General features: G+C 37.5%; 2 protein-coding genes across 2 annotated transcripts; both read left to right on the forward strand.

Moving 5' to 3' along the window:
- The first annotated feature begins 36,193 nt into the window (after positions 1-36,193).
- LOC139710964 (L-asparaginase-like) lies at positions 36,194-38,757 on the forward strand. The gene is made up of 3 exons (XM_071622883.1): positions 36,194-36,296; positions 36,873-36,978; positions 38,436-38,757. Exons 1-3 carry the CDS (start codon positions 36,194-36,196, stop codon positions 38,755-38,757), a joined length of 531 nt encoding a protein of 176 aa, XP_071478984.1.
- A 5,307-nt stretch (positions 38,758-44,064) lies between these two features.
- LOC139710965 (L-asparaginase-like) lies at positions 44,065-48,124 on the forward strand. The gene is made up of 4 exons (XM_071622884.1): positions 44,065-44,218; positions 45,231-45,343; positions 46,366-46,551; positions 47,975-48,124. Exons 1-4 carry the CDS (start codon positions 44,065-44,067, stop codon positions 48,122-48,124), a joined length of 603 nt encoding a protein of 200 aa, XP_071478985.1.
- The last annotated feature ends 23,965 nt before the right edge of the window (positions 48,125-72,089 follow it).

Raw genomic sequence — 72,089 nt, forward strand, 5'->3', positions numbered from 1 at the left:
TAATGTGCAAATAATCAATAAATTGTAATATGGATATAGATTTGTTTGTCTGTAATGACAGAGTAAAACAATCCTTGTGTTATATACTATAGGTATTGTCTCACTCAATTTTTTTTTTCATTTAAGTCAATTTAAGCAATCATCCCCAGGGGCATCATTCCGTTTAAAGGAAACCCAAACCCAAAGAGAAATGTGGATTGAGTGAAAGCAGCAACATTAGTAGAACACATTAATGCAAGTTTGAGAAAAATCTGGCAATCGATGCAAAAGTTATGAATTTTCTGTGTATGTGTGTGTATGTGTGTGTGTGCGCGCGCGCGCGCGCGTTTGTGTGTGTGTGTGTGTGTGTGTGTGTATGTGTGTCTGTGCGTGTGTGTGTGTTGGAACCGCTGGATGAGGAGACTACAATAGACAGTCCGAAGGTTGGCGACTATAATGGGCTCACACCTGGAAATAAAATAGACTGTCCCAGACCCCTTCACAAATTCGTACCAAAGATACCAAAATAAATAAAGATAAAATTTGATTAAAAATCAATGATGCAGTTTGACAAAAAACTGAATAGCTGTAGATATTGAGTATGAATTCCTCTACAAACTGCATTTTGGTTGGAAGATGAAAGCTTTTCTGATGGAATTTGAGGGGACTATATTTCATTGGGTACGTGTACGGAAAATAGTTGATTTTTTGAGTGACAAGAACTCGTAGTCTGGCTTTGCGGACCCTTGGACAGAATTTGAGCAGAAGAACCCACTTGATGGATGAAAGGGTATATCTCACTTATCCAGGTTAGTGAGACTGAAACACCTCATTTCTCCCAGCTATTTTACAGAATTTTTTGAAATTTGAATTTTAACACACGTCTCTGTGGGGAATGATTTACCCGTGTGAGCCATTATAGAGAACGCACTCAATACAAACAAGTCTATGGGAAGTATTCATACTATACAAGTTCTGCTGGTTTATGTTGATCTATTGAGTCAAATCTCTTCCTCCCCCTCTCCCCTTCTCCTTCCTACCCTCCCCCTTCTCCTTCCTACCCCCTCTACCCTTCTCCTCTACCCCCCCCCCCCCCCCCCACTCCGCTTGGCTACAATTTGTTTTCTTATTATGTTGTCGTGGTACTAGATCTGTATATAGCAACCATCAGTATCACACAACTTTGAATGACTGTGTTATTTTAATGTATTTCTTTGTTTTGGCTACCACTGAAACAGCTCAAAATACATAAAGTTAGTTTGTTTGACAAAATAAAGTCTTTTAAAGTACTTTAAGTAGGCAATAAGGTGATGATGACACCCAAATAATCAAGGATAACTGCCTGCATCTATGTATTCATCTTATGAAGAACTGATCAACACTGCAAGATTTATTTTTGAAGAAAACCCCGAAGGGCTTGATTTTCAAAAGTGTCCCTTTGAGAAGCTTTATAACCCTTGAATGTGTAATTCCCCATATGAAGTAGGGGAAAATATCATCAACACATTTATGATGTTAAAAAGTCAAATGAGAAATATGATCTACACTATAGGGCTCACACCTGTAAATAAAATAGACTGTTCCAGACCCCTTCACAAATTCGTACCAAAGATACCAAAATAAATAAAGAAAAAAGATGATTAAAAATCAATGATGCAGTTTGGCAAAAAACTGAATAGCTGTAGATATTGAGTATGAATTCCTCTACAAACTGCATTTTGGTTGGAAGATGAAAGCTTTTCTGATGGAATTTGAGGGGACCATATTTTATTGGGTACGTGTACGGCAAATAGGTGATTTTTTGAGTGACAAGAACTCGTAGTCTGGCTTTGCAGACCCTTGGACAGAATTTGAGCAGAAGAACCCACCCTGAAAAATTTGATGGATGAAAGGGTATATAACACTTATCCAGGTTAGTGAAGCTGAAACACCTCATTTCTCCCAGCTATTTTACAGAATTTTTTTTTTTTTTGAAATTTGAATTTTAACACACGTCTCTATGGGGAATTATTTACCCGTGTGAGCCCTAATATGGACCTCTACTCTGTTCTTTTCATGGCCGCCTTACTACATGCGGCCACACTCTTTCCTGTCCACGCCTTTATGTTGTTACACCACACACTGCGCTGGCGTCCTCTGCATCTCCTGCCTTCTATAATTCCTTCCAGTACACTTTTTGGGATGTTCTGCTGTCTTTTAACATGACCGAAATATTTGTCCAAGTACAATGTCCATGTTTCACAACAGTAAAGGAAAGTTGAATGCATGTAACATTTTACTAGTCTGAGCTTGGTTGCAGTAGATATCTTCCTTGATGTTAACACTTTACTCATTTGCGTAAAGTTAGAGCCGTGCCAATTTTTCTCCTAATGTTTCTCCACCATTCTTCCCATCTTCATTAACATTTTGTGCTAAATATGTGAATTCACTGACTTGTTCAAGGAGAGTGTTGCTGATAGAGATGTTTACCATGGTATTTCCATCTTTCGAGATATTACCATGTTTTGGTCTCTTTCACATTCATGTCCAAGCCAAGTGCCTTACTTTGGCGGTATATTACATCAACAATTGTTTTCAGGTCTTGTTCATTATCTGCTAGCAACACAGTATCACACTGCAAAAAGTCCGGTGTTAAATAGTGAACACCGAGCCGGTGTTAAATTTTCGGTGCTCATTTATGGTGTTAAATTAACCCCTCCGGGTGTCATTTCAAAATATAAAACTGTTTATTGAAGAGTTTCTTAGTAATTGCACTTCTTGTTGATTTTTTATTTAAAAAAAGATTTTTGAAAAAATGTGAAAATAAATTTACACCACAGTAACACCAGCTGGTGTGGTCTTTTATTGAAGCTGGACGGGTGTTAAGCCATTGATATTAACTCCAACAAATATCAAATCAACACCATGTGGTGTCATTTTTTAATTAACACCAGTACAGTGTCAAATTAACACCACGAAGTGTCAGGTGAATATTTTTCAACACCATCACAGTGCATTTTCTACACCTGTGGGTGTGGTCCTCTATTGAAGTTTGATCGGTGTTAGATTATAACCCATGGTGTTAAATCTAACACCGATGTTTTTACAGTGCAACAATATAAAGAAAATTATGGGATTACACAAAAAAATCATATTTTATGGAAATTACACATTCCATCAACTTGGTACAGACATATGTTAAGGGTAGCAATTATTCCCCTTGCTTTCTGAAAGCGATGAGTCTAGAACTTTTTTTATTATGGAAGAAAATTGATTTTTCTTTTTGGAAGTCCCTTTCTATTTTCTTTATAATCTATTGTTGTCGACACATGACATCATAACATCTCCTCATCCAGCTGTGTCACCACCAAAACTTTAAAAATGCATAACTTTTGCATCAAGACAATTTTTTTTTCGATTTTCCTCAAACTTTCACAAATGTGTCCTACTAATGTTGCTGCTTTCATTCAATCTACATTCTCTTTGGGTTTTGCTTTCCTTTCAACCTATCGTGACCGTGCATCACAAAGCGAACAAAAAGTCGCACCCCTTGATACGTGAGGACTCAAAAAAGAGTGAAACGGGTCAACAAAATCAATATATTAAGTTTTCATATCTTCTGAAAGCGTTATCCTTTTTCTACACATTTTTCTTAAGTTTGGGATCACAAAATGCTTGGGAAAGTGCATTTTCAGTAGTTTTTCGACAACACTTTATGGTAGAGTAGTGAGATTAAGTATGTCTTCAGAGGCCCCTTTTCATTTTTTGATAAACCTTTGCATACACTTCAATTTCAAGTCTGATCACTTTTGAAGGGACAATGCTACTGCTTTGAACGTTGGCATTCATCATGGACCGAATGTGTTAAAAGAGCGTGCTCAATCTCAATTTAATCTGATAATCCCTTCATTGTTGTTGCTCCCGTGGTTTATATCCTGTCTTTTTTTTTTTCTTTTCTTTTTTGGTCCCATTCATCGCTCAGCCAGCACGGTTTGGTATAAAATATTAACCACTTGAATAGATCATGTACTTAAGAGCCTCTTTTCTCGCTTCACACTTTTCCATTTTGTGTGCTTTCTTTCCAGTATTTAGATATTTAGTCCATTTCAATTGAGCTACATATTATTGTAAAGCCTAGAGTCTGCTCTTTCAAAATCTGCCCTGAAATTGAAATCTTTGTATGGTTTTGCGATGCAGAGTGACTATCATATTACACTATACATGAGGGAGGGTCAAGTACAAGAGAAAGGATGGTAGTTATTCTGCATTGCTTTTTTTTTTTTACTTGTGGGACCTGACACAGAAAGAGTCTGTTTTCATGCTCGTAACATTTTACCATCTAAGTGGTACTCGGATACTGTACGAAAATTGAAATGGTGCTTTCTGTTTTGATTTTGCTGTCATGGGAAACAATTGCCAATTTATCTTATTCAGTTAATCCACTTCTTTATTTTTCCACATGTTGCAAAAGCCATGTGAGTTTTTTTTTTATTAATTTATTAAGTCTTCTTTAAAAGTAGGGTAGTAACATTCAGTTCCACAAAGGCCTGATTTACAAGGGAGCCCTGCGTTGATATACAGTATTACAGGGGCGGATCCAGGGAGGACCGCAACCGGCGCACGCCCCCCCCCCTTTATTTTTTGTTGAAACAAAAGAAATAAAAAGAAAAAATGGGGGGAGGGGTGCGTGCGCCCCCATTTAATTTTGTAAACGCGCCCCCTCTTTACGGAATTCCTGGATCCGCCCCTGCATTACATAACATATGCACACAATAAAAAACAAGAACAAAACGAACATTACAGCTGAAGAACGGAGTTGAACCACATCGGCTGATAAAATTTGTTGAATCACCAATTTCCTCGCGACGTGCAAGTCATATCCCTGAAAGAGAAATATTGATAATGTTTCATGAACATTTAGAATTCACTTTATTATCATTGCTGTTGTTATTTGCTTGGTGTCAGTCACGCGCTACCGATCACCTCTCGTTTTACGGAGCACACCATGAGCGCAGTGAATCAGTATAGCAGCTGAAAACTCATGAAATTCATGAGCGTCATCATCAATACTGCAATATTTTTAACCCCCTGTGAAAAAAAAGAAAATACAGAATTAGAAGCACACTTGCGTCTCCTACGTAAAGTCATCATCATAACAAATACATGCTCATTCCGACAAGTATACTTTCAATGTACGTAAACATGCACCCCCCCCCCCCCCCGGCAGGCTTACAAATTAAATAGTTAATTCCTCTGGGATGGACGTTGCAGTCATTTCCTGTAGTAGTAAGCAGCGTCAAATATGGGTCGCAAGCATTATCAATATTGAAGACTAGTTTGCAGGCACAAACCCTTGTTGGTCGTAAAGGAGTCTGCGCCAAGACTACTATATGCACCACTTCGGCACTGTCCCATAGGCCCTGTGTTGTAGCTTCTCCGGAGAGGCTGCAGTGCAGTGGTGCGTGTATTAGTCTTGGCACATGCAGACTCCTAATACGACCAACAAGGGTTTGTGCCTGCAAACTAATTGAAGACTGCACCGTGCACTTGTTGCCGGAGCGATGTTTGAAAACCAATTTGTGAATGAATTGTGCGCACGAAGATGGGGTGCCAAAACCCTGCATAGTCTTTCCACGGCGGTCTGTAGTAGCTGGTGGTATACACATGCTTTCAGGAATCGGTAACATGGTACCAACCAGTGCGACCAGTTTTAATAAGAAACCCTCAGAGACAACAGACACTTTAGCAGACCCTTCAATCCGTGTCTGGTTTTTTTTTCTCTCTCTCTCTCTCACACACAGTCTCTCTCTCTCTCTCTTTCTCTCTAAGAAGATCATTAAACAAGGATTTAGAGGAGGAGCTTGGTGGAGGGCTTTCTCTTCCCACCCCCACCCATCCACTTTACAGGAATCTTATGTTTGCATCCCCATTTTTTTTTTTTTTTTGCATGAAATACATTAGGTGGGATGGATGTAGTAGCAGAGATATGAGGACTTTGTTCGTGTTTGTGTTTGGATTTTGCTTGTTTTTCACTTTCAGCGGAAAATCACACCTCAAAAATATGGAGACTTTTTTAATGATATTTCTCTTGTCTTTTGTTTTTCTTGAATGACGATTTTGACACCCCTCCCCTTTCAAAAAACGTAAATGAAATCAATAAAATGGTAATATGGATAACCGTTTCTTTGTATGAAATGATGTAGCAAAAATTGTCTTTCTCAATTTCCTTGATTTAAGTAAAAATGCAGCCCTGATCAGATTCGCTGTCACGAGGCGATGAAGCACATACAATGTGACTGGGCATCGGCTGAGATAAATTGTTGATATTCATTGGCTAAAAGTTATGACTTCCATTGCTCTGATGCTAGAAGTAGTGAACTTTGAGTTGAAAATGAGACAATGAGAGGAAGATTTATGTCATCAAAGTTAAAACCCATGGTGACAAGGTTCGCATAGCATTAGGAAATCTAAATGAATCATCTTACTTTTCTGCATTAGAATTGATGTATCATAGAAACTGTTTGAGAGAAAAAAGAGACTGCTTAAAACCTTGAGTCCATGTCCCAACTTGAAATTGATATTTGAATGCAGTAAAACGTTTTTGACTTCATGATCTTCTAATGCACTGGATGAGTTCAATGGAGAATTATTATGTGTCTTTACTTGAGGAAATCAATGTTGATCCAGCTGTTAATCACCATAATAAAACATCTGGAAAAAATCAAAAAAGAGAAAACATAGAGAAAGCTTAATATTTTTAAGTAACACCGGGCATGTATGAAAGTGACTTTGTGTAAAGTTAGAAACTTTTGGATGAACCTGCATGTAAGTGATATTTGGGACCAAAATGAAGAAAGTAGTTTCAAAGGTCTAGCAAAAGAAGCCACATATTGAGGACAAAGCCAAGTCTTTGCTTTCGATCCCTTTGGCTTATTGATGGAAGCTGATGAGATGTGAAGTGAAGTGTAGAGGTAATAGAGCCAGAACGACCCAAGATGATGGAAGTACAGCTGTATTTATAGCCCGATGGCCGTCATATGAATGGATCTCTCACGTTCGATTTACGTTTTATGCGTCACCCGTTTGTTAATCGTGCGTTTTGTCCCATGGGCATGCGGTTCATATTCATTTCTCATGCATTTGCGCACGTTTCACTACCCTGCGCACAATCACCCCAGGTGCGTTGTTTCTTCATTTTATTCGGCCCCTATCATATAGACTGTGCATGTACTCTCCTCTAAAACGAAAATTTTACATCATTTTGTCCACCGGACTAACGATTTGAACAACTTGGATGAACACATGTCGCCCGTTTCTTGAACGGTTGACCTATCTGGCAAAATGTGATAGGGGCGTAGATGCGGCGCTTTAGTCCAAATTGAATTGCGGCATGTAAGTTCTATAATATGCACACATTTACATATCCACTCTTAAAGTAAGGACCGTAAAGCCTCGCTCTTCGCTTGAAAACGGCTGACGAAACGCCACGTTGCCTTCCAGGCACGCGCCACGCACAAACTTTCTTGCCTGCTTTGCCAGCGCACATGTCGGCACAACTATCGTCGTTGCAGTGCCGCGGCCGGTGAATACGGGGTCCATAACCCATCCGAAGGTTTTATTGATATCTAATCTATGGTCGCATTATAAGCGAAAACTATAGGCGGCAACTAGTCACCGACTGGTCGCCGACTACTATAATGATCTAAACGTTAGTTGGTTGTCAGTCACGGGCCGGTGGATTACGAGGCCCGTCCTTAAAGGCCCCTGAAATCCAAATGCATGTTGATTTGTGTTGATTTGTGATACCCTCAACATCTCTTTTGCGGTGGAACGAATATCTAGAAACATATTCCATACATTTTTAACGATTTTTTTTTTTTCTATTTTTCTTCAGATTACTTGGGAACGCCAAGAAAAAAATCCTTCAAAACCAATATTCCTCAGATGACATCATCTGTCAATCATTGCCAAGGTACTGAAATGTTTAACAAAAGACATTGAAATGCACCTCCTCACCCCCCCCCCCCCCCCCCCCCCCCGACTCAGCATAACTTGCATGTTCCCTCGCCATGTATTTTGTTGGTCACATTAATATCACAGAAATATTCTCAGGAATATATAAGTGTACATGTACAAAACATGTGCTTAAAAGTAATATACATATTCGAAATATATATACACATATAATAGCATAATCAAGAAATTATGTGTGACGCCAAGTTTTCATGATATTTACAAAATAATGTTGAGAATGTGTGTTGAATTCTCTTCACATTTTTATGCGTCGTCACTGATGTGGCGACGTCACGAACTGTTGATGTTTTGTCATGCAGCGATGGCGGCACCCACGATAATAATTTCATTTTTTTTTTTTTTTTTAATGGATAGCCCGAGTTTCCTCGAACTTCACAGTTGAGTTCTAGTTTCATCACTTCGTTCTCTCAATACACATATAAATTTAGGTTCCATTCCCCTTTTACAGTTTAAAGCTAATCTCGCGACGGTGTGTACTGTACTATGACATTATGATCTTTCTTTCGGGGAATTCTGAAGCTAACCACTACTAGGGATCCCTATAGAGAGTTGCTATTGGTTGACTAGTTCTGTATTCAAGGCTGAGTGGAGTTTGTAATACGGACGTAATACAACAACCAATGAGGGGGACGAGTGTGGCATAAACTTGAGCTTGATATTCATATCTCTTTGTGACCAGGATGTAAAAATTACATTGTTTCTGAGACATAAATATGGAATATCTTGAACTCGAGTCACTTGTTTGTTCCTGGCTCCTGACTGAAACATCGGTCCTGAGGAAACCTGCAATCCGGAATTCAGCTCAGACCATATAAAGGTAAGGTTCCGATGGTTTGATAATGTGATATACCATAACTGGGTGTCTGCTTCTTTCTGAATAACTATGTAGTGTGTGAGGAAAGAGAGATCATTTGTGTAATCTTGTTTTCAGGGTAATGCGTTGATTTGTTTGGGAAAAAGATAATCTTTGTCGAACTTGGCCATTAAGACCATGACGAGATTGTGTGTGCATTTATGTGTCTGCTATTGAGTATAATCACTATGTGTAAATTGATATACATATGCGTAACTTCAAAACAACGTGAATTTGGTGTCAAAACATTTGGGAGACTCTAAAAAAAAGTGGTGCGGTAACTTTTTGCGATGGTGAGAAATTGCGCGAAATGGGGGGGGGGGGGCTTAGTTAGGTTTAATATCAGGAACACTTTAAAAAAGGGGGGAAAATGTCGATGCTACTTTGACATATGCTCAAAATAATAACATTTGGAATGGGGGTTTCTATACTTCAAAGAAGAAGATCGAGCTGTTTCATACATGTTATGCATGTTATGCATTATGCATGTTAGCATTATTGACCACTGAGGCGATTATGATTGGATGTACAACGTACGTCATGGCTCTGGTTTTATCATATTTTGACTTCCTTCCTGCATGGGTTGATTATCATTTCAGCCAAAAGATGCCAATTTCGCTTATTCCAAGAAATAAAAAAATGCAAGTAATTACCTATCAAGAAATTATACAGAAGAAGGACTGCCACTATAAGCGGATGCTTGAACACGTGGCAGCCCAGGAAACCTACATACGTGACCTATAATGTATTTAGCAGGATGGAGAAAAAAAAACCCTGAACATAATAATGCATTTAGTTTCATATTCGAATTCATAGATTTTATAAAGATATGGTACACTGCGGTTATCATGAGAGGGTAATGATGAGAAGAAATTTACCCTATAGCCAAAGTTTAAAATTGTTCCATCGAGACATCATGACATAACACCCATATTAGGTTGTTGTTTTTTTTGCGATATATATTTTGCAAAGACACTACTAATGTCTGTAAGTAAGCTTGTCCAAAATGCACATCTCCTTATTGTAGCTTGTAAAGTGCATAACCCATACCATCGTCCGATTCTTCTCTAGGATCTTATATTAGCTTTGTTTATACAGGACCAATCTTCCTGGTTTGATACTCTACAGGGATTTTAACCTGAAGTGTCACTGGAATTGAGAATAATTTTTTTTATTGTAAGTTTTAGAAATAGATAGTGGTTCTCAAGCATAATGTATCGGATGGCTTTTTCGTGGAATTCTAATAACTTACTTTATTTTCGACTTTTACTCCTTGTTTGTTCTCTCTATATGGCTGAGAATTTGGCATATTGTGCAGTATATGGGACAGGATATACAAAGTAATTGAGGATGCACGATAGTAGTACGATTCGAATTGCATCTGTACAAAACACACAGCTGTATACTAAACCTACTCGTAATACATGCTAACACAAGGCTGCAAGCGCACAAAAAAAAAAAATGTCCGCCATTATCAACAGTGGGACAACAATACCCAAAATTCCTCTTAAAAACCCCGTGCCACTAATGGCCTGCGGATATGCTTTTCAATTTTGAGGTAGGCTATATCATTATTACTCAATACAGAGTATGAATACACTGTAAACGGGACAATTTGTAACACATGAATAAACTAGCAAATAAAGCAGTAATTTTTAAAGCATGCTCAAACATAGACCGCGGGATGGTCTAAGTCTAAGTGTGTACTGAGGTTATGGCAAGTCTGCGGTTAATTTTAAAAGTGCCCCGGAGGAGACGAGATAAAGTTCTCTCCTTCCCGACCTTCTTCGGTCTGAGAAGGAGAGGATTAAGGTAAGGTTTGACAACTAAGATCTTGACACGCTATCCGGAGAATCTAGAGGGACTAAATTTTGTTTGTAGACTCAGAAGACAGATGAGTTATGTGCTAATTCATTTATTTTTCATTTTTTCAAAGACGTCTGATTGGAGTTATAATTTTTTTTAAGTTTTCTTCACAAAACTTGAGAAAAATAGACAAACATACCACAATAATTCTCTTCAAATTCATATAACTCTTTTAAATTCATCAGAAAGAAACAGATAACCTATGATAATATACATAACATCATCAAACGATAAACATAAATACATTAGCATCAAGAAATGACGAAAGGACAAAATGCATCACATTAGGTATAAAAATTATGGAAATCGATTGAGAGATTGACATCAAAGTGTGCATATGTCATCAATCAACCAATGTGAACAACAATTTTAGTGATACACATTTCAAAACTCTATAAAGCTCAGTCACATTTCTCTTTAATCACAGTAGACATATTCTTAGCATCATAACATTTTGAACAAGGCTCTTTTGATCTAAAATGTTGATCGAATTGTTTAGGTGTAGCAGTGATTAAAAAAAAATATATATTCCTACGTTCTATGCATTCAGCATTATCGTCGAATGTTTGAGGTGTTTGTCATTGGTTGTAAGACATAAAGACATAAATCATTGCTTTCGTTTTACTTCTTATGTTTTGACATTATTCCGGGGGAATTATCTTTAGTCAAAAGACGCCCTCTTTGGTGATTCTAAGAAAGCAAGGGTCATGACAGAGAATCAATCACATGGGGCCAAGGACGCTATAAAAAGAAGCCATCAAACGAACAAAAAATTACACACATTTGCTTTCGTATTCCATTACGGCCAAAGTTCCAAATTGTCCTTGTATACAGACATAAAGTTGTAGATATTAGTGTATTTCAAAACAAATTTTATACAATCATTTTTGTTGTTTGCTTTTAAGGTACTGCTGCTTGGTGAAGTTAAAGGCTAAGAGACAGGGTAGGTAGCTTGCAAAATATATCATCTTCTCCAGGTTTCTGTAGTAGCTTGGTTTATCTAAAACCAATCTTGTCCGATCCTATACAGGGATTTTAATTTATTGCGTCACTGAACATGACAGTATGAGAGTATGATTTTTATTCTTACCTATTGACCGATTCTGTGACGCGCTATGTGTATTTTTAGCATAGGCGCAGCCATAGTGGGTGTATCAGCAGACCCCCCCCCCCCCCCCCTCCGCACTCCCCCACCCCTCTCCCTACATTAGCACGCGCGCAGAATGAAAAACTGCTTTAGCCAATGGGCGTCTCGTACTGAGTGCGCGAATGCTTGCTAGTGCGCGAACCTTTGTTACAAGTGCGTGATAAACATGTAGCCCCGGGGTGGGGGAGAGCAGGGGGGGTCGCTGATACACCCACTATGGCTGCGCCCTGTGCCGTAAAATGTCTGCTGCCCTCAACGAACCCGAATCGGTCAATACACATAACCACAATGTTTTTTAATTGCAGTGATATCTGGACAATCATCAAGATCCTATAATCAATTAAATATACTGCGAAAGCCAAATTACGTGGCACTATAATACATGCCTAATTCCCAGTTAGGCATTCATTGAATTGAATTGAATTGAATTGAATTGAATTGAATTGAATTGAATTGAAATGAATTGAATTGACTTGAATTGAATTGAATGTATAGTCGCTTCAGCAGCAGTTGTTGCTTGCAGCGCTCCTGACTTTTGGGAGTGGGGGGGGGGGGCAAAAACCTATCATCTGATGCCTGCTTCTTACCTAGAGAAGAAAGAAGTCTTGCTGATACAAGACAGGTAACTTTACTTAACTTTTATTGTGCAATGACCTGTGCGTGGCCTGCGGTTATAGGGGTTATAAGCATGTAGCAGTATCATGAGTGTGATGGTCTCCACAAACTCAGCCTTGGATGCACCCTTGCCAGTTTCAGTATCTCCTTGACATATCATACCATGTTGTAGATTATCAGCTCCTTGACATATCATACCATGTTGTAGATTATCAGCTCCTTGACATATCATACCATGTTGTAGATTATCAGCTCCTTGACATATCATACCATGTTGTAGATTATCAGCTCCTTGACATATCATACCATGTTGTAGATTATCAGCTCCTTGACATATCATACCATGTTGTAGATTATCAGCTCCTTGACATATCATACCATGTTGTAGATTATCAGCTCCTTGACATATCATACCATGTTGTAGATTATCAGCTCCTTGACATATCATACCATGTTGTAGATTATCAGCCCCTTGACATATCATACCATGTTGTAGATTATCAGCTCCTTGACATATCATACCATGTTGTAGATTATCAGCCCCTTGACATATCATACCATGTTGTAGATTATCAGCTCCTTGACATATCATACCATGTTGTAGATTATCAGATTCAATGAGGCCAACATGAGCCGATTTATGAATCTACATCGGACAAACTCTACCATATATGTCCCCCCCCCTAAAAAAAAAAAAATACAACAGTACCCTCCGCAATGATATCTTTACAAATACTTCATAGTGACTCAATCTGAATAAAAATTCAGGGTATGAAACTCTAACTCATTGCCCATATCTTACAAAGAAAAAATATTCGATTTACTTCAGTGGTCAAAGAGAAATGGGGAATTTTGTAGAGGATATCGAGAATCAGAATCTCTTCCCTCCAAGTTCTGTCCATGGAATTTGTATTCACACACAAGAGCATCGAAGTGCTAAACTCGGAAGAATCAGACTCATGACATGCTTTACAAGAATCCACATTTCTCTGTGACCGCTTAACCAAATTGAATAGAGTTTTCTGCAAAATAGAGCTAAGGTGTTATATTCTAAGACCCTGTAGTAGCATTTTGATAGTTTAATCATATTGGGTGCTATCAATGCGAAAATCTGATTGCATTTTGGGGGGACATACTGTATATCTTAAAATCATGACCTGCGTTCAGTTTCAATAATACTGTGCATCTATTGTTGTATATTGCGCGACATTTTTTGCACCGCTGGAATCAATGAATACTGATTTTTTTTTCTTTCAAAATCAGGTCAAAACACATCCTGCCACGCTGCATTTTCATGAAAAAGATTATCAGCCTTTCATACATATGAATGACCTATTATTTACCAAACTTGGAAATCGCTCTCGGATGAATACATTTTTAAGGAGAATTGAAGAACAATGTTGTCATGATCATTCTCAATACGGATTACCAAGGACGCCATCCTTCTTGCCTACAAAATGCCCATTCAAAAGGTTGATTTCATCATTATGAAAGGCCCAGGAATGTCATATAAAAATTACAAACAAAAAACTTTTACATTGTGATCTTATAATCTGTATCCTGCATTCCCACTTTTGAAAAGAATTCGTAAAATGGTCTCTTTCAGTGCTTGAAGGTTTTCAGCGATTGCGAAAAGATTGTATAAAGTTTATCCGTGTTCTCTGTGAAGGTTAGGCTGTAGACAATACAAGAGATGTAGCGAGAGTCCTCGATAAGTCATCTAAGCAAACTAGAAATCTCTGCTATAGGTAGAGAAACTTTTGAGTGTGTGTGTTTGTTTGCCACTGCAGAACGGTCCTTGTCTACTTTGAGAAGACTTAACACTGCTTATAGGCATGATTTACCATTTGCAGATAAAACGAAAACCCATCATTAGTGCTTTAAAATAGTTCTGAAATGTGAGGTAGGATAGAAACAAATACTGTAAAATTCAAATCCGTATTATCGATGTTAAGTACTGTTAAATACACAAATTGTGAACAATATATAGTTATAATAAAAATGTTTCCAGACTAAACCCGTCCATAGTTATGGTTTATTAAGAAAAATACTGATATCTCCTTATATTTTAGGCTTTACATTGCGAAAATTGATATGGTAGGATGTTTTGTCATACAACAGACCTACACATAAAAGATGCATCAAGTGTCACATCTTCAAATGTTTTTAAATCACTGCTCCCAAAGGTAAACAGGAACTTTAAGACCCGGATGTGCTTTACCAGGAAAAAGGGTCAACTCATGTGGCGTTCATGCGTGCCATCCACACCTGTAACATTACATTCCAGTTATATCTCTTCTTTGATGCAGGAGTTCCGTTTGAATAAAGTACCGCGTATTTGGCAGAGGAAAGAAAGGGTAGGGCCTACATACCTCTTGCAGTGTAGAAATGAGCAGAGGGATATGGAACTGTTGCCACGTATGAATTTCACATTAGTTGAACAAAAGCTTCTTTTTTCATTACAAACCTTTTGAATATCTTTGTGTAACAGATATCTATATTCTCGATTTAGTTTTGTATGAAATGAAGGCGTTGGTTCCAAATCTTTCTGGAGCCAGACGTGAAAGATTGTCCATCCACGTGTAAAAATTGGGACAGTTTTAAGGTAGGCTAGTAGGACTTTGTAACTATACAGTCCCAGGTTTGTAACAAATGCCTGTCTTTAGAATTTCTAATCGAACTAGAATGTTTTGAAGGAGCCTTAAAAAAAAGAGCTTTGGAAAGCCCCCCCCCCCCTCAAAAAAAATAATAATGTATTGCTTTCAGAAAACGTTTAAAAGATGACTGAAGGTCTATTCTTTCATATGACATTAAAAGATCTGCGAAAATATAATATTATGCTTGGATAATCAGTATAGCCACTTTTTAAAGGGATGTGAAATTATGTTGTGCAGAAATTGATTGTGCATTTTAACTGTCACATTTCTTTAATTTAGGTGACTTTTCAAAAACTCAACGTTTTTAAACACTCAGTATTGAGTCCCTCCAAAAACAAAAACAAAAACAAAATCAAGGAACCTGATTTAAGGACAAGATACAAACGCAAACACACACACACACACACACACACACACATATCTATATATCTATCTATCTATATATATATATATATATATATATAGAGAGAGAGAGAGAGAGAGAGAGAGAGAGATTAATCATAATATTATCGAAAAGTGCAGTGTTCATGCCAGTAACAAAGTAGCATTACACTGCCATTAAAGTAATTTTGATGACAAATTGTAGGACGTTATCAAACAGCTACAGGGAGCTATCTACTTGAATTATAACAGGAAGTTTCCCTGTTGTTATAGATATTTAGGTGATCCGAGTATCCTCTCGGATCACCTATTGTATCTGTACTGAATCATTAGGTGATCCGAGTATCCTCTCGGATCACCTATTGTATCTGTACGGATTCTTTCTTCTTTAGGTGATCCGAGTATCCTCTCGGATCACCTATTGTATCTGTACGGATTCTTTCTTCTTCTTCTTCTTCTTTATTTCTTTCTCCTCAAATCTTGTGCAGCGGTTAACTCAAAAAGTCCCCCACCTATCACTTTCAAACTTATACCATGTATGTATCATGTCCTAAGGACGACAGATCTAGTGTATCAATGTGATCAGTTGACCGTGACGTCATTATGACGTCATTATCTGAAATCACGTTTACATCAATATCTCATTAATGGAACGGAATTTTTGAATGAAATGAAGATATCATATAGTTCAAGTCAAGGTCTATTGATGTATTTCATAAAATTTGGTCACGTTCATACTAAACGAGCGCGTACGCGCGCGTTGAAATTTAAACATGCTCTAATCAACCTCAAAATTGTTTTGCACACGTTTCAGGTCATTTACAGCATTTCAAAAAAAATCGACGGACGCGTACGCGCGCGCGCATATACGCACGCACAGCTCATATGCAATAGAAATTTCCCGTTTTATCGCACGGATCGAATGTCTGAAATGTCAAGGAATATTTCTACCAAGTTTCAAATCGATCCGACTCAATATGACGTCATACGGGCCAATCAAAGTTTAAATTCCGCGCGCGCGTCAATGGCGATATACAGTGCAACTATGCCAAAAAACCGCCAATTTTAAATCCGATTTTACTCGTCAGGATGGACGGTGACCCCCCATTTTTTTTACATATTTTGAAAGCTGATGAGTTGTACATGTCATTTCATGGGGTGGTAATGCTGACAAAATGATCAAAAGATATCAAATTTCTTAATAAAGTAAAAAAAGTGAATTTTCAAAATGACGTCATCAAATTTCAAGTTCATTCGAGCATATCTCACTAGTCCTTTGTCAATTTTCACCCAGATTGCAGTATATTGTAGCTTATTTAATGTTCTTACAAATACAAAATTACAAAGTTTTGATTGGATAACGGTATCACCTCGTAAAAATGGATTGAAAGTAATCTTGTCAAATTTGACCAGTTTACGTGTTATCTCTACGGGAGTGCAGTTTTTCTGGAAATGAAAATTGACATGACTATCTTTATCGAGCACTAGCTCACTTACCCTTCGGTAAATTTCTCCCAGATTTTAATATGTTGTAGCTGAGACTTTACGCTACCGTAATGTGCCCTTCATTTTTTCATACGCTGTCGGGATCACGTCAAAGATTTTGGTTGAAATTCAAGCTTATCTTCGATGTATTGAGATATTTCTTTCTTTCTGCAACTTTCTTTGCAATAACTCAAGAAAAACGGCCTCTATCACTTCCATATTTTGCACATGTTAAGTTCATGTCACGTAAATTATTTCATAAAATAACAACTACTTGATCAGACACCATCTTGGGTATGTAAATTAGGGTCAAAGGTCATAAGTGTTTCATCCTGTATCTTAGTGAATACCTGTACTATCTTTCCCATATTTTGCACACGCAAAGACCATGTTACAAGGATCATTTCACAAAATAACTACTTTTTACTCAGATGCCATCTTGTCTGTGCAAATTGAGGTCAAAGGTCATATGTACTTCTTTTGTATCTTCGTTATGACGTGTTATCTCTATGGGAGGGAATTTTTTTAAATGTGAAAATTGACATGATTGTCTTTATCGAGCACTAGCTCACTTACCCTTCGGTGAATTTCTCCCAGATTTTAATATGTTGTAGCTGAGACTTTACGCTACCATAATTGTGCCCTTCGTTTTTTCATACGTTGTCGGCATCACGATAAAAAAAAACTTGGTCGAAATTAAAGCTTATCTTCTATGTATTGAGATATTTCTTTCTTTCTGCAACTTCCTTTGCAATAACTCAAGAAAAACACGCCCTATCACCCCACATGTTTAGTTCATGTCACGTACATTATTTAATGAGATAACAACTACTAGATCGGACATCTTGGATATGTAAATTAGGGTCAAAGGTCATAAATGTTTCATCTTGTATCTTGGTGAATACCTGTCCTTATATCTTTCCCATATTTTTCACACGTATAGACGATGTCGCGAGAATCATTTCACAAAATAACCACTATTTCATCAGATGCAATCTTGGGAGTGCAAAGGTGGGTCAAAAGTCATATGTACTTGTTGCTGTTTCTTTGTTATAGTGTATGCAGAATTTGGTACCAAACATGGCAGATATGACTCCCTTTGCTAAATGAGAATGCAAACACCACACGGCCAATGTCTCTAAACACAGATGGAACTTGTATGGTCATGCCTATTGCAATCAGGACTCGAATCATTGATTAAACAAAAATCGGATCACCTTAATTTGTCAGTGAATTCATATTTTCTCTTAAAACGTGCGCGTACGCGCGCGTTGAAATATTTGTATGCTCCAATCGAGCTCAAAATTTTTTTGCACACGTTTCAGACCATTTGGAGCATTTTTTGAAAAATTGAAAAAATCGGACGGACGCGTACGCGCGCGCGGATATACGCACGCACAGCTCATGTGCAATTGAAATTTCCAGTTTTTACACTTTGATCGGATGTCTGAAATGTTAAGGAATATTTATACCAAGTTTCAAATCAATGCGACTCAATATGACGTCATACGGGCCCGTCAAAGTTGATATTCCGCGCGCGCGTCAATGGCGATATACAGTGCAACTATGCCAAAAAACTGCTAATTTTAAATTCGATTTTACTCGTCAGGATGGACGGTGACCCCCCATTTTCTTTACATATTTTAAAACCTGATGAGTTGTACATGTAATTTCATGGGGTGGCAATGCTGACAAAATGATTAAAAGATAGCAAATTTCTTAATAAAGTAAAAAAAGTAAATTTTCAAAATGACGTCATCAAATTTCAAGTTCATTCGAGCGTATCTCACTAGTCCTTTGTTAATTTTCACCCAGATTTCAGTATGTTGTAGCTTATTTAATGCTCTTTCAAACATGAAATTACAAAATTTTGATTGGATAACGGTATCACCTCGTAAAAATGGATTAAAAGTAACCTTGTCAAATTTGACCAGTTTACGTGTTATCTCTATGGGAGTGCAGTTTTTCTGGAAATGAAAATTGACATGACTATCTTTATCGAGCACTAGCTCACTTACCCTTCGGAAAATTTCTCCCAGATTTTGATATGTTGTAGCTGAGACTTTACGCTACCGTAAGTGTGCCCTTTGTTTTTTCATACGATGTCGAGATCACGTCAAAAATTTTGGTTGAAATTCAGGCTTATCTTCGATGTATTGAGATATTTCTTTCTTTCTGCAACTTTCTTTGCAATAACTCAAGAAAAACACGCCCTATCACTTCCATATTTTGCACATGTTTAGTTCATGTCACGTACATTATTTCATAAAATAACAACTACTTGATCGGACACCATCTTGGGTATGTAAATTAGGGTCAAAGGTCATAGGTGTTTTATCCTGTATCTTAGTGAATACATGTCCTATCTTTCCCATATTTTGCAAACGCAAAGACCATGTTACAAGGATCATTTCACAAAATAACCACTTTTTACTCAGATGCCATCTTGTCTGTTGAAATTGAGGTCAAAGGTCATATGTACTTCTTTTTGTATCTTCGTTATGACGTGTTATCTCTATGGGAGGGAATTTTTTTAAATGTGAAAATTGACATGATTGTCTTTATCGAGCACTAGCTCACTTACCCTTCGGTGAATTTCTCCCAGATTTTAATATGTTGTAGCTGAGACTTTGCGCTATCGTTAATTTTGATTTTGTTTTTTCATACGATGTCGGGATCACGATAAAAAAACTTGGTTGAAATTAAAGCTTATCTTCTATGTATTGGGATATTTCTTTCTTTCTGCAACTTTCTTTGCAATAACTCAAGAAAAACACGCCCTATCACCCCCATATTCTGCACATGTTTAGTTCATGTCACGTACATTATTTCATAAAATAACAACTACTTGATCGGACAACATCTTGGGTATGTAAATTAGAGTCAAAGGTCATAAATGTTTCATCTTGTATCTTGGCGAATACCTGTTCTATCTTTCCCATATTTTGCACACGTATAGACGATGTCGCAAGAATCATTTCACAAAATAACCACTTTTTCCTCAGATGCCATCTTGGGAGTGTAAAGGTGGGTCAAAGGTCATATGTATTTGTTGTATCTTCGTTATCTAGTGTATACGGAATTTGGTACCAAAGATGGCAGATATGACTCCCTTTTCTAAACGAGAATTCAAACATCACACGGCCAACGTTTTTAACAACAGACGAAACCTGTATGGTCATGCCTATTGCGATCAGGACTCGAATCATTGATGAAAAAAAAATCGGATCACCAGTAATGACAAATTACAATCTCTAGTCTTCTTCTTCTTCTTCTTTCTTTATTTCTCCCCAAAAGTTGTGCAGAGGTTAGCTCAGAAAGTACTATGCCTATCAAGTTCAAACTTATACCATGTATGTATCGTGTCCCAAAGACGGCAATCGAACTAAAATCAAAGTGATCAGTCGACCGTGACGTCACTATGACGTCATTATATGAAAACACATTCTCAATCATATCTCATTAATGGAATGAAGTTTTTCAATGAAATTCACGTCACAATTATTTCAAGTTATGCGCATTCTACTCATATTCTCAAAATTCACATTTTCTCTTGGTACGTGCGCGTACGCGCGCGTTGAAATATTTGTATGCTCAAATCGAGCTCAAATTTTTTTGCACACGTTTCAGACCATTTAGAGCATTTTTTGAAAAATTGAAAAAATCGGACGGACGCGTACGCGCGCGCGCATATACGCACGCACAGCTCATATGCAATAGAAATTTTCAGTTTTTTCACACGGATCGGATGTCCACAATGTCAAGGAATATTTCTATCAAGTTTCAAGTCGATCCGACTCAATATGACATCATACGGGCCCGTCAAATTCAAAATTCCGCGCGTGCGTCAATGGGGATACACTGTGCAACTATGCCAAAAAAACCGCCAATTTTAAATCGGATTTTACTCGTCAGGATGGACGATGACCCCCCATTTTCTTGACATATTCTAAAAGCTGATGAGTTGTACATGTCATTTCATGGGTTGGCGATACTGAAAAATGATTAAAAGATATCAAATTTCTTAATAAAGTAAACAAAGTAAATTTTCCAAATGACGTCATCAAATTTCAAATTCACTCGAGCGTATCTCACTTAAATTTCGCCAATTTTCACCCAGATTTCAGTATGTTGTAGCCTACGAAATGTTCTTTCATCAATGTGATAACAACATTTTGATTGGATAACGTCATCACCTCGTAAAAATGGATTGAAAGTATCCTTGTAAAATTTCACCAGTTTACGTGTTATCTCTATGGGAGTGCAGTTTTTCTGGCAGTGAAAATTGACATGACTCTCTTTTTCGAGCACTAGCTCACTTATGCTTCGGTGAATTTCTCCCAGATTTTAGTATGTTGTAGCTGAGACTTTGGGCTATCGTAAATGTGCCCTCCATTTTTTCATACAACGTTGGTATCACATCAAAAAACTTGGTTGAAAAATTGCATGTGGCTTCGATGCAGCGTCATTTTGCTTAATACACAGGGCCTATGGAGCATGAAATAGGTCATTGCATAGCGCATCCGACTCGTAATCCTAAGGTCCCTGGTTCGATGCTCACCCCTGCCAGTTTTTTTTTTGAACACTTTTTTTCCTTTTTTTTCTTTAGTTAGTCTTAATCTCCTTTCCTAACTTTATCTTTTTCTGATTTTTTCATGCTTCTCCTTCAAATTTCTATAAAAATAACATAATTTTTTCTTTATTTTTCTTTCTTTCTACTACTTTCTGTGCAATAGATGAACAACAACAATGGCTATTAATCCCATATTTTGCACATGTTTTGTTCATGTCACGTACATTATTTCATAAAATAACAATTACTTGATCGGACACCATCTTGGGTATGTAAATTAGGGTCAAAGGTCATAAATGTTTTATCCTGTATCTTGGTGAATACATGTCCTATCTCTCCCATATTTTGCACACACAAAGACCATGTTACAAGAATCATTTCACAAAATAACCACTTTTTGCTCAGATGTCATCATGTCTGTGCAAAGTGGGGTCAAAGGTCATATATTCTTTCTGTATCTTCATTATGACGTGTTATCTCTATGGGAGTGCAGTTTTACTGCGAATGAAGCTATGACAATCTTTTTCGAGCAATAGCTCACTTATGTTTCGGTGAATTTCTCCCAGATCTTAATATGTTGTAGCTGAGACTTTGGGCTATTGTATTTTACCCTTCGTTTTTTTCATACGATGTCGGGATCACGTTAAAAAACGTGGTTGAATTTAAAGCTTATCTTCAATGTATTGAGATGTTTCTTTTCTTTCTGCAACTTTCTTTGCAATAACTCAAGAAAAACAGCATCTATCACCCTCAAATTTTGCAAATGTTTAGTTCATGTCACGTACATTATTTCATAAAATAACAACTTCTTGATCAGACACCATCTTGGGTATGTAAATTAGGGTCAAAGGTCATAAATGTTTCATTCTGTATCTTAGTGAATACATGTCCTGTCTCTTCCATATTTTGCACACGCAAAGACCATGTTACAAGAATCATTTTACAAAATAACCACATTTTGCTTAGATGCCATCCTGGCTGTGCAAAGTGAGGTCAGTGGTCAAATATACTTCATTCTGTCTCTTTATTATGACGTGTTATACGGAATATGGTACCAAAGATGGCAGATCTGACTCGCTTTTCTAAATGAGATTCCGAATATCACACGGCGAATGTCCCTAAACACAGATGAAACCTGTATGGTCATGCCTAAATTATATATTTGTTGCTGTATCTTCGTTATCTAGTGTATACAGAATTTGGAACCAAAGATGACAGATTTGACTCCCTTTTCTAAATGAGAATCCAAACATCACACAACCAATGTCTCTAAACACAGATGAAACCTGTATGGTGTTGCCTATTGCGATCAGACCTCGAATCATTGATTAAAAAAAAATCGGATCACCTTAATTTGTCAGTGATGACAAATTACAATCTCTAGTTAGGTGATCCGAGTATCCTTCGGATCACCTTCTGTATCTGTACTGATTCTTTCTTTATTTCTCCTCAAAAGTTGTGCAGAGGTTAGCTCAGAAAGTGCATTGCCTATCAATGTCAAAATTATACCATATATGTATCATGTCCCAAAGACGACGGGTCAAGTAAAATCGTAGTGATCAGTCGACCGTGACGTCACTATGACGTCATTATATGAAAACACATTTTCAATCATATCTCATTAATGGAAAGGAATTTTTCAATGAAATTTACGTCACGTAAATTTCAATTCAAGGGAATTCTACTCATGTTTTCAAAATTCATCGCATTGTTAAAACGTGCGCGTACGCGCGCGTTGAAATATTTGTATGCTCCAATCGAACTCCAAATTATTTTGCATACGTTTCAGACCATTTGGAGCATGTTTTGAAAAATTAAAAAAATTGGACGGACGCGTACGCGCGCGCACATATACGCACGCACAGCTCATATGCAATAGAAATTTCCCGTTTTTTTACACTTATCGGATGCCTGAAATGTCAACGAATATTTCTACCAAGTTTCAAGTCAATCCGACTCAATATGACGTCATACGGGCCCGTCAAAGTTGAAATTCCGCGCGCGCGTCAATGGCGAAATACAGTGCAACAATGCCAAAAAACCGCCAATTTTAAATCCGATATTACTCGTCAGGATGGACGGTGACCCTCCATTTTCTTTTTATATTCTGAAAGCTGATGAGTTGTACATATCATTTCATGGGTTGGCGATGCTGAAAAAATGATGAAAAGATATCAAATTTCTTAATAAAGTAAAAAAAGTAAATTTTCAAAATGACGTCATCAAATTTCAAGTTCATTCGAGCGTATGTCACTAGTCCTTTGTCAATTTTCACCCAGATTTCAGTATGATGTAGCTTATTTAATGTTCTTTCAAACATAAAATTACAATATTTTGATTGGATAACGGTATCACCTCGTAAAAATGGATTAAAAGTAATCTTGTCAAATTTGACCAGTTTACGTGTTATCTCTATGGGAGTGCAGTTTTTCTGGAAATGAAAATTGACATGACTATCTTTATCGAGCACTAGCTCACTTAAGCTTCGGTAAATTTCTCCCAGATTTTAATATGTTGTAGCTGAGACTTTACGCTACCGTGAGTGTGCCCTTTGTTTTTTCATACGATGTCAGAATCACGTCAAAAAATTGGGTTGAAATTCAGGCTTATCTTCGATGTATTGAGATATTTCTTTCTTTCTGCAACTTTCTTTGCAATAACTCAAGAAAAACGGCCTCTATCACTTCCATATTTTGCACATGTTTAGTTCATGTCACGTACATTATTTCATAAAATAACAACTACTTGATCGGACACCATCTTGGGTATGTAAAGTAGGGTCAAAGCTCATAAGTGTTTCACCCTGTATCTTAGTGAATACATGTCCTTTCTTTCCCATATTTTGCACACGCAAAGACCATGTTACAAGGATCATTTCACAAAATAACCACTTTTTACTCAGATGCCATCTTGTCGTTGCAAATTGAGGTCAAAGGTTATATGTACTTCTTTTTGTATCTTCGTTATGACGTGTTATCTCTATGGGAGGGAATTTTCTTTAATGTGAAAATTGACATGATTGTCTTTATCGAGCACTAGCTCACTTACCCTTCGGTGAATTTCTCCCAGATTTTATTATGTTGTAGCTGAGACTTTGCGCTATCGTTTTGTTTCCTTTGTTTTTTCATACGATGTCGGGACTACGATAAAAAATTGGTTGAAATTAAAGCTTATCTTCTATGTATTGAGATATTTCTTTCTTTCTGCAACTCTCTTTGCAATAACTCAAGAAAAACACGCCCTATCACCCCCATATTTTGCACATGTTTAGTTCATGTCTCGTACATTATTTCATAAAATAACAACTACTAGATCAGACAACATCTTGGGTATGTAAATTAGGGTCAAAGGTCATAAATGTTTCATCTTGTATCTTAGTGAATACCTGTCCTATCTTTCCCATATTTTTCACACGTATAGACGATGTCGCGAGAATCATTTCACAAAATAACCACTATTTCATCAGATGCAATCTTCGGAGTGCAAAGGTGGGTCAAAGGTCATATGTATTCATTGCTGTATCTTCGTTATTCAGTGTATACAGAATTTGGTACCAAAGATGGCAGATATGACTCCCTTTTCTAAATGAGAATGCAAACATCACACGGCCAATGTCTCTAAACACAGATGAAACTTGTATGGTCATGCCTATTGCGATCAGGACTCGAATCATTGATAAAAAAAAAAATCGGATCACCTTAATTTGTCAGTGATGACAAATTACAATCTCTAGTTAGGTGATCCGAGTATCCTCTCGGATCACCTATTGTATCTGTACTGAATCTTTCTTCTTTATTTCTTTCTCCTCAAATGTTGTGCAGCGGTTAACTCAAAAAGTCATTCACCTATCACTTTTAAACTTACACCATATATGTATCACGTCATAAGGACGACAGATCTAATGTATCATTGTGATCAGACAACCATGACGTCACTATGACGTCATTATCTGAAATCACGTTCACATTCGTATCTCATTAATGGAATGGAATTTCTCAATGAAATTTATATATCATATAGTTCAAGTCAAGTTCTATCGATAATTTCATGAAATTTGATCACGACCCTGGTAAACGAGCGCGTACGCGCGCGTTGAAATTTTAACGTGCTTCAATCGAGCTCAAAATTGTTTTGCATACGTTTCAGGTCATTTGGAGTATTTCAGAAAAAATCGACGGACGCGTACGCGCGCGCGCATATACGCGCGCAAAGCTCATATGCGACGAAAATATCCCGTTTTTTCACACGGATCGGATGTCTGAAGTGTCAAGGAATATTTCTACCAAGTTTCAAGTCAATCCGACTCAATATGACATCATACGGGCTCGTCAAAGTTGAAATTCCGCGCGCGCGTTGATGGTGATATACAGTGCAACTATGCCCAAAAACCGCCATTTTTAAATCCGATTTTACTCGTCAGGATGGACGGTGACCCCCCATTTTCTTTACATATTTTGAAAGCTGATGAGTTGTACATGTCATTTAATGGGGTGGCAATGCTAACAAAATGATTAAAAGATATCAAATTTCTTAATAAAGTAAAAAAAGTAAATTTTCAAAATGACGTCATCAAATTACAAGTTTATTCAAGCGTTTCTCATTAATACTTTGTCAATTTTCACCCAAATTTCAGTATGTTGTAGCTTATTTAATGTTCTTTCAAACATAAATTTACAAAAATTTAATTGGATGACAGCATCACCTCGTAAAAATGGATTGAATGTAATCTTGTCAAATTTGACCAGTTTACGTGTTATCTCTATGGGAGTGCAGTTTTTCTGGAAATGAAATTTGACACGACTATCTTTCTCGAGCACTAGCTCACTTACCCTTCGGTGAATTTCTCCCAGATTTTAATATGTTGTAGCTGAGACTTTACGCTATCGTAAGTGTGCCCTTCATTTCTTCATACGATGTCGGGATCACGTCAAAACGTTTGGTTGAAATTCAAGCTTATTTTCGATGTATTGAGATATTTCTTTCTTTCTGCAACTTTCTTTGCAACAACTCAAGAAAAACAGGCCCTATCACCCCCATCTTCGGCACACGTTTAGTTCATGTCACGTACATTATTTCATAAAGTAACAACTACTTGAGCAGACACCATCTTCGGTATGTAAATTAGGGTCAAAGGTCATAAATGTTTCATCCTGTATCTTAGTGAATACATGTCCTATCTTTTCCATATTTTGCACACGCAAAAACCATGTTACAAGGATCATTTCACAAAATAACCACTTTTTGCTCAGATGCCATCTTGTCTGTGCAAAGTGGGGGCAAAGGTCATATGTACATCTTTCTGTATCTTCGCTATGACGTGTTATCTCCATGGGAGAGAATTTTTCTAGATGTGAAAATTGATGTGATTGTCTTTATCGAGCCCTAGCTCACTTAACCTTCGGTGAATTTCTCCCAGATTTTAATATGTTGTAGCTGAGATTTTAGGTTATCGTTATCTGCCCTCCAGTTTTTCATACAATGTCGGCATCATGTAAAAAACTTGGTGGAAATGAAAGCTTATCTTCGATGTATTTTCATATTTCTTTCTTTCTGCAACTTTCTTTGCAATAACTCAAGAAAAACAGGCCCTATCACCCCCATCTTTGGCACACGTTTTAATTCATGTCACGTACATTATTTCATAAAATAACAACTACTTGATCGGACACCATCTTGGGTATGTAAATTAGGGTCAAGGGTCATAAATGTTTCATCCTGTATCTTGGTGAATACCTGTCCTATCTTTCCCATATTTTGCACACGCAAAGACCATATTACAAGGATCATTTCACAAAATAACCACTTTTTGCTCAGATGCCATCTTGTCTGTGCAAAGTGGGGGCAAAGGTCATATGTACATCTTTCTGTATCTTCGCTATGACGTGTTATCTCTATGGGAGAGAATTTTTCTAGATGTGAAAATTGACGTGATTGTCTTTATCGAGCCCTAGCTCATTTAACCTTCGGTGAATTTCTCCCAGATTTTGATATGTTGTAGCTGAGACTTTGGGCTATCGTCATGTGCCCTCCACTTTTTCATATGACGTCGGCATCACGTCAAAAAACTTGGTGGAAATGAAAGCTTATCTTCGATGTATTTTCATATTTCTTTCTTTCTGCAACTTTCTTTGCAATAACTCAAGAAAAACAGGCCCTATCACCCCCATCTTTGGCACATGTTTAGTTCATGTCACGTACATTATTTCATAAAATAACTATTTGATCTGACAACATCTTGGGTATGTAAATTAGGGTCAAGGGTCATAAATATTTCATCCTGTATCTTGGTGAATACCTGTCCTATCTTTCCCATATTTTGCACACGCAAAGACCATATTACAAGGATCATTTCACAAAATAACCACTTTTTGCTCAGATGCCATCTTGTCTGTGCAAAGTGGGGGCAAAGGTCATATGTACATCTTTCTGTATCTTGGCTATGACGTGTTATCTCTATGGGAGAGAATTTTTCTAGATGTGAAAATTGACATGATTGTCTTTATCGAGCCCTAGCTCACTTAACCTTGGGTGAATTTCTCCCAGATTTTGATATGTTGTAGCTGAGACTTTGGGCTATCGTCACGTGCCCTCCACTTGTTCATATGACGTCGGCATCACGTCAAAAAACTTGGTGGAAATGAAAGCTTATCTTCGATGTATTTTCATATTTCTTTCTTTCTGCAACTTTCTTTGCAACAACTCAAGAAAAACAGGCCCTATCACCCCCATCTTCGGCACACGTTTAGTTCATGTCACGTACATTATTTCATAAAGTAACAACTACTTGAGCAGACACCATCTTCGGTATGTAAATTAGGGTCAAAGGTCATAAATGTTTCATCCTGTATCTTAGTGAATACATGTCCTATCTTTTCCATATTTTGCACACGCAAAAACCATGTTACAAGGATCATTTCACAAAATAACCACTTTTTGCTCAGATGCCATCTTGTCTGTGCAAAGTGGGGGCAAAGGTCATATGTACATCTTTCTGTATCTTCGCTATGACGTGTTATCTCCATGGGAGAGAATTTTTCTAGATGTGAAAATTGATGTGATTGTCTTTATCGAGCCCTAGCTCACTTAACCTTCGGTGAATTTCTCCCAGATTTTAATATGTTGTAGCTGAGATTTTAGGTTATCGTTATCTGCCCTCCAGTTTTTCATACAATGTCGGCATCATGTAAAAAACTTGGTGGAAATGAAAGCTTATCTTCGATGTATTTTCATATTTCTTTCTTTCTGCAACTTTCTTTGCAATAACTCAAGAAAAACAGGCCCTATCACCCCCATCTTTGGCACACGTTTTAATTCATGTCACGTACATTATTTCATAAAATAACAACTACTTGATCGGACACCATCTTGGGTATGTAAATTAGGGTCAAGGGTCATAAATGTTTCATCCTGTATCTTGGTGAATACCTGTCCTATCTTTCCCATATTTTGCACACGCAAAGACCATATTACAAGGATCATTTCACAAAATAACCACTTTTTGCTCAGATGCCATCTTGTCTGTGCAAAGTGGGGGCAAAGGTCATATGTACATCTTTCTGTATCTTCGCTATGACGTGTTATCTCTATGGGAGAGAATTTTTCTAGATGTGAAAATTGACGTGATTGTCTTTATCGAGCCCTAGCTCATTTAACCTTCGGTGAATTTCTCCCAGATTTTGATATGTTGTAGCTGAGACTTTGGGCTATCGTCATGTGCCCTCCACTTTTTCATATGACGTCGGCATCACGTCAAAAAACTTGGTGGAAATGAAAGCTTATCTTCGATGTATTTTCATATTTCTTTCTTTCTGCAACTTTCTTTGCAATAACTCAAGAAAAACAGGCCCTATCACCCCCATCTTTGGCACATGTTTAGTTCATGTCACGTACATTATTTCATAAAATAACTATTTGATCTGACAACATCTTGGGTATGTAAATTAGGGTCAAGGGTCATAAATATTTCATCCTGTATCTTGGTGAATACCTGTCCTATCTTTCCCATATTTTGCACACGCAAAGACCATATTACAAGGATCATTTCACAAAATAACCACTTTTTGCTCAGATGCCATCTTGTCTGTGCAAAGTGGGGGCAAAGGTCATATGTACATCTTTCTGTATCTTGGCTATGACGTGTTATCTCTATGGGAGAGAATTTTTCTAGATGTGAAAATTGACATGATTGTCTTTATCGAGCCCTAGCTCACTTAACCTTGGGTGAATTTCTCCCAGATTTTGATATGTTGTAGCTGAGACTTTGGGCTATCGTCACGTGCCCTCCACTTGTTCATATGACGTCGGCATCACGTCAAAAAACTTGGTGGAAATGAAAGCTTATCTTCGATGTATTTTCATATTTCTTTCTTTCTGCAACTGTCTTTGCAATAACTCAAGAAAAAAACAGGCCCTATCACCCCATCTTTGGCACATGTTTAGTTCATGTAACGTACATTATTTCATAAAATAACTATTTGATCTGACAACATCTTGGGTATGCAAATTAGGGTCAAAGGTCATACATTTTTTATCTAGTATCTTGGTGAATACCTGTCCTATCTTTCCCATATTTTGCACACGTATAGACGATGTCGCAAGAATCATTTCACAAAATAACCACTTTTTGCTCAGATGCCATCTTGGGAGTGTAAAGGTGGGTCAAAGGTCATGTGTATTTGTTGCTGTATCTTCGTTATCTAGTGTATACAGAATTTGGTACCAAAGATGGCAGATATGACTTCCTTTTCTAAATGAGAATCCAAACATCACACGGCCAATGTCTCTAAACACAGATGAAACCTGTATGGTCATCAGGATTCGAATCATTGATTATAAAAAAAATCGGATCACCTTAATTTGTCAGTAATGACAAATTACAATCTCTAGTATTTCTTTCTTTTTACAACTTTATGTGCAATAACTCAAGAAAAACATACCCTATCACCACCATATTTTGCACATGTTTAGTTCATGTGACGAACATTATTTCATAAAATAACAACTACTTGATCAGACGCCATCTTGGGTATGTAAATTAGGGTCAAAGGTCATAGATGTTTCATCCTGTATCTTGGTGAATACATGTCCTATCTTTCCCATATTTTGCACACGTAAAGACCATGTTACAGGGATCATTTCATAAAGTAACCACTTTTTGCTCAGATGCCATCTTGTGTGTGCAAAGTGGGGTCAAAGGTCATATGTACTTTTTCTATCTTCGCTATGACGTATTATCTCTATGGGAGGGATTTTTTTAGATGTGAAAATTGACATGACTCTCTTTATCGAGCACTATCTTACTTATGCTTCGGTGAATTTCTCTCAGATTTTAATATGTTGTAGCTGAGACTTTGCACTATCAGGACTTGAATCATTGATTATAAAAAAAAATCGGATCACCTTAATTTGTCAGTGATGACAAATTACAATCTCTAGTTCTTCTTTATTTCTTTCTCCTCAAATGTTGTGCAGCGATTAACTCAAAAAGTCATTCACCTATGACTTTTAAACTTATACCATATATGTATCACGTCATAAGAACGACAGATCTGATGTATCATTGTGATCAGTCAACCATGACGTCACTATGACGTCATTATCTGAAATCACGTTCACATTCGTATCTCATTAATGAAATGGAATTTCTCAATGAAATTTACATATTATATAGTTCAAGTCAAGTTCTATCGATATATTTAATAACATTTCATCGCGACCCTGGTAAACAAGCGCGTACGCGCGCGTTGAAATTTTAATATGCTCCAATCGAGCTCAAAATTTTTTTGCACACGTTTTAGGTCATTTGGAGTATTTCAGAAAAAATCGACGGACGCGTACGCGCGCGCGCATATACGCACGCAAAGCTCATATGCGATGGAAATATCCTGTTTTTTTTACACGGATCGGATGTGTAAAATGTCAAGGAATATTTCTACCAAGTTTCAAGTCAATCCGACTCAATATGACGTCATACGGGCCCGTCAAAGTTGAAATTCCGCGCGCGCGTCAATGGCGATATACAGTGCAACTATACCAAAAAAAACGCAATTTCAAATCCGATTTTACTCGTCAGGATGGACGGTGACCCCCCATTTTCTTTACAAAATTTGAAAGCTGATGAGTTGAACATGTCGTTTCATGGGTTGGCGATGCTGGCAAAATGATTAAAAGATATCAAATTTCTTAGTAAAATAAAAAATGTAAATTTTCAAAATGACGTCATCAAATTTCAAGTTCATTCGAGCGCATCTCACTAATCCTGTGCCAATTTTCACCCAGATTTCAGTATTATGTAGCTTATTTAATGCTTTTTCAGAAATATTTTAACACAATTTTGATTGGATGACGGTTTCACCTCGTAAAAAGGGATTAAATGTAATCTTGTCAAATTTGACCAGTTTACGTGTTATCTCTATGGGAGTGCAGTTTTTCTGGAAATGAAAATTGACATGACTATCTTTATCGAGCACTAGCTCACTTATGCTTCGGTGAATTTCTCCCAGATTTAAGTATATTGTAGCTGAGACTTTTTGCTATCGTAAATGTGCCCTTCATTTCTTCATAAGATGTCGGAATTACGTCGAAAAACTTGGTTGAAATTAAAGCTTATCTTCGATGTATTGAGATATTTCTTTCTTTCTGCAACTTTCTTTGCAATAACTCAAGAAAAACAGCCCCTATCACCCCCATATTTTGCACATGTTTAGTTCATGTCATGTACATTATTTCATAAAATAACAACTACTTGATCTGACACCATCTTGGGTATGTAAATTAGGGTCAAAGGTCATAAATGTTTCATCCTGTATCTTTGTGAATACATGTCCTATCTTTTCCATATTTTTCACACGCAAAAACCATCTTATATGCATCATTTCACAAAATAATCACTTTTTGCTCAGATGCCATCTTGTCTGTGCAAATTGGGGTCAAAGATCATATGTACTTCTTTCTGTATCTTTGTTATGACGTGTTATCTCTATGGGAGGGATTTTTTTTAAATGTGAAAATTGACATGACTGTCTTCATCGAGCACTAGCTCACTTACCCTTCGGTGAATTTCGCCCAGATTTTAATATGTTGTAGCTTAGACTTTGCGCTATCGCTTTAAAGCCCTTCGTTTTTTCATATGGTGTCGGGATCACGTCAAAAAACTTGGTAGAAATTTAAGCTTATCTTCGAATCTTCGATGTATTGAGATATTTCTTTCTTTCTGCAACTTTCTTTGCAATAACTCAAGAAAAACAGCCCCTATCACCCCCATATTTTGCACATCTTTTGGTTCATGTCACGTACATTATTTCATAAAATAACAACTACTTGATCGGACACCATCTTGGGTATGTTAATTAGGGTTAAAGGTCATAAATGTTGCATCCTGTAGCTTGGTGAATACCTGTCCTATCTTTCCCATATTTTGCACACTTGTAGACGATATCGGAACAATCATTTCACAAAATAACCACTTTTTCCTCAGATGCCATCTTGGGAGTGTAAAGGTGGGTCAAAGGTCATATGTATTTGTTGCTGTATCTTCGTTATTCAGTGTATACAGAATTTGGTACCAAAGATGGCAGATATGACTCCCTTTTGTAAATGAGAATCCAAACATCACACGGCCAATGTCTCTAAACACAGATGAAACTTGTATGGTCATGTCTATTGCGATCAGGACTCGAATCATTGATTAAAAAAAATCGGATCACCTTAATTTGTCAGTGATGACAAATTACAATCTCTAGTTGATGATTTTTTTTCAAAAGTTATTATATAGGCTATGTAGATACAAAGACTCGACCAATTATATATATGTATTGTGTACAATAACACTACATGTAACTACAACTGTATGTATATTATCTGTGACAATGAAGACAAGAGAGTCGCACGATGCTAGCTGGATAGGTTATGACCTCTCAGCCTTATTGTCTGCTTGGCAGACGTGTGTGTTGCTTGGGTTGTGTTGTGGCTGTCTGCCACAGCCCAGCACACAGGCACCCACATTATTAGGTGATCAGAGTATCCTCTCGGATCACCTTCTGTATCTGTACGGATTCTTTGTTGGTGGTTCTTCTTCTTTCTTTATTTCTGGACAAAATTTGTGTATCGATTAGCTCAGACAGTGTTCTTCCTATCAATTTCAAACTTATACCATATATGTATCATGTCCCAAAGACGACGGGTCTAATAAAATCATAGTGATCAGTCGACCGTGACGTCACTATGACGTCATTATATGAAAACACATTCTCAATCATATCTCATCAATGGAATGGAATTTTTCAATGAAATTTTCGTCACATATATTTCAACTTATGCGCATTCTACTCATATTCTCAAAATTCATATTTTCTCTTAAAACGTGCGCGTACGCGCGCGTTGAAATATTTGTATGCTCAAATCGAGCTCAATTTTTTTTGCACACGTTTCAGAGCATTTGAAGCATTTTTTGAAAAATTTAAAAAATTGGACGGACGCGTACGCGCGCGCGCATATTCGCACACACAGCTCATATGCAATAGAAATTTCCCGTTTTTTTACACTTATCGGATGTCTAAAATGTCAAGAAATATATCTACCAAGTTTCAAGTCAATCCGACTCGATATGACGTTATACAGGCCCGTCAAAGTTGAAATTCCGCGCGCGCGTCAATGGCGATATACAGTGCAACGATGCAAAAAAAAAACGCCAATTTTAAATCCGATTTTTCTCGTCAGGATGGACGGTAACCCCCCATTTTCTTTACATATTCTGAAAGCTGATGAGTTGGACATGTTATTTCATGGGTTGGCGATGCTGGCAAAATGATTAAAAGATATCAAATTTCTTAATAAATTAAAAAAAGTAAATTTTCAAAATGACGTCATCAGATTTCAAGTTCACTCGAGCGTATCTCACTTATCCTTTGCCAATCTACTCCAAGATTTCAGTATGTTGTAGCTTATTAAATTTTCTTTCATAATATAATTACAACATTTTGATTGGATGACGGCATCACCTCGTAAAAATGGATTGAAAGTAATATTGTCAAATTTGACCAGTTTACGTGTTATCTCTATGGGAGAGCAGTTTTTCTGGCAGTGAAAATTGACATGACTCTCTTTTTCGAGCACTAGCTCACTTATGCTTCGGTAAATTTCTCCCAGATTTTAGTATGTTGTAGCTGAGACTTTGGGCTATCGTAATGTGCCCTCCATTTTTTCATACGATGTCGGCATCACGTCGAAAAACTTGGTTAAAAATGGCACGAGGCTTCGATGCAGCGTCATTCTGCTTAATACACAGGGCCTATGGAGAATGAAATAGGTCATTGCGTAGCGCATCCGACTCGTAATCCTAAGGTGCCTGGTTCGAGGCTCACCCCTGCCAATATTTTTTTTTTAATTTTTTTAAACACTTTTTTTTTCTTCTTTTTCTTTATTTAATCTTAATCTCTCTTTCCTTACTTTATCTTTTTCTGATTTTTTTATGCTTCTCCTTCAAATTTCTTTAAAATAACATAATTTTTTCTTTATTTTTCTTTCTTTCTACTACTTTCTGTGCAATAGATGAACAACAACAATGGCTATCAATCCCATATTTTGCACATGTTTAGTACATGTCACGTACATTATTTCATAAAATAACAACTACTTGATCGGACACCATCTTGGGTATGTAAATCAGGGTCAAAGGTCATAAATGTTTCATCCTGTATCTTGGTGAATACCTGTCCTATCTTTCCCATATTTTGCACACGCAAAGACCATGTTACAAGAATCATTTCATAAAATAATCACTTTTTGCTTAGACGCCATCTTGGGTGTGTAAAGTGAGGTCAAAGGTCAAATATACTTCATTCTGTATTTCCGTTAGTGTATACGGAATTCGGTACCAAAGATGGCAGGTCTCACTCCCTTTTCTAAATGAGAATCCAAACATCACACGGCCAATGTCCCGTCAACACAGATGAAACCTGTATGGTCATGAATATTTGGATCAGGACTCAAATCATTGATTTTCGAAGAGATCGGATCACCTAATTTGTCAGTGTTGACAAATTCCGGTTCTAGTTTTCTCCTGATGCTGTCCCTATGACAGTCTTGTTGGTGTTTTCTCTTTCTGTTCTCTTTGTTGTGGGTTTATGTGTGCACGCATGCTTGTCTAGATGCACTTGCGTGCGTGCAGTGTGTGCATGTGTGTGTAAGTGATTATGTTTGACTTTTTTTCTGGGGATCTACCCGTACAATTAAGCGTCTGCTTTTCTGTGGTTTCCCCGCACATAATCTTAATTATCCAATATGAGTGTGACATACTCTACACTGATTTAAATCCATTTTGTATCATGAAATATTATTTAAAGTCTGCATACACTGAATTTTCAAATCATCTGTTACTAGCCATTGATCTTTAGATGTATGTCACAAATGTGACATGTGTGGAACTTAATAAATGAAATGAAATGAAATAAATAAAATGAAATGAATGAAATGTTATTTTAATTGAATCTGTGTATATTAAAAAGATCGCAAGAGTTACAGAGTATTGAGATAGTCGACGTAAAATTAACCACCTTTATCATTCAAATAGTATCTTTAATTGATATTTTGTTTTAAACAGTAAGTTTACGAGGCGCAATATTGAGATGACTGCCGCAGTGAACAGTGTAGCCATGGAAACCAAAGAAACTCCTAAGATTCTTGTCATCTACACTGGTGGAACGATTGGGATGAAGAAAGTGAATGGAGGTGAGTCAATAGGAAACACTCTTTTCTTAGTACATTATAATTATCTCCTTCTTTTTCTCTCCCTCTCTCCTTCCCTCTCATCTCTCTCTCTCTCTCTCTCTCTCTCTCCCTCTCTCTCTCTCCCACTCTCTCTTTAACTGTGCCGCTCTGGAAGAAGTAGCCATCGGACGTAGCGTTAGTTTAATGTTTTTAATGCCATCAGCTTTCGACATCTTGACGGGTCTCCTTCAGGGCATTTGGAAATCAACATAACGAAAAGCAACCAACTGTAATAAAACTTGAACAAAATCATGATAAAGCAAAAACAGCGATATTACATAGATTAGCATGCACTCCAACACCAACAGCAATCTGATATAAATTAACATGCACGGCGGTATTAGCAGTGAAACATGAATATGGCGTTTGCAATGCAATATTCAATTACATAGATGTATGCATGCATACATGTGTGTGTGTGTGTGTGTGTGTGTGTGTGTGTGTGTGTATGTGTGTGTGTGTTTGTGTGTGTGTGTGTGTAGATGCAGTCGTACAGATGTCCTTGACTAAATGAATATTTCTCCTCCGTGTTTGCAGTCTTGGTGCCAGTGAAACACTATTTGCCAGACTTCATTAGCAAAACGCCCACAGTGTACGGCAAGCCAGCGGACAGTATCGAGGGCCTCAGCACTTATGATCTCATGTAATTACCCTCAATACCTCAACCGATACCTGATAAGGATGTCAATGTCATTACAAAAAGGGCTGATATTTTTCGATCTTGTCAGACAATAAATAGAGGATATCTAATACTAATCTGCATACCATGGATTCGATAAATTGAACTTCACTTTGGCTGTGTCTAGTCATCCTATCTTAAAGGACAAGTCCACCTTCATATACATAAGGATTGAGAGAATGCAGCAATATTAGTAGAACACATCAGTGAAAGTTTGAGGAAAATTGGACAATCCGTTCAAAAGTTACGAATATTTTAAGTATCTGCGCAGTCACTGCTGGAAGAGAAGACTACTACAGTATAATTATGATGTCACATGCGTACAACTATATAAGGAAAATAAAGAGAGAATTTCACAAAACTTTACTTTTTGAATAAAGTGCACAGTTCTTTGACTTGCTACTGACGTATGTTAAGGGTAATATTATTCCCCCTGCCTTCTGAAAGAGAGAAGTTGAGTGTTCTTTTGTTATGCGAGAAAAATGGAAATATGTTGAATTTTCTTTATTCTTTCTTTATATCGTTGTACTAATGTGACATCATAAGCTATAGTAGTCTTTTCATCCAGCCGTGACTGAGCAGAAACTTCAAAAATTCATAACTTTTTAACGGATTGTCCGATTTTGCTCAAACTCTCACTGATGTGTTCTACGAATATAGCTGCATTCACTCAACCCACATGTCTATGAAGGTGAACTTGTCCTTTAACTTACCTCTCCCTGAACTCTTTCCGAGTCAAGATAACACAATAATCACAGTGATGTAAATACATATATTACATTCTAATCAAAGATGTAATGTGCATTGCCGGAAATAATTTCGTTATGACTGATAACTTAATGACGATTCAATTAATGATGATTATAAAACATTGGTATTAGTATCACCACTAACAGCTATTGGGGAAGCACTTTTACGAATGACCTCTGTAGAGCCTAATCGACAGTATTTTTCTGACCAGATGCCAATAATGTGGATGCTGCACTTTACGAATTCGACAACCAAGAGTCATACAGCCCATGAACTCGACACTAGGCAAACGATTGGAAGGCCCATGATTCCGCCACTAGGCACTGACAAGGTCCACGAGTCCGACACTATAAGGCAAACAAAGCCCACGAGACCGACACATTAAACCCGGTGATGTAATGTCGAACTCGTTGGCCCATTTTTGCCTATAGTATCGAACTCGTGTGCCTTGCTCGCCTATAATGTCGGACCCATGGGTCTTAATTGCCTAGTGTCGAGATGACTCGTGGGCTATACGACTCATGGACATTTTTTCTAATGTCGAACTCGTGGGCTGTATGACTCGTGGATGTCCGTCTCGTGGGATAACCCCAATAATGTAAACTTGTCAGGGTCTTGTGGAGATTACGTCATAATGTTTAAACTCTTCACCGTTGTGATGGTATCCATAGAAACCAGGATGGCAGCCACATTCTCTACAGCATGTTGGAGTGGGAGTGCATCAAGGACTCGAGTAACATCGCCGCCGCGGACTGGGTGCACATGGCAGAGGATATCCTACGATATTACACCGTCTTCAACGGGTTCGTGATCCTACACGGCACGGACACGATGGCCTACACGGCGTCGGCTCTGTCTTTCATGCTCGACAACCTCTCCAAGCCTGTTGTCATCACTGGCTCGCAGATTCCGCTATCCGAGTTCCGCAGCGATGGAGAGAACAACATGTTGGGCGCCTGGCCAGCTACTCTCGGCCTGAGGATGGCTTGGTGATAGCTGAGGTAAGGCGAAGACGAAAGGTGGTCATAATCATTGATACAGAATACATTTAACCCGTTGAGGACGAGTCCCGAGTATACTCGGGCAGGACGGTGTGTATGGGAAATGCGTGTTGTATCAAAATCAGTCCGTCCTTAACGGGTTAAGAACACTTCATTACACCAGCTTAAAAAAAAAAAAAATGATCTCAATCTATACTTAATCATATACCGTTTTTCAAACAAAATCTGAAGACAAGATAATGAAGGAAAGTATGAACTTATGTTGCCCAACCCGATCACACACTCGGTAAAGTGCTAGTCTTTTATTTGAAAGATATTCTGTATAATTTCCTCCTTTCATTAAAGACCATGTAAGGGATACCACGGAGTGAGAAGGCTGGCAAGGCTCAGATTTATTCGAGATTCCCCGTAACGAACTGTATACAGCTTTGCCGCTGATCTCTGTGTAAATAGCCAGAGAGCTAGCGACCACTCAATTTACCCCATCAAGCCCAAAAGGTTTGACCCCTCAGAGTTGCTGGGGCCACCCTCCTCAGTAACAAAATGTGCGTCAGCCTGGTCCCGGAGGGCGGGTTGGGCCCCCAGGGACCCCCCCCCCCCCCCCGAAAAGGGCCCTTGGAGGGTGTAATTTACCCCATGGAGCCCATGAACTAAACTAATTGGTCTAAAAGAATGTCCTATGGGTGTACATCATAAAAAATATAAAAACTGACAAAATATCTGGTCGGGGAAGGAGTTGCCAGACCGCTAGTTTGTAGGCACAAACCCTTGCTGGTTGTTCAGGTGTCTGCATCAAGACTACACTTTGCCATAAGCCCTGTACTGTAGTGTCTCCCAACAGTCTGAGGGACAGTGCCAGTTGAGTGCATGTAGTAGTCTTGGCGCAGACTCTGTTACTCCCATCAAGGGTTTGTACCCGCAAACTGTCCGGTATACCCTGGAACCCAGGGTAGTTTGCAGGCAGAAATTGACCAGGCACAATAGAAAAAAAAACACACACACACACAAACAAACACACACACACGCACATACGCACGTACGCTCACATATTCCTTTATGTAAATACATACCGGTATACAAAACATGTCACATAGGTTCTACAGCCAGGATACCGTGCACACAATAAATGTCAGCTCTATAAGAAGTTCATACCATTTGATTGTTTAAATGGATGCTATCAATGGACATTTCAGCAGGGACACTAGAGAAAATTTAAAATTTGTGTGAATTTGTATCATGTTTTACCGGCCCCATCGTCTACTTGTCCTTTACTATGTATTCACCTTATGAGACACAATTGGAGCTTTTCAGAAAATGCTGAAATAAACCTTTCATTGTGAGTACACTTCAATTTCAGACCAACCACAGAAGCACTAAAGGCCATTTGTATAACACACTGAAGTAAACCATATCATCATCAGTGCATTAAACATAACTTTGATAAAGTTCATGTTAATGGGATACAGCTTGGAGTTTTTCCTTTTCTGACTTTTTTTTTTTTTTTTTTGCATTTAAAATGCAAATTCCAAGTCTCAATCCATACATGATTCTTTTGAAAATCTTAAAATGAGAATTCTTTTAGGTCTTGGTTGATAAAAAAAAAAAAAAAACACCCTTTATGTATTACAAAAAAAAAAATCAGAAATAACATCCATCAATTCTCAAACTCAGTAGTGCATGTCACCTCATTGTTTTGGACAATATCTTTACATCTGTCTTTATGCATGGTAAGAGTAATGAACATAATTATGGTGTTCTACATAGACTGTGTACATGTATCGCTGAACTTCCTTAAAACATACAGAATGCTGTAATATTTCAGCACTTTTGTAAACTTCTGGGTTCTGGAGATACTTTACCTTAAGTTCCCAGCCCTACACAATTATGGTGTCACATATTGCAAAGACTGCCATTGACCCTGGTCAGTACACAACAAGTTGAAGCATTGACTATATTTAACTAAGCTCTCTTTAAATATACGTGTAGCATGCAGGCTCTTTACATTAGCACTTTTTTCAACACCTTATTTCTGGAGATACACTATCTTCAGTTGCGCAGCCCCACACAAACAAAACTCAACATGTGGTGTCACATACTGCAAAGACTGCCATTGACCCTGGTCAGTACACAACAAGTTGAAGTATTGACTAGCTCCCTTTGAATATACTTCAAGCATGCAGGCTGAGAGTGTGAACTTGATCTAACTTGTGTTCTCTTTACATCAGCAATTTTGTCAACTCCTTATTCAGTGACTCCAACTCTCCCGTTTTCGACGGGAGATCTCCCGCCGAAAGCCCATTTTTGCAAAATCTCCCGTTTTACCGCTTGAGATTTGATTTCTCCCGCCCTGGGTCTGTGTCTTTCGGTGGAAATGACTTCTTACTTATAGCTATATCGTATGTTGAAAAAAATAAGCCTTAGATAGCACCACAGAACATCTAGAACCCTAGGAACTTCGCGCTTCGCACACATCAACTTGGAGTCTCCCGCCGTTGCTATATAGGGGTCTCGGGCGGGAGAATCTCCAGATCAGAAGGTGATTCAATTTTTTTTTTCAATTCAATTTTATTTCCATTTCCATTGAATAAACAGAAAAAATATATACAATACATTTACAGAACAAATTTATAACAATTTCAAAGAAAACGTACAAGTGGTCACGAGTAACAACAGAATTTCGCTTCTAAGGTATATACCTAATACAAAGATTAGAATGGAAATGGAGGGTCCCACTTAAAAAGCAGTGATTGGGGTTGGAGTCTCTGCTTATTTCTGGAGATACATTATCTTCAGTTCCCCAGCCCCACACAAACAAAACTCAACTTGTGGTGTCACATACTGCAAACATAGTTTAACGGATTGCCATTAGCCCTGGACATTACTCACAAAGTTGAAACGTCAAATTACCAACTGAATGAAACGCTAGCTTCATTTTTCCCCTTTAACTATAGCATGCATGCCCAGAGCATGTGCAGTGACTGTTTTTTTGTGTTCTCTTTATATCAGCATTTTGGTCAACTACTCATTGATGAGATACTCAGTTGTATACTCCCCTCCCCCCCCCCCCCCCAAAAAAAAAAAAGAAAAAAGAAAGAAAATAAACTTTCAGGGAGTCACATACAGCTACAATTTAGTTCATGCTTATGATTTAGTTGCCATTAACTGTGGCAATTACACATCAAGTCATACATCATACTGTATAGTAGACAACGAAGGTTTTTTTTTTAAGCATTATTTGAAAAAAACTATTTGTGGCATATACATAATAGGTGACCGTGCACCTCAAAACGAACATAAAGTCGCACACACTGATTTTGCGTGAGGACTGAAAATAAGTGAAATGGGTCAACCTAGCCGAACTTGACTTTTTCATATTTTCTGAACAAGCGGGTCTTCTTTTACATTATGCTAAAATTTGATATCATAAAACGGGCAGGAAGTGTGTTTTTTTTAGCAGTTTATCTCGAACATTTTTGGTAGAATAGTGTGATTAGATGTGTCTTTAGAATCCCTTTTTCATTTCTGAAAAACCTTGTCCACACTCTTCACTTTCAACTCTAATAACTTTTGAAAGGATAGCCCTACTGCTTCGAAGGTTGGCATTAATTATGGACAGAATGTGTTAATGAGGCATGCTTAATTTCAGTTTAATCTGATAATCCCTATATTGTTGTTACTTTGGTGGTTTTCTTCCTGTTTTTTGTCCCATTCATCGCACAGCCAGCATGGTTTGGTAAAGATTAAGCGCTTGAATAGACACTGTACTTCAGAGCCTCTTTTCTCAATTCACACTTTTCCTGAGTTTGTGCTTTCTTTCCAATATTTAGATAGGTTAGGAGAGTCCATTTGATTTGAGTTATACATCATTTTAAAGCTTAAAGTCTGTTCTTTCAGAATATGGTCTTACCTAAAAATTCATGTCTGGCGACTTTTTGTCTGTTTTGAGGTGCAGGGTCACATAGATACACTGTATAGGATAAGCAGCCTGTGTGGCCAGTAAAACATGACACAATTTCTTCCACATAGATTTTAAATTCTCTCTAGTGTCCCTGCTGAAATGTCCATTGATAGCATCCATGTAAAATAATCAAAAGGTATGAACTTCTTAAAGTAGGTCTGACATTTATCATGTGCAAGGTATCATGTCTGTATTATGTGACATTTTTTGTATACCGGTATGTATTTACATAAAGGAATGTGTGAGCGTATGTGCCTGCGTGTGTGTGTGTGTGTGTGTGTGTGTGTGTGTGTGAGTGTGTGTGTGTGTGTGTGTGTGTGGGTGTGGGTGTGTGTGTGTGTGTGTGTGTGTGTGTGTGTGTGTGTATGTATGTGTGTTTGTGTTCTATTGTGCCTGGTCAATTTCTGCCTGCAAACTACCCTGGGTCCCAGGGTATACCGGGTAGTTTGCAGGTACAAACCCTTGTTGGGAGTAACAGAGTCTGCAGCAAGACTACTACATGCACTCAACTGGCACTGTCCCTCAGACTGTTGGGAGACGCTACAGTACAGGGCCTATGGCAAAGTGTAGTCTTGATGCAGACACCTAAACAACCAGCAAGGGTTTGTGCCTATAAACTAGCGGTCTGGCTACCCCTTTCCCGACCAGATATTTTGTCAGTTTTTATATTTTTATGATGTACACTCATAGTACATTATTTTAGACCAAGTTTGGTTCATGGGCTCCATGGGGTAAATTACACCCGCCAAGGACCCTTTTCGGGGGGTTCCTGGGGGCCGAACCCGCCCCCCGGGACCAGGGTGACGCGCATTTTGTTAGTGAGGAGGGTGGCCCCAGCAACTCTGAGGGGTCAAACCTTTTGGGCTTGATGGGGTAAATTGAGTAGTCGCTAGCTCTCTGGCTATAAGTAAATCTACACCGTAGAATCTCAACTGGAGTGGACCGTGTAATACCGATGAGAGTATGCTTCGATGCACATATTAGCTGACCGGTGCTGTTCGTGGTTTACGAATGTTCCCCGATGGACAGCGAATAAATCGGGCCTCCCGTGAATCCCCACGCTACAGTTTTTGTTTTTTTTATAAGAATAAAACATAAGATTATCATATAGTAAAATTATGTCGAACAAAATTCTTCGTAAATCATATCTCTTGGTGATCATGAAAATTTCAGCCTATGCATGATCATAGATTTTTCCCCAACATGAAGATAATTTATGATCGAAATGAATTAAAGTATGACAATATATCCCCTCCCCAACACCCACCAAGGGAGGTATACGACCATTCTTCCTCCCTCGCGTCACCGTTCAAGTACACTCCCACAAACTCATCAACCACGATGTACGTTACGCCCTCTATCATTCAGGTCACTCTATTTTTTAACGGCAAGTTGATCCGTGGCAACCGAAGTATGAAATTCTCCTGCTGCAGACTGGATGCCTTCAGATCCCCGAATTTCCCGCCACTCGCCTTCGTGGGCACCAATACTCAAGGTGACTACAGGAACATCAATAATTACACTGTAAAAACATCGGTGTTAGATTTAACACCACGGGTGTTAAATCTAGGGCCTAACACCGATCAAACTTCAATAAAGGACCACACCCGCAGGTGTTAAAAATGCACTGTGATGGTGTTGAAAAGTGTTCACCTGACACTTTGTGGTGTTTATTTGACACTGTATAATCGTTATTTTGACACTGTACTGGTGTTAATTCAAAAATGACACCACATGGTGTTGATTTGATATCTGTTAGTGTTAATATCAATGGTTTAACACCCGTCCAGCTTCAATAAGAGACCACACCTGGTCCAGCTGGTGTTACTTTGGGGTAAATTTATTTTCACATTTTTTCAAAAATCTAGTATTTTAATGTAAAATTCTTGATCGTCTTGTTTAAATTAAAAATCAACAAAAAGTGCAGTTACTAAGAAACTCTTCAAAAAACAGTTTAAAATTTGGAAATGACACCCGGAGGTGTTAATTTAACACCATAAATGAGCACCGAAAATTTAACACCAGCTCGGTGTTCACTATTTAACACCGGACTTTTTGCAGTGTGCTAACAACATCTACTTGAGCTCATGATTCAGAGTGTACGTAATTATCATGTGTACTGATGAAATCGGGATGAAATATTGGGGTTTTGTTGGCGCTTAAAGAAAGTAAGGATATTTAGACCTATATAATACCAAAAGAAAGGGGATATGTTAAAAAAACATTTGTATATTCATATTATGTACCAACATTCGTAAATCATGAATGTATTTTTTGTTAAACTTTTACCTCTTTTGAATTTCATTCTTGAACAGCAATGTCAATAGCATAGATCTGTACTCCATGGGACAGTATGATACTAAAACGTAGTATTTCCTAAGTTCGAATCAGACAGTACATTGTAAACCAGGGCTACTTGATGTATGATCACTTTGGCACCGTCCTTCATCCTCCATTGTTTAATTCCAATGTGACATCTTTTATTTCGTTCATTCCATCATGGTTAGTGATCTGGACCAATGTCCGTCAACCGAAACCTGGTCAAGAGTTCAGTGTGAAGGCGAACATGACAGCCGAAGTGGATCTCCTTTGGATCTATCCCAACATCACCCTCGACACGGTGAGTTCGGGGAAATAGTCGGTATAATGTCACCCTCGAAACAGTGCGTTTGAGACAATAGTCGATAATAACATCACCCTCATTACCACGCCAGAAGGCAATATTAAACAGACTAATCACTGATATGTAGGCGTCACTGTCGCGAAATTGACCAAAGATGAACACAGGATAAAGGAAATGTTCCAATTAGCCGCTGATCGTATAAACATTGGGTCATTCGTGAAGGCAACTTAAGCCATCGTATGGATGGTGGAGTTTTTCAGGCTCCTGTAGCAACTTTGTGAGCGGTGATAAAATCGTCAAATTCATGTAGACATCTCTTTTTCCTTCGTTTGTCCTTCGGATTCACATCTTCGTGTAGCCTTCGTGTGTTTTTCGGGTGCCATCGTGTAACTTTCAGTAGGCGTCGTATTTGCTTCGGCTGCTGATTGGCTTTGACCAAGTTCCGGGCCAACTTCACACAAAATAATTGAAAAGTCCATATTTGTATTGCCGTCTTGTGTCAATTTTGGGACAGTGTCACGCCACCCTTACCCCGAATAATGATGGTTATTCCGCAAACGCAGGGGCGGATCCAGGAATTCTGTAAAGGGGGGGGGGGGGGGGGGGCGCAACTAATATTTCTGGTGGCACCTCCGGGTTTCATTTCATTTTTTTTCTTTTTTTTAACGATAAATAAAGGGGGGCGTGCGCCTCTTGCGCCCCCCTCTGGATCCGCCACTGAGACGTGTATTCTTTTTTATACTCTAAGGCCCCACTTAATCTCGACCAGTGGGCTGCGAAGCTCTCGCTGGTGGGCCGCCAAAAATGAAATGAATATTCATATTTAATCTTACTGGGCCTCAATAAAGTTTGTAGGAGCCAATGTGGACCTCGGGTTTGAAAAACGTTGAGAATCTATTGTTTAAAATCTTTGCCTTTAGCGAGTGTGCTCAACCGGGAAGTGAAAATCAAATTCAATTGCTTGATGAATGTCTATTCAATATTGAAAACGTAATTTTGTACGATTGAACATTGAACAGGTGAAGGCACATCTCCAGACTGACATCAAGGGCGTTGTGTTTATGACGTACGGCGCGGGAAACTTTCCATCAGACCGCAAAGACATCTTGAATGCTATCAAAGAGGCCGTTGAGGGCGGCAAACTGATCGTGAACTGCACCCAGTGTCCTAACGGACAAGTCACACCGGCTTACGAGACCGGACAAGTAAGTCTTGGTTTGACAGAAATACATTGTAGGGGCTTAACACCCGCCTTAGAATAAGATCAGGCCAGAAAAAAAAGTGATCTTAAAGGTCTTGTTTTCCTTTCGGAGCAGTGATTAAAAAAAAAAAAAAAATGTTCAAGATATCACTTTTGATGCATATGTGTAGGTCAGTTGTATCACAAAACATCCTACCATATAATTTTTTTGCAATAAAGCCTGAAATAATGTTATAAGGAAATATCACTATTTTTCTCATTAAACCATACGGTTAAGTCTGGAAACATTTTTATTATAACTTTTGTTCACATTTTAATATTTAACAATACTTAATATTGATTAAACTAGTTCAAATTTTTGCATTGGCTGTTTCTATCCCTAACGCACATTTTAGAACGATTTTGACGCTTTAATGCTGGATTTTTGTTTCATCTGCAAATGGTAAATTATGCCTTTAAAGATCGGTAGACCACTCACCTAGATGACTACTGAGTAAAGGAGACACTAGTAAACAAAACCTAGAGTTGAGAGCATGACTTTATTTGTGACCCTGCACCTCAAAACAAACAAAAAGTCGCCAGACATGAATTTTTAGTTAAGACCATATTCTGAAAGAGCAGACTTTAAGCTTTAAAATGATGTATAACTCAAATCAAATGGACTCTCCTAACCTATCTAAATATCGGAAAGAAAGCACAAACTCAGGAAAAGTGTGAACTGAGAAAAGAGGCTCTGAAGTACAGTGTCTATTCAAGCGCTTAATCTTTACCAAACTGTCCTGGCTGTGCGATGAATGGGACAAAAAACAGGAAGTAAACCACCAGAGTAACAACAATGAAGGGATTATCAAATTGAACTGAAATTAAACATGCCTCATTAACACATTCTGTCCATAATCAATGCCAACTTTCAAAGCAGTAGCACTATCCTTTCAAAAGTTATTAGAGTTGAAAGTGAAGAGTGTGGACAAGGTTTTTCAGAAATGAAAAAGGGATTCTAAAGACACACCTAATCACACTATTCTACCAAAAATGTTCGAGAGAAACTGCTAAAAAAACACACTTTCCTGCCCGTTTTATGATACCAATTTTTAGCATATTGTAAAAGAACACCCGCTCTTTCAGAAAATATGAAAAAGTCAAGTTCGGCTAGGTTGATCCATTTCACTTATTTTCAGTCCTCACGCAAAATCAGTGTGTGCGACTTTATGTTCGTTTTGAGGTGCACGGTCACATTTGAGAAATTAATTAGATTTTTTTTTTGTGACTCTGATTTTTTATGTAAGATGAGAAAACCATGCATTGTTATTGTTTTGTACACGTTCTTAAACATGTTTAATTCGCGTTTATCAGGATCGATCTAAATTCTGTTGATCCGTGAGTTTGCTTATCAAATTTTGTTCGATGTTTTATCTTGGTTTATTAAGGTCCTGATAGAGGCAGGGGTAATCCCCCTCTCTGACATCACACCAGAGGCGGCGCTCACCAAACTTGATTACGTCATCCAAAACTTCACAGGCTCAGAACGCGAGGCTTACCTCAAACGTAGCCTGCGGGGAGAGATGACGGTTCAGTAGTTTGATCATATATTTCAAGGAGTTTTTAAATTGATTTGATTTGATCTGATCTGATTTCATTGTTCCACATCTAAAACAAAAATAATATGATAAAATCGATTGAACTTTAGACTGGACCAAGCGTCGTAATTACAAAGAATACAAGAGAAGACAATTGTATAAACATGAAATGTGGGGGACCTACTGAAAAAGCAGAGCTTGTGATGTATAGGTCCCGAGATGAAAATGTTGGTCTTGTTAAACAAAAAACCTAGTAACAAAAATTATGAAAGAAAGGAAATGAACGTAAAGGAAAAGAGAGCAAAAAAGCAAGAAAAACAAATAAAATACATCAGAACAGAACGAATTAGCCACCTGTAATATGGTTGGTAGATTCCTCGTCATCCGACCAACATAGGCTGCGTTTATCAACTTTCCCCTTTTTTAAACGGCTTCCGAAAGCCCTTTCCAAAGCCCTTTCCAAAGCCCTTTCCAAAGTCCTTTCCATAGCCCTTTCCAAAGCCCTTTCCAAAGCCCTTTACAAAGCCCTGTACTATTAATGTGCCGCTTGTTTTCTAAGAAGGGACGGCGAAAAGCAACTACCATCATAAAGACATATGTTCCTTTGAGAGTGACGAGTTATGATGCCATGCCACATGAATCAATTGTCTTCCTATCTGTGACGCAGCTCCAGTTTACCACATACTTCAAATATTTCTGAGTGGCGGCATGAGACTTTCGCTGCGTTTAAACGTCCTCTGTTTAAACGGCTTTCAAAAGCCGTTTCCAAAGCCCTTTATCATAACGGCTTCCAAAATAGTTGCGTTTATCAACTCTCTCCGCGAACACGATAACTGGCCTGTCACTGCACAGCTGCATTGCGCCGGCAATTCGACCCGAGGAGAAGAGGTCCATAAGGCGTGCATTGTTCGTAACCGCAGTACAATACTACAAAGCCGTTTCAAAACAGCTTTGCGTTTATCAACTTCAAAAGGCTTTTACAAACAGGTTTCTGAAAACCTGTTTAAGAAACCTGTTTGGAAAGCCACAAATTTGCGGCTTTCTAAAATGCTTTCCGAAAGGGCTTTCAAAACAGCTTTACGTTTATCAACTCGTAAAAATTCCTTGAAAGCTGTTTGGAAAACCTGTTTCTGCCGAGAAAAGGAGTTGATAAACGCACCCATAGTTAGGTAACAGTAGGAATGCGCAAAAGCGCAGGATACATAATGATTCATTATTCAGGAATAGCTTTGACATGAGCGACTCTGTAAGAAGAACGAAAAGCAAACCCTGAATACCTAATAAAAAGGTGTGATACCTCTTTGATCATAATAATGATCAAAGAGTTATCACACTTGATCATATCAAGTCTTTCATGGATCAACCCGAGTCTGAGATCGCACTCCGTGGCCTACACGATTTAATGACGCCACATGTAAGATACTGCACATCTAATGTTGATGAATTATACTTACTTTTTTTACCTGATTGTAACCAGTTTTTCTTGAAATTTAAAAGAAAATATTGGTCTTCCTCTGTAGTGGCATTGTGTCATTTAAGATACATCGCTGATGTTGAAATATATATATAACATACTTTATTTCAATTGCAAATTAAAGCATGTGATGAATATTCCTAGGATACTACCTGCCCACAGGCAGGTAAGTACAAGGAAAGAAATACAGTGGACCCGGTCCATCACACCACAATTGACAGTTACACAAATATATACATGTATACAAGTACATTTACACACAAACATGATACATGAACAGCTGTTTCAGGACGAAAAGAAAAAAAAAACCGCTAAAATGAACTTATATCAGCATAAATTTAACCTAAGAAACACACACACACACACACACACACACACACAAATAACTCTAATCATTCGTTCAATTATACGAATCTACCGAAATTCACTACCAATGAATTGCATTAAATCCACCCAACATAATCGTAATTATTTCACATCCAATATTATAGAAAAAAACGGGAAAATATACATAATGATAAATACATAATGCAAAAATATAGATCCTATGAATATACATAATTAACAATACAAAGGGGGAAGATCAAAATGGACATAACCGGCCCACAAATAATTACTTTATATAAATATATGATATACATATAGTATTCCTCTCACCTCTGTGGTATAATTCATAGTGATGACGATGATGATAACAATGGTAATGATGATGGTGATTATGATGATGATGACAATATTGATGAAAATGATGATGATGACAATGTTGATGATGTTGATGATGATTATGATAGTGGCGATGAGGAAGAGGATGAGTCTAAGATGCCAGCAAACCACCAAATCTTAACCTTTGCAATCTTTAGGTTCATCTCATTTCAACCCTCTGAAACTTTTGCCTCTGTTTTATTGTTTCTATTTGGCATATTTAACAAAAGAATATCATTATAGATAAATATGTTCAATTTTACAGGAAAAAAACATGTAATTCTTTAAGCCTTCTGAAGGAGCTGGGTCATGTACTGTAAGGATGCCTGAGGAAAAAAAAAAATGTACTTCAAATTCTTAATACAAAATACAAAAAATCAAAGAAAAAATCCAGGTATGAAAACTTCCCCAAATACAATACATAAAGCAAAACAACACTTAACTAATTATCTCTGACAATTTATGCCAAAAACAATTCATCAGAATTTAAGATATGTAATCTTTTCACAGTACCTATACAATACAAAATCCATTCGTCGTCATTGCAGATATAAGACACATTTATAACAGAATAATATACTGATATGGAGCGCAGAATGTCCAATACAAATGAGGGGTACATATTATTGATGATAATCAATATCATTGACCTATAATGATCAATCTACTATACTGTACTCGCCAAAAATAAACATGTGAATATAAGGCATGCATAGGTCCGCACATGGGCCCGCTCGTGTGTGTATGTGCATGCGTTTTGTAAGTTTATAATCATGTGTGAGTGTGAAAAATTAGTGTGTGTGGTGTATGTGCATGTGTGTGTGGATGTGTGTGTGTGTTTATATGTGGGTATGGGTGTGTGTATTCAAATGGGTGTTTATGTATGTGTGTGTACATAGAACTATTTAGATACACCAAGAATCTCCCATTGCAGGCTGGAGATATGCCGGTTTTGTCCAAGAGGGTTCGTTGCGGGCATTATAAATGGCAAACGAGGTAAGAATAGCAATTTTCGATATGGTTCTTATATGTTCCCGAATTCTTCGGGTGTCACTTACAAACTTGAACAGCTTAGTGACTTGACGTTTGTTTTCCTTGGTCACCAGTCCCCTAGATCCTACCTCGAAACAGATTAACTCACATGAGTATCCTTGGTTTTCAATGTCAAGCACCAATGAGGCGTATTTTTCAGATTTTCTGTTGTGAGCGGAGTCAATGTTTGATTCAAAAGGGACGGTGAGCTCGCCAATTACTACTGATTTGCTACTTTGATTGACTAAGACTATGTCTGGTCTTTCTGAGGTGGGTGTTAGATCAGACGGAACAGTACCTCCATTGATGTCATGTCCCGGGAGGTCTGCATGACAGATAACTTTGTCGGGCTTCACTTTGCCTATGAAAGAGACCAAGTATTGCAAGATGCTATCATGTCGATAATTGTACCTACCCTGTTCCAGTGCACTTTTGCAATTATTGAGAATGTGCAACAGGGTTTCGTGGTTTTCGCATAAAGTGCAGCGGGTGTTTAGCCTTTTGCCCCATCTGCTGAGGTTGTCTGCCGTTGGAAGGGCATTGATAGCCGCACGAGTTATAAAGCTCAACACGCCCTTAGGGAGGTTAAATATGAGTGATCTCCATGTAAGGTCACCCTTTTCTAACTCCACCAACTTCAGAAAGTCACCCTGAAAGACCCAAGGAGCAACTTTAGATCTCCAATAATCTTTCTGTTCCTCTTTGAGTATCCCTTTGATCTTAGTCTTTGTCTTTCCAATGGTTACACCTTGTGTTTGATGTACATAACTTTCACAGACTGCAGCATTACATAATGACATTTTCTTTGACCATTCTGACTCCCGTGATACTTTGTTATCCAGAGCATTTTGAACCTTATTGTCAGCTCCCAAACGGGAGGATGCATGTGCTAGTACATGACACTCTTTGTACAACTCAGATATGGTTTTGAATTGGAGACCATCTCGGCTGTGGAGAATAGCCGGGGTAGCGCCGTGTGTTGGTATCTTCAGCCATAGTTTTAGTTGCTTAGTTACCATTCCGTCAAGGATAGATAACTGGGTGTTTGTCATATCATGTACAGTAAGGACATAACGCAAAGAAGGCAAAGAGTATCTGGTCAGCACGGCTACTTTGTATTCATTTCGGACATGACTTTCATCAACATTGTTCAAGATATGTGACAGTTTCTCTTTGATAAACATGAAAGCGTCGCTAGTCTTCATCCAAAATGTTAACAATGAGCCCAAGAACTTTTCAGATTTTTCTTTCACGTTATGAATTGGAGTGCCATTAATCGAAAACTCAACATCGCTTGGCGATCCACAACAGATCGAAAAACAACAGCATTTGGATTGCTTCAGAGTTAAATTCATACTACCAGTTAAAGAAGCAATTTCATTCATCACACGTTGATGCGTACGTTTATGACCTGTGATTAGATATTTTATCTCAGTTGTAAGGAATTGATACATTTTCCTTATTTAGTACATTTTAGTTTTTTTTTTTTTTTTTTTTTTTTGTAAGCGCTATGATATAGATAGATGAACTGTGTATGGTGTATCTAAATGCCTGGTAATGATAATAATAATAATGATAATAATGATAGTAATAATAATAATAATAATAATAATAACAATAATAAAAAATAATAATAATAATAATAATAAAGATAATAGTAGTAATAATAATAATTGTAATATTAATAGTAATGATAATGATGATGATAAAAATAATAGTAATCATCATCATATTCGTAACTTTTTTCTTGCCTTTTCTTCTTTTAACTTCTTGACGGTCACATTGTCTTCTGGATTCAAAACGCCTTCTGAATACCTGAAACTTTTGAGGTGAGGATGCAACATTCAACTTTGTGCGAAATACGTAGAAACCACTTTATGAATGTTAAAGAGCATGCAATTCTAAGAGGAATTCAATGTTTATTTGATGAAACTTGGTTTTGAAGTGGCTGAGATATCCAAAAACAAAGGTGGGTCCCGCCTTTTATTAGGATTGCTTTGTTTTGGATAACTCAGCTATTTCACAACCAATTTTCATCAAATAAACTTTGAATTCCTTTTAGAATCTTTATGCTCTTTAATATTTCATGAGAGGTTTCTCATTATCTAAAAACAAACAAACAAAACATCATAAAAAACTTTGGAAACTAATAAGTGAATAAAGGAAAACCCAAGGCAGTATCACTACACGTCTCTTCCTTTCTCTCTCTCTACATTATACATGTACGGTATATAAACTGCTGACAATGTTTCATACACTGTCTCCCTTAGGCTGAGTTCAGATTGTTTCATGAATATGATATGATACATATATATATATATATATAATATATATATATATATATATATAATATATATAATTTTGTATATTATATATATATATATATATATATATGCATATTAATGTGTGTGTGTGTGTGTGTGTGTGTGTAATTATATATTTAACAATCTGAACCTAGATTAATAGTGTGTAAAAAATATGAATGAGTGTTGTCAGCAGTAAAAAATGTAACAATTATTCAAGGAGACACAAATTTGTCTCCTTAGGGTCAGTGTCTCCTTAATGTTTTATCTACAGTGTCTCCCTACGGCTATATCATATACATCATATGTATGTGTGTATGTATGTCTGGTCTATATGTTTTGAAATCCGTCCGGCCAGGAGCAGACGTATACCCTTGTGTGTATGTCCTGCTTCAGAAACGGATTTTAATCTAACATCACATCGCATCCTGGTCGCTGATGAAGAATGCGATGACTAACCTGTTTGGTGTCTTGTTTCTAAAACATGCGCTTTCCTCGCCAGGATAAAGCGTTTTAATGCCATTTTAGGTTTTAATCTCATTCATTTCTGTTCGTTATTGATCAGTGCCTACCAGGATAGGCTGGTTGACTATCAGGTAAAGTCTGATTGACTATCAGGAAAAGTCTGATTGACTACGGGAAAGACCGTTGACTATCAGGAAAGTCTGATACAGTATTCCATCACGGACAAGGCACAACTACTGGCTGGGATGTCTCTATGGGGGCCGGAGGTGTGAGTTTGCGTCAATGAAAGACAAGATGAGGTGGGTCTCTGAACCGTTTATCTTCGTGATAGTAAATCGGAGCATGACGTTGGCAATGTAAGTCCTTGAAAAGCTACCAGGGATTTTTTTAACACTTAACGTTTTTTAACACTGATTTCATCCTTTCATCTTTGGCTCTTCGTGGAGGGAACCAGTTCATGGATGCGTCGTTGCTACGCCAAACGCGCACATAACACTGCGCGGTTACCATGCACTGTGGCAGCAACTACCAGTCTAGACGCATTCCATCACACAAGCAGGTAAGTTTTGAAATCCGTCCGACCAGGAGCAGACGTATGCCCTTGTGTGTATGTCCTGCTTCAGAAACGGATTTTAATCTAACATCACATCGCATCCTGGTCGCTGATGAAGAATGCGATGACTAACCTGTTTGGTGTCTTGTTTCTAAAACATGCGCTTTCCTCGCCAGGATAAAGCATTTTAATGCCATTTTAGGTTTTAATCTCATATATATATATATATATATATATAATATGGATATAATAAAGTCACAACAGAGGAATGCAGGGAATGCATTAATAGCCAATCTTGATTTAATGAATAATCCGAATTTTCGAGGATCCTTCCTCTTCTTCAGGGATGACAGTGCGAATATTCACAATGATTATTAAAGGGACTGGTGAGGAGTGTTCGGTTGTGCAAAACATGCGAAAGAGAAGGTGTTTTGGGTATAAAATGAAAGGTAGATATGTAACTTAACATGTGTCATAATATCTTGGAAATCGGAATCTTCTCAAATGTTTTAAAAAACGAAAAACAAAACATACTTTTCTGGAAAAAGATCCTTCGATACGATGGCGATACGTATTTGAATTGCGGAATACTGCTTGTTGACTGCGAATATCACGCCAACTTACAGCGAAATCAAGCCCACATGCCGAGTGAGCTGCGGAACTACTATACATACGTTAGTTAGAGCAAGCTAGCTCTGACGGCTGGCTGTGCCTATGGGCGCGGCGGGCGTTTTTTTTTTTTTTTTTTTAAGACGGCACAGATTGGGGCATGGCGCGTGTTGAACCTATGGGAAAAACGTTGGGTTAGGGTTTTTGGTTATGGTTATGGTTAGGGTTAGGGTTAGGGTTAGGGTTAGGGTTTGGTTAAGGGATAGGGTTCCCGATAGATTTTTAGTTTCCCCAATCTGTGCCGTCTAAAAAAAAATACGCGCGCGGCGGCGAGCGCTGGCCGCACTTCACTTGCCATAACTCGCATCATACACAGTGTGCAGTGCTTCTAAGCTCGAGCTGTACGATCTTGCATGCTGTGTACGAGTGTATGAGTTCGCGTTGTGTTTTCATTTGATGAGAGCGCTAACCTAAAATCAAAGGACTCCTAGATCCTCCGATTCTGATTCACATGTCCTTCTTCCAAGATACTATGAGAGATAGTTCTATCGTCGGAAGACTCGGTAGGCTACGTATCCTAAAAGCCATCAAACTCCATTACAAGATTCTTCATTGAGAAGTACCGAAAGCGGGATAGGTAAACGCGGTACAGTACTACGTAGCCCGACCAGACGCCGGGCTATTTATACAGCGACTGGGCTGTGCCTGTAGCTGTACGTAGAAACTTTTCCGGGTAAGGACACAGCCCAGTACGCAGAAGCTGCCGTGCTTCGCACGGCGTCTGGTCGGGCTACGTAGAAAAAAAAAATCAACGAAATCTCAATAATTGATTACAATTACATGAAACACAAACGGGTTGTGTTATTACATGTCATGTAATTCAATACATATCTTAAACTTTTCATGCACATTGTCAAGAAATGCAATCTTCATGGCAAACCCATTTTTTTTTTTTTTTTTTTTTTTTTTTTTTTAGTTCTTCAAAGATTTGAAACACAAGTAGGCTAGAGAAGTACCAGGTACCATGTTATATCTAAACTTGCATTGGATCTAACCAATAGTTCATTTTTATTACCGGTACAACTTGTCATGTATTCGTAATTTCGAATGTGACTTAGTTGTAACATTTATTGTGGATGATTTTCTTCACAACTGACACATGCACTGAATAGGTTAGAAAATTGATCATTGGTATGGCTTAGGCCTACCTTTTTTTTTTTTTGTATGAATAGGGTTAATTGGAATTATTTCACAGATACACACAAAATGTTGGGAATCAGATCATTTCAGTCTTCTAGACTGAATAATGTGACACCTGTAATAGTCTAATAACTAGTCCAACAATTTCTGAGGCTATCTTACACATTTTCTTATTCATCATGCAATGCAACCATGCATGATGCAATATGTCTTGTTCACCTACAAGGAGAAAAGATACAAGAAATAATCTGTTCAAGTCAATTATTTCCACATAGGCCAACAACATTCACTCAGTTTTATCTAGAATCCTGATTAGGTTTTTATCATCAGAACACATTTTTTCCTCAGTGGTAAATTGATGCTTAACAATTAGGCCTACACAGGTATAAATATCTTGTTCTGATATTTCAGTGAATAAAAATCTAACACATTTCTTATGTAGGGCTCGGGTTCGCTTAGCTCTCTAGCACTCATCACAATTAAAGCAAACTAGGGCAGCACACATGTGTTACTTAGAAGGAGTCCCCTGGCTAACTAACTTGTAGCCAGTTTATTCTACACATAATTTGGCATGGGTTTACATGTAAATGTGGGTTGTAACAAATATTCATACACAAAATCAACATAACAAAACATGCAAATAAGGAAAAAAAAAGGTTAAAACTAAATATTCATAATACCGGTATGTAAATGGTGTGTAGGCGTGGGTGATTATTTAAAGGCATGATTTCAGTATTACAGGGAACAATGGGTGAGAAGTGAAAGAGTGGAAAATGTCATGTGATACATGTATGTGGTGTGTCTGTGATAGGTGGGATGCGTGGTTGAATGTGGATGTGAATACTACTGTATGTGTGGGTTGACGTATTTATGTGTAGAGGGGTGGTACCTGTTATAACAGAAGGGGGGATACACTTATAATAAATGGTTCAAAGTAAATCCCTACACTTACGTTACTACGGTATACTACCATGCATACATATACAAATTTCATGTGTACATATAAATTGCATGTGTACATGGGACCTACATTAGAAGTTGTGTGTACCAGGGTACACTGACCTTACATTTTCTTTCATCTTTGCATGTATATTTGCATTTGGTGTTGCATCATGAGCACAGGTTCTAATTGCAAATGTGCTACATGTATTTAGAAACTGCTCTCACAGTAATGTGATGTGATATACAATGTGTAGAGATAACAAATCTGGGCTGACGACTTGCATGTATGCCTATATATTTTAAATACGAAATGTCATAATAGAAATAGTTGTATAGCAAAGATTGCCAATTTACACAGGTAAGGTAGTCATTTGCCAAAAAAAAAAAAAAAAAAAAAAAACCTGCTCAGTATTCTGCCATTAGTCAATTTTGGCATCTGCACATTTTACTCCTATCATATTGAACAATTATGATAACAATAATATAACATGTAAATTAAAAAAAAAAAAACCTAACAAATGCAACCACTTTCAAGTAACTTGCACATTTGCAGGGAAAAAAAAATAAGTGAAAGTCCAAGAATCAATGTCACATGGTTTAATGACTTCAAGTACAAAGAACACTATACTATTTCAGTGTGGAGACCTTCTACATATTGCATTGTCAAAACACATTCAGTTTAGGGTTTTAGCATACACAATTATATCAGTAGAACATTATGTAGGAACCTACCAAAATGTATATTACAATGTATTTTTATATCTATGTGAATGAAAACTGAACATCTCATTTGAAGTACTTCCAACACATTTGTTTATCAGAATTCATACCTTTTTTGGCTATAAAATATAGATGCAATGAATATTACAAGGGCACAAACTCCATTTACCACAAAAATATTGTCCTCATAATAATGTGATTTGATAGAGTTATCACAAAATTATGTGCTGAAAAAGTGTCTTCCAAAATGCTGATGGACAATGCTATTGTGTAGGACCTGCTGTGCCACCACATGGCATGATATCAGTGATCACATAAATGATGATGAGGATAATAATCATTATGAAGATGATGATAGTAATAAAAACATTAGCAACAACAACAAAAATAGTAATAATAATAATAATAATAATAACAATTAGAGCAATAATGAAATGTGTGAAAGGCCCTTTCAGTGATGTACACTGCTGTGCATGACAGCCCTGTTTAAGTTCACTTTATAACACTGATGCAATATTTTATCGTAACGGAGTAATTGTAGCTTTTCACCACTTAAACACCTGGGAAACAAAGGGGGGGGGGAAAAAGACCAAATGAAAAAAAAAAAGGACAAAACACTTTGCGCCTGGATATTGCAGCCCTTTCAGTTTCCAGTAACAGTTTAAGCACATGCAGTTTAGGAGTTTACAGGAATTATATTCCCTACTTGCCACATGGGGCAAGAACAAATTTTCTAGGCAATCAATTCACTGTTTCATTCTGATTCACACATTTGAGTACTAACACGTTTGTTGTTACCTCACAGAAAAGACAGAAATAGAGAGTTCAGAGACATAAATGTAGTGTCATATCAGTTATCATTGCCATCACATGAATGTAGTCTATGATTGGAATTGACGTTATTCATGTTCAATGTGCATTTATCAGAATCCCCAACAATCCTGGTACTAAGGTGCAGCTTTTTCATTACTAACATGTCTTTTGCTATTATACACAATGAAGGCATAAATTGACAGTAGGCCTACAGGAAGAGCTGGTGTCAGAGCTTTTATCATTGCCATCACTTGGATGCACTCAACATAATTATGATATCGAAGTCATCAAAGTTCAGTTTTCAAACATTTGCCAGCCACAAAGAAGAACACGAGAGGGATGTCACTGGCTTCATGGAGCTAAGTAGCTGGGAGGGCTGGTTCTGATCGATGAGAGGGGATGTCACTGGATTCACTGAGCTTGGTGGCAGAGAGGGCTGGTCTCCACTGGCGAGATGGATGTCACAGGTCTCACCGAGGTGCGTAGCCTAGAAGAGGCAGTCTTATTTGGCGAGAGGGGGTGTGACTGGCTTCAACAACCTGGATATCTGGGATGGCACTTGGATGTGATGCTAGCTGTTCCACTCCAATAGAGGCCAACAAGCACATTCTATTGCTCTCTCATCTAATGACTTGATGTTGGTAGTAACTACTACACATTTGCAATGAAAAATTATTTTACTACACCTTGAAATTTGTACTCATATAGACTCAATTAACTATTCAGTATTACACACATATTCTCTTTAAAGACTATCATTCAAGCAATGACAAGTTTAGTACTGATGAAAGTAATTATGTTAGATGCTGAAAGTCCAATGAAAATAGCCCACTTTATTTATGATATTTACATAAAAATTCCCAAATATGCATGCCAAAAGGACATCTTCATCATCTAACCTGTTATCTTCTAACATCTGCCCAGGCTCTGATAAAATCAATACATGTATCTGTCAGCACTCTCACCAGGTTTTGATCCACTTCAACTTGACCCAAGTCCTTTCCTCGGAGTAGCATTTTCCTCCAAAACTAATTGGAGAAGGCAACGGCATTTACGAAGATGTCCTTTTTCCATTTCACAGGGGCATCTGGACTGGAGTTCATCTGTATATCAGACACAATGAAAGGCATTAACACTGACTTACAATTAGGATAGTCCCATTAGTTCTTCACCAATCTGTAAATTTAGTCTCAGAACTTGCTATCCCATTTATATCAGTGTAGAGTCTACCAGGTAGCTATATCTTGTAGTGCTCACATATTTGCAACAGAGAAAACTCCATGAAATATGTTAGAAATAGACTGTCTACTGTAGAAGTTAAATAGCAAATAGGAAAATAAGACCTACAGACCCTAGCCAAATTTTTGATGAGTTGACACTGCACATGACGTCGGGATGACCTCAGCCTCTCATTGTGCATCTACAAAGTAGGCCCTATGTATACAACCTCATATAGGGCCTATGTCTTTAAATCCAGCCACATGCATGGGATTTGGGGGTCTGTAATTCCACATACAATCATATAGGAGGCCTATATGTGGCTGCAATGTACAAACTATATAACTTGTAACCCTAAAAGTAATGATCAAGACAACCATAATCTTATTAACCACTACCACAGCTATGGGTTCAAAAAAAAATGTTATCAATTATTACACCAAGAATAATAACAGCATCGTTTGAGAACACAGAGTTAAATCGAACAATTTATTGATGTTTTGTTTACTAAATATCAACATTAATTTTCATTTGCAGGTTCAAAACAGTTGTTGGATCTAGGTGTATTAAAACAAAATGTACCAGGTAATTAAAGACAGTTTGTACAAACCTTTTGTACCAGTGCAAGGGCTGGTTTCAATGGGCAAGAGGGGATGTCACTGGCTTCATCAAGCTGGGTAGCTGGGAGGGCTGGTCTCGACTGATGAGAGGGGACATCACTGGCTTCACCAAGCTGGGTATAGCTGGTCGAAACTGACGAGAGGGAATGTCACTGGCTTCATCAAGCTGGTTAGCTAGGAGGGCTGGTTTCAACTGATGAAAGGGGATGTCACTGGCTTCACCGAGCTGGGTAGCTGGTCGAAACTGACGAGAGGGAATTTCACTGGCTTTTGACATCAAGCTCGGTAGCTGGGAGGGCTGGTCTCAACTGACGAGAGGGGATGTCACGGGCTTCACTGAGCTGCCTAGTCAGGATGGTCCTTGAATGTGATGCTGGCTGTTGCCCTACAAAAGATACCCACATTTGCCACAATAATATCTGACAGACCTTTCTCAACAACTAGCACCTACTGTGTTACAAAGCATACACCATTAACCACTACACTAGGGACTGAGTGAACTGCGCTGCAATGCATATACGCCATTAGCCACTTATGTATACGCACAATAGATACATTTCAATCAACATTTTTGCAATGCCATGTGTACCGGAGACAATAATTAGGTACCTTACCAAACATGTGAATTCACGTTTTTGGTCCGCGATCATAGCTGCCGTGACAACATATACACGGTTGACTCTCCACAAACTATTTGTAAAAACCGAGAGTGACCAGATGATCACTCTACGCAGCTCTTCGCTGACACTTTCACTCATTCAGTGTCGTTTCGTAAAATTGGATTTCTCGCCTATCGCCGATTTGTAACAAACGGTAGTTCTGATGAGTGTCGTAACTTTCTTATTTCAACATTTTGAGACCCATAATTTGACATGAAGGTAGAATAGGGCAACATAATCCAGAATATGGTAAAATAGGAATTCGCGTATTTACATGCAAAACACTTTAGCGTGCCATTTCTTAATGTGAACAGCGATTTTGTGCAATTGCCAGAAGCACATTTCAAATAAGAGAACTGTTGAGCCAAATTTGGGATATGTCATTACGCAAAAAAAAAAAAAAAAAAAAAAAAAAATTCCAGTTATCTAATATATTGGCAGAGAAAAAGGGCCTCGGACTAGGAGTGGTAGAACATTGGTCTAGGATACCTACCATAGTATACTACCTCAATCGCATTCTGAATACCGGTACACCTTTGGCTTTGTGAATCTGCATGTAGCCTTTCTTCACATGTGAGTAAAATCTCAGGCAAATTGTGATATATCTGTTAGTTTACCGTAATAGAAACATGTTAGGGTGTGGCATAGGACACCTAACAAAACTACTAATCTAGGCCTACTCATAACAATAGTATAGTGTGTGTAGATCCTCTAAGTGACATCTCTATCAGCAATGTTACACTAACATTGTAGGTCGTAACTGAAGTTAACTGTTACTCACACTGAACTGAATGAAGTCTTCCGAGTTTCACAAATTTATTACCGATCCAGCAGAAGTGAAATGACATCTCTGTCGTTCAGCCCCTTAGTGTCTTGAGGGGAATTGGGATTGACTTCATTTTATTTTTCTGTCGCCATCTCCATACTCTGTCACTGGTTTTCATGGTCTTCCTCTTCATGGAGACAGATCTCTCGCTCTCCTCCTGCGGCTGTGATCCATTGTTGTGTGGATGGAGTGGGAGTGGTACGGTAAGTAGGCCTATACGCAGCCAGCAGAGTTCGAGCGGACCCGTGCTAGCTAGCTGCCGGGCGGATGCCGGGAAATGCACCGATAACGCTCGCTAGCCAGTGAACAGGCACCCGGGTTTCGCCTCGCGATCGCGGCGATGTATCTTGGGCTTGCTTTTCGCCGAGGAGAAGGCAATAAATCAACGCTGTGCCAAAATCGGACAAAAGAGGGAGGCAAAAACACGGAGAGCCTCTAAGCCGACCCCCTGTGATTTTGACAAGCGTTACATGTAACGCTCTTCACAAAATCATAGATATCTTCATAATGCCGTATTTTTCATCGATTCTTTTTCATTGCTTAGTCCTTTCATAGGCATTGGCCCTTGTTTTTGCCTGTTTCACTTCATGAAATAGTACTTTTGCATTTTGGGTTCCAACACTCCTCCCCAGTCCCTTTAAGCCTCGTTTATATCAGGATAAGACACTTCTATGTAGCCTGTTCCCCCTTTTATTATGTCATATCAAAATTAAAATTCAAACATATCATTGACTACCAAAATTGGAAAACGCCCTTTCTGGGATAATTAAGAAATCCCGAGTGTCAATTTTCACTGGCACCTTCAGAAATCTTGCCTACACTACTATCATATATCCTAGGCAACGTGTAAATTCACGTCTGCAATGAATATTATGGCAATTAACTGCAATGCTCGAAACAAATTGTTGTTTCATTTTAAACTGTAAGTAACAGAGAAAGAATGAGATAGGGCGTTAAAGAATGAAAGAGGTTTCAAAAAACTGACATTGGAAACATCATATGCCTAACCAGCAAGAGTTTTATAGGCGATTTTATATAAAATTTATATACATGCTGTCATTGACAGTGAAGCCGATCAGGACGAAGTATTCTACCACGATCCTATTTAAAGTTTAACAAAGAACAAAAAAATGATACATCCTATCATTTACAGTTCATGTCAACAATGGTCAAGGGGAAATGTTGTATCTTGATTCTACGAAAGTGTGAATTAAACTGTATAAGCTGTCTGTCTTCTGGTAATCTTTGCTAAGGTTTGTACGTACTGACATTGGCCATATCCGTGTGTGAGGAGACGCACCTTTACGGCTTCTGGCCTTTCAACTTGTCACCGGAGGGGGCGCCTGTCAGATACCACTACTACGACAAAAGACGTTCGGGTTCTTCCCACAACTTCACGGCTGAGTTCGCTATCCTCTCAGAGCTGCATGCACGAGGGATTATCAAACTACACACTGAACGCTGTGCGTGAAAGAAGAGCTGACGTTCGACTACTGTATATGGAGTATACTATTGACACAGACCAGGCGTACGTAATTTCTAGACAATCGATACTATAGAGGCCAATAAACTAATGATATGTGACTCTGCACCTCAAAACAAACAAAAAGTCGCCAGACATGAATTTTTAGTTAAGACCATATTCTGAAAGAACAGACTTTAAGCTTTAAAATTATGTATAACTCAAATCAAATGGACTCTCCTAACCTATCTAAATATTGGAAAGAAAGCACAAACTCACGAAAAGTGTGAACGGAGAAAAGAGCCTCTGAAGTACAGTGTCTATTCAAGCGCTTAATCTTTACCAAACCGTGCTGGCTGTGCGATGAATGGGACAAAAAACAGGAAGTAAACTACCAGAGTAACAACAATGAAGGGATTATTGGATTAAACTGAAATTAAACATGCCTCATTAACACATTCTGTCCATAATCAATGCCAACTTTCAAAGCAGTAGCATTATCCTTTTAAAAGTTATTAGAGTTGAAAGTGAAGAGTGTGGACAAGGTTTTTCAGAAATGAAAAAGGGATTCTAAAGACACACCTAGTCACACTATTCTACCAAAAACGTTCGAGATAAACTGCTAAAAAAACACACTTTTCTGCCCGTTTTATGATACCAAATTTTAGCATAATGTAAAAGAAGATCCGCTCTTTCTGAAAATATAAAAAAGTCAAGTTCGGCTAGGTTGACCCATTTCACTTATTTTCAGTCCTCACGCAAAATCAGTGTGTGCGACTTTTTGTTCGTTTTGAGGTGCACGGTCACATATATTATCCCATTAGTAACTGAAGCGCCCGAAACCGCCCGTCAGATTACTCCCTAAAACACCCGAAACCGCCCGTCTGCTTTTTGTTTATAGTTTTATACTTAACTATTTGTTTTGCTTTCATAAAGAATAGATAATTACGTAATTTGAAAGAGGTCAAAAGTGAACAAAAGTATGCCAAAATTATTTATTTGACACACAATTACTCGACTAAGTATTAATAGGCTTTCAAATAAACATAATTTATAATAGACAAAAGTAAACATTCAGTTATTTTTTCAGTGATTATCTTAAAAGTTCTGAAATGAGAGTAATATCGCTGTAACTTCCGACGTACAATAGGCAAATATGTACAGAATCTTTAGCTGCTAAAGGGTTATTATGAGAACATCTGGGCCAGAAATTAAAAGTTTGTGTGCACTGTTATAAATAATCTCCACATTTGGCGTGTAATAGGGATGACGAAACCTCCCATAATAACATCAACTGATAAAGAATGCAACTGCATAACAAAAGTTAGGTTCAGACGGTGCTCGAGGATAACTATTTCCGAGAATCTGGCCTCCTCACCACGATATGCATTCACACGACGAAGCTTGTCCTTGTAGGTAGCTATCCTCGAGGATAGACTCACTGCACCCAAAACTACGCGTTATCTCCAAGTTAGTATTCGGTTCTGTCCACACGATGCTTGACTACATGTGGGGACCCCCGCGGCTTCTCTATCGCTAACCTTGAGATGTCTCGTGAATAGCTATTTTCGAGTTAACTTCAAGTGAGCTATCTTCGATTGTTCGAGTAAACTTCAAGTAAGCCATCTTCGAGTCAACTTCAAGTTAGCTATCTGAGAGTTAACTTCAAGTTGGCTATCTTCGAGTTAAATTGAAGTTAGCTATCTTCGAATTAACTTCCAGTTAGCTATAAAATCTTCGAGTTAACTTCAAGTCAGCTATCTTGGAATTAACACAAATAAAATTTAGAATCACTCGAAGTGAGTTATAGTCAACATCCACCCGTGTATTTCACGTACTAAGACATACAATGATACGAAGAAGAGATATCTTTAATGTACCTCCATTTATTAATTTTGTTTAATTTTGGGCTATTGAAATAACGATCGTAATTTTCCCGACATACCTTTAAGATAATAACAGAGAAAGCATAGCATGCACTTAACGCCAAATCGTATGGGAAATATGAAACCAACAAAACTTAGTCACGTGACTAAAGAAGCTCTACCCTAGGCTTTAAGACACCTTTGTCACCCAATGAATGTCGTAATAGATACCTCAGTAATATTTGTTTACCGATGTAAAACAAAATTACTATGGTAAATCTATCATTTAGTAATTGTTCAGTGTGGCGAATTATCATTCATTATATCACGATAGCTCTTTCTGGATATTCTACGAGACTTTACCTACCTGTCTTTTAAAAAGATGTTTGATTTTAATAGGTTTGACCGTTTTCATTGACTATTTTTCAAGGTGATCCTTTGATATTCACTTGGACGGAGTCTTTTATCTGTTTCTGTACCTTGAGAAAACTGAGGTAACTCATTTGGAGCAGGCTAGTATCAGAACACACATCATGCTAAAGGTATTTCACCCCCCTCCATATAAAATTAAAGAAATTGAGATGGGGATCCAGATTTTATCTTCTTCTTCTTCTTCTTCTTCTTCTTCTTCTTCTTCTTCCTTTCCAGTACAGTCCACCAATGAGGTGTATCGTCGTACTTTAGAGTGATGTGCAGTGTGCTGTGCAACTATTCCAATTACTGCAATTAATTAATCTTGCGAGATGATTAGAAACCACTTCTACTCAACTATTATCAGGATCAATTTGCTTTGCTTTGATGTTCCATATCTCAGCCATTTCAAAACGGCTTATCATTAAATAGCCTTTAAATCATCATGGAATTGTATGCTCTTTGATATTTCATACAAATGAGTCCTGATCATCCCGCAAAAATTCAAAACCTGAACCCCCATCTCAAGCTAAACTGTACTGTCCGTTTTAATGAATAAAAAGTCATCTCTTGAAGTAATGTATTTTCTGTTTGAATTTCTTGCATGCATGTCATTGTGTAATGCGCAGTATAGTATGTTATAATAGAAGCTGCGCAATATAAATGTCCTTTATTATTATCATCATTATAAGGGAAGAGAACAATTTCGATTCTGCTAAGTTCGTGGCTAGCCTCGACAAAGAAATAATGCAATTTGCAAAGTTCTCATATTTACGATACTGAAATACATATGTTATCATTTACATGTATTTTTAAGTAACCGCATAAAGTAGGCCATTAGATTTTAGACTGGCGAAAGCCTCGACAATATTAATCGTATTGGGCAATGTTAATATAATTTTACAATTCCGTAATTCTATATATCTTTTTTAATTTTAAATGGCATTGTTGGCATAGTTGTATAGAATTTTCGCTATTTGATGAAAATGAAAATGAATTGAACTCAAACTTAAACTTGATCTTAAACTAATCATCCTTGACGAAGGGGGAGGCCCCCGAAAATTCGAATTTTGAATTAAAATCAAGGCAATTGGCACTTAATACATTCATCTATTGTGACATTATTATTTCTAGTACTGCCAACACGCGGAGCAACTCCAGTTTGAATATTACAATGATTATATACATAATGTATATATATGTATATAATTATGTATATATATATATATATATATATACATATATAATAACAATAATCATTATCATTATACATATGGAGAGTTTTAGTGCAAATTGACCAAAGCGCCATTTTTAAACGTTTCAAAGTAAGTTCATCATCAGATAGAGCAAAATTAAACCTTTGCCATTAATACCTCACTTGTGACATGAGTATGAATATCCGAGAAGATATGATTAAAAATATCATGTAGTTTCTTATTCGTTTCTCTGTTTTGGGTTTTTTTTTTGCAGCTTTAATCACAAATATCCCAACTTGACAAGAATTGATTTAGCTGGTTTTGCGTTAGAACTCTTTATATATATATATATATATATATATATATATATACATACAAAGCTAGGGTTAGGTGGACTTCTGTATGAGACCTGTGTAGGTTGACTCGTACTTCCCCCTACTTTTATGAAAAATGACAATATGTTTCAGATGAGAAATTGTCTCAGGAAGCTATATATCGTTATATAGCGCCTTAATTCTAGCATGATTTTCGGTGACATGCCATTTTATGCGTCTGTATGATACCTGGTTAGGTTGCCATTGGTCCTCGTAGACAGGTTATATATGAAATCGTCCACATAGACAGGTGTATATTAAATTGTCCACGTAGACAGGTATATAATCAACTTGTCCTCATAGACAGGTATAAACCAATCTGTGCCCATATCATGGTATAGATCACGATTACTTTACGCTGAATAACTTAAAATGAGTGGCTTAATCTTATTTTATGTACTCCTAGATATCATATGAAACTGTACCAGTAAAAATCTCGCTCCGTGATCCATCCACCATATCACATGGTTCTATATACCAATATGTCTAGAGTACGTCAATAGCAATGTGAGACGACAGTTTCACATGTTTGGCAAAATATTAAAATGACATTTAGGAATTTGAGCACTTTAAGTATATACCCTACTTCAATCCTTAACCATTAGAATCCATTTTCGTGACAACATTTACAGTTATTTCAAAATAAAGGAATAACGATTGTACCATTCTAACTTTTATACTTGGCATTTAATCCCATGGCATATTTTTTTTCCTTTCGGAATCATCATGTTTGATCAAAATGCACCCAGTAATTTCCAAGATACGGAAAAAGATTAATTCCAGCATCACGTAATACTTTAAGCCTTTTAATGTGACTTTTCACCCAATGACCCTGAAGTCCCATGAGAAACATCGCCAGGATGTATATGCATATTTCAATTTCGTGAAGATTCCTTGAGCCGTTTCGGAGATATGGAGAAAAAAGAATGAATTATAGCATTTCAGTTCACTTGAACTTCAACGTTTCACTTAGAGCTCTAGAGCTCATGACCAAAAAAATGTCCGTAGATAATCTTTACCCGGTAATACACGAAAATAGATACAGGGGAAATATTGACTTTTGCAGAATTTGGTCTTTTGCTTTATACCTTTGACTTTGAACATACGCACCGATAGGTTTATAGGCCCACTTTGTCCACGCATGCATACAGTTGTACATATACCGGACAACAAGAAAACTTAACTCCTTCGAAGGCACTTCGTGATGTAGGTATACAACTGAATAAGAAATAAATCTTACATAAAGTATGTGTTTAGCTCTTAGTAAGCCTGGATAACAATAAAAACATAATAATACAAAATTTCAAGGCTAGGATGCTCTTTGCCGGTATCAGTCCATGGGCTAAGACCCTAAAAATTGGTTATTGGTACCACCTGAAGTATATAGCAAGTTCTAGTTGTACATTTTGATAATTTATAGCATATATTTAAGGATTATATTTTGCTATGATAGCATTTCCAGAGTAGTGCGTAACTTGGTGATAGATTTCAGCCATTATCCCGACCAATACCAAATAACGGTTTTTGACGCTCTGTGACCAAAGACAGGCAGAGCGTGACTTTCATAATTTCAAGATTTTTCATCCAATTCCTCTGAAATTTTGCACATATCATATAGTCAGCATAATTATGATGACATCATCAAAATTTCGCCAAATGCCGGATTGGAGTACACTCAGTCAAAATACGCTACAAACAAAGAAAAATATCAAAATAGTATTCAACCACTTTGTTCTAAATCATGAATTGGGCATGCGAGGTAAAACAGAATCAAATTGTGCTGTTATTTCAAATCTATAAAGACAAAATAACATTATATATGAGCCTTGTTTTGACAAATTCAGTGCATTTAAAGGGCCAAATCTTACAAGAAAGAGGTAATTACCACATAAGAAATAAAGACAAAATTAAAGAGGGCGCTATAACCGTTTTAATAATTAATGAATATTTCCTTAAAATGACCTTTGTTGTGGTTCCGACTGTACATTATTGCTTTGAAGCAGATTAGCAGGCGCTATCACAACTGTTATGGAGACGTTGCTGTGAAATAGTATTATTTAGGACAAATATTACCTCGGAAAATGTAAAATCAAAGTGCGCAGAAAAAAAAACAAAATTTATCTACTAGTAATCACATTTCATATTTCATGTGACGAAATCATATCGAGCTATGCTAGAGACTTCTCCCAATCATACACCTTTGGGAAAGCATTAAAAACTATTCACAGCTTGATTTTGTATGCTGGTTGCAGTGATAACCAGAAAGGGTCAACACAAATTAATCATATTTTGTTTGAAATTTGGAGATTATCGGATAAGAACCTCAGCAACGGATGCATAGTGTAAAATGGAGATGTTCTTCTCACCTCCCTAGGGAGCCCCTCACTTTTTGGCTTTTCAAGATCAATATAATATCAGCGTACTTTAAGTGACATAATCCGAACCTAATAGCGGCATTCACATACAAATCTTAGCACACAAATCCATACGACATGCTGGCCCACATATTATTTCCAATAAACGTCCACTTGAGTTAAGTAACACCAAGTCTATTTATCAATTTTAAAAAGCAGTAAAAGAAAATGATGATCTCACAGTACCAGTGCTACGTTATCTACACTCGGCAAAAAGAGAAACTTAACACTTTTTTGAGGTCATATTTTTCATTATGAGTGAGCACATTCCTTTTTGTCCTCCAAGGCGCAAAATTAAAAATTGCAAAAATTGGCATGTTCTCTTTCATTTGCAAATGCCCTTCACGATAACATTGACAACAAAGGACCAGTTTGACACAATGAGAGACATGAATGAAATAAGGAAAATAATTTTTTGTTCTTTTAATCTCTTCATAACCTCTAAGAAAAACGAAGTGGTAACCTAAAGGGGAAATATAAGAATTTTCTGTCACGTCAAACTTCAATTGACATAGGGAATAATAAGCATAAATGTGCAGAATTTATCTATTTATTGATTTTGTTCTAGTGATTTCAAATCCACGTGACAATTTCAAGAACCAAACATTATCAAGCCTGTTGAGAATGAACTTGAACACTTTGGGTTTAGTGGCAACTTAACGCCCTTATCATTCTCAACAGTCGAATTTCCTTATTTCAAAACCCCTCAAATTTCTATCATTTTGTTAGTTATTACTTCTTCTCTTATTTCATTTAAATGTAGATTGTTTGACATGAGATGCTTTATTTTCCTCGGTTATTTTTAGCTTTCATTGATCTTTTGGGCTTTAAAAATATCATAGAGATAAAAGGTGTATTTTTGCAATTTAATTCATGTTTCTTTTAGTGTGAAATTTGTTGTTTATTCTTATTGTTCTATGGAAGCGCACTGTTTATACGCATGAATGACAACTTGTTCAGCTTTGCAATTTTTACTTGTGTGCCCTAGAAGAGAAAAAAACAATGGTGTTCACTCATGCGTTAGGTTTCCGTATTTGTTGACCTACCAGGTTTATAGCCAATTAAATTACCTTTAATATTTTATGGTATATAATACATTAGCTTTCAGGCAAATGTTCCATGAGAAATCTAAACTTGACAAAGCGTTGACTTTCTTTTTTTTTTTGCTGAGTGTAGAAACCCCTAAAAACTCATTCTTTATTCATTGTTGTATCTATTATGTTTATTTCCGAGTCTCTGCTGATGCACCTGCAGTTTCACTGTGCTCCTCTGATCTTAGTGGGATTCATCTCTTCTCTGTTGTTCATTGTTCATTTCATATTGGGTAAATCATGATTCTTTATAACGTCATGCCCTGAAAGGGCACATAGAATGTTATGCTTCGTAGATGATTGCTTTTGTTTTCTTTCTCTTCCCTCTCTCTCACTCAACGTGACTATCATGTTACTTTTACATGACAAAAGCAACACTTATATGAATGCATCACTGTAACTTCAAGTATGAGCAATCATGCTGTATGCAAATTATTATGTCCATTGCCGCGCAGTGCGATTGTATCCCCCGGCACTATATAGCAGCAACTTTTGCTTCATCTTCACGTTTGAGCGAGGGACAAAGATCCCCTCCCGTCTTCAAACATAAAGGTGAATGTTGTGAAGACTACGATTTTTCTTTCTTTCTTTCTTTCTTTCTTTCTTTCTTTCTTTCTTTCTTTCTTTTTAAGCAGACACTATGCTCTTTTACAATTATTATCATTTATCATAATTCATTGAAGTGTACCGGTACATTGTATTTGCATTATGTTTCGTTGTTGGATGGAAATAAAGCGACAAATTGGCGCGGCATTCGCGTTTTCACCTAAAAATGGTGAATAATTGGAAAAACAATCAAATTACGAAAAAGATACAAGAGGAACTGTTTGTTTGTTTGTTTGTTTGTTTGTTTGTTCGTTTGTTTGTTTGTTTGTTTTCCATAAAGGGATATACACTGTATCATAACCTTTGGATACTCCCTTCGCTGTAAAATGATGAATAATTTTAAAAAAAAATCAAATTACGAAAAAAATTTAAGAGGAATTGTTTGTTTGTTTGTTTGTTTGTTTGCTTGT

The sequence above is a fragment of the Diadema antillarum genome, unplaced genomic scaffold (assembly GCF_040938485.1).
Source record: "Diadema antillarum isolate AM-2024a unplaced genomic scaffold, OU_Dant_1.0 seq00001594_RagTag, whole genome shotgun sequence".
Taxonomy (NCBI): domain Eukaryota; kingdom Metazoa; phylum Echinodermata; class Echinoidea; order Diadematoida; family Diadematidae; genus Diadema; species Diadema antillarum.

What these genes read in the sequence shown, in the direction of transcription:
- LOC139710964 (XM_071622883.1), top strand. Translation starts at nt 36,194, where the DNA reads ATGACTGCCGCAGTGAACAGTGTAGCCATGGAAACCAAAGAAACTCCT. An exon ending in GATGAAGAAAGTGAATGGAG is followed by an intron (nt 36,297 to 36,872) that starts GTGAGTCAATAG and finishes CCGTGTTTGCAG; the next exon opens with TCTTGGTGCCAGTGAAACAC. An exon ending in CTCAGCACTTATGATCTCAT is followed by an intron (nt 36,979 to 38,435) that starts GTAATTACCCTC and finishes TGGTATCCATAG; the next exon opens with AAACCAGGATGGCAGCCACA.
- LOC139710965 (XM_071622884.1), top strand. Translation starts at nt 44,065, where the DNA reads ATGTACGTTACGCCCTCTATCATTCAGGTCACTCTATTTTTTAACGGC. An exon ending in CCAACATCACCCTCGACACG is followed by an intron (nt 45,344 to 46,365) that starts GTGAGTTCGGGG and finishes AACATTGAACAG; the next exon opens with GTGAAGGCACATCTCCAGAC. An exon ending in CGGCTTACGAGACCGGACAA is followed by an intron (nt 46,552 to 47,974) that starts GTAAGTCTTGGT and finishes TGGTTTATTAAG; the next exon opens with GTCCTGATAGAGGCAGGGGT.